We start from the raw sequence: 72,089 nt of genomic DNA on the forward strand, positions 1-72,089 counted from the left end.
GCACTGAATTTTACAGAAGGTTGAGAGCCATTACAAAAAGAAAACTGTGCATGGACAAAATGTCCGTGAAGGTAACGCATGTATGGAGGCTGTGGACTTCACTGCATTTGGCTGGAGATAAGGTTCAAGTACCCTGCCATACTACTGAGCCTGGCAATCTGTTAAAAGACTAACCCCCCATCCCTCCCAGTTGGGCATTGTAGTGCCATATTCAGAGTGAACATTTATTGTGAGAGACTTTTCACCCCTCTGGTTGTATTGGAAAGTTTGCAGGGATTAATTGTGGAGAGACTCAGAGAAGTTCTCATTGTACGGCCTACATCCCCATAAGCAGCCTTGGGAAAACTGTGATGTCACCTGCATAGACTGAACTTACTTTTACAAGTACCCGTTAGCATCATCTGCCCGAACTGTCTCAATAAAGTCCAGTGGACTTGTCACCTCAAAACCAGCCTCATCACTGCCATGCATCGCCCATCTGCACCGTCTCACCATCACCCTCTTCCAAGTACCTCAAGGGAGCCCTGCTTTGCACCTCAAATCCTACCGACACCAAGGGCACCCAACCTACCATCAAGCAGTAGTCACCCAAACCAGGGTGTGTCCCAAAGGGAAGAAAGGTTGTGCCCTCCCTTCACTGCAGGGCCCAAGGAGTGCACAAATGAGCACTGCTACCATGACTACTACTATCATTACCACCAGAGGCATATCTATCGCAAGGAAAACAAGGCATTTGCCTGGGGCGGCAGTTGCCAATGGGGCGGCAAAATGCCTTGTTTGCCTACACAAATACTTGCCGATCGATCCGATCCTTCACTATGCCGCTGCGAGCGGCAGCATCGCCGGCGCCGCATAGTGAAGGAGTGACTTATCACTTATCTCCTCCCTCCTCCCGACCCCAGCTGTTTTCCTACCCGGCCTTGCTACCACGTCACTTCTAGTAGTAACGTGGGAGGTGCGTCTCTTCCCTCCGCTCCTGACTGGGTTTGTTGGCGCAGGCCCCGTAGCAGAATATTCCGGCCCAGTGCGCATGCCCGAAGCGCAGTAGGAGGCGTAGTAGCAGAAAATTCCGGCTCCTACTGCGCCTGCGCCGAGTCGCCTTATTTGCGCATGCGCAGTGGGTCAAAATATTCAAAATACAAGCGGCAGCCACAGCCGGCTGGGAAAAGTCTGCCCAGACCGGCTCCCTCCTCACACAGACAGTTGGCCACTTTGCCTGACTGACTCCTGGCCTACGTACCCTGCGAGGAGTGTCCAGACCAGGTCCTGAGGTCCAGGCAGAGGAACAAACAGGAGTGAGTGAGACAAGAGAGTTAAAAAGCAAATACTGCACGTTCACAGTGAACTCATAAATAAATAAAATAAAGGTGGTATGATGTCAGACTGTCTATAGTGGCCCTGGCCTCTCCTTGAGGCTGCCCCATACAGACTGTATGGCCTGGGGCAGCCTCGAGGAGAGGCCAGGGTCACCATAGACAGTCTGACATCCCACCTTTATTTATGACACAGACACAGTGCACTATTTTCTTGTGGCAGCCGGGCAGCCCCCAATCCCCCATACAGTTTAGTGTCTCCTTGTGGCTGCCCCCGGCCCCCCATACAGTATAATGTCTCCTTATGTCTGCCCCCAATGCCATACAGTATGTATAATGTCTCCTTGTGGCTGCCCCCGGCCCCCCATACAGTATAATGTCTCCTTATGTCTGCCCCCAATGCCATACAGTATGTATAATGTCTCCTTGTGGCTGCCCCCGCCCCCCATACAGTATAACGTCTCCTTGTGGCTGCCCCAGTGCCCCATACAGTATAACGTCTCGTTGAGGCTACCCCCATACGGTATAACGTCTCCTTGTGGCTGCCCCCATACAGTATAACGTCTCCTTGAGGCTGCCCCATACAGTATAACGTCCCCTTGTGTTTTTTCTTTTAAACTGGTATTTCTTGCGATATATATATATCGTTATCGTGATAAATTTCTTAATATTGTTATGCAAAACAGGAAAGGGTGGAGCCTAAAGAGGAAGGGGTGGGGTTTACAGAGGAAGGGGTTTGGCCGTGACAGGAAGAGGTGGGTCAAATTTATATTATGGGGGTGCCCGAGTTTAGTCTTGCCTAGGGCAGCACAAAACCAAGATACACCACTGATTACCACTACCATCACCCTCATCCTCTTGCTCTCAAGTCCTTGACTACCTACAACAGGACATCTGAGTACGTGGACAGGACTGATGGGACAGAGACAGGACTGACCGAGACAATGACAAGACCAATGGGAGCAGGGAGAAGAAAATGACTGAGGGGGTGAAAGGCAAGACTGAAATGAGAAGGTATGGGACTTATGGGTACAAAGACAGAACTGATAGGAGCAGGGACATAACTGACTGAAAGAGACAGGTCTGAGGGGTGCAGGGACAGATCTGAGGAGCGAGGGGACAGGTCTGAATGTTGCAGAGACAGTACTGATGGAGATATGTACAGGACTGAGATGGGTGCAGTTATGCATGGCTGGTCGAAGGTCTTAAGTCCTCATGGGTCTTCTCTCATCCTCTTCATTGTCTGCTGTTGGCGGGACACTGGATTTTGTAGCCGACCACATAGGCCTGGACATAGACCCGCACCTGGTTTATTCTGTCAGAAGAGAAGATATGGGAGATGTTTCCTCTGTTTTTCTGTCCAGTAAAATAACCTGAGCCCCTTTTATACCTCAGCGGAGCAGAGTGTATGGACTGGTCCCTGCAGAGGGGTAAGGTGGCCTCACACTAGAGCTATGAGATGGATGTAAAGGTTGTTTAGAACATTTTATGCTGAGCGTCGATATCTTTGACATGACATGAACGAAGGTCACAGGTGCCGACCGATGCCAGGTGTCTATGAGATTCTTAAAAGAAGGTCAACAACCAACGTGTAGGCAATGATCTAACCAGACCCAACGATCCACGGTGCACGGACTATGGCGATTGGCGAAGCAAATCCAGTGGAGCACAAAAGCTAAAATCCGGCACAGTAACGAACCATTTCCATAAAAATCTTTATACATAAAGGGGATGAGTTTAGTGACTTTGTTATGTCATCGGTAAGGGTTACGTTTTTGCCTGAAATGGGTAGACTTGCTGTTCCTGGGGAAATCTTGTAATTAAGGATAGATTTTATGGACATTCAATAAAGAAGATTTTTATGAAAACGGTTTGTTACTGTGCTGTATTTTCATCTTTGTCTTTAAAAGAAGGTTTAATGATTGTTCCTGGGAGGCCTGACCCATCGCAGTGCTATCTGCAGACAAATGACTGTATGCTGCTGATGAGGAGGGAGTTAGGACCCCACTGGCTGACTACTGATGACGGGGGAGGTGTTCTTAGGGCCCCACTGGATGACTGCTGATGATGGGGGAGGTGTTGGTAGGGCCCCACTGGCTGACTATATGCTGCTGTGAGGGGTGAGTTAGGGTCCCACTACATGACTGTGTGCTGCTGATGGTGGGTTTAGGGCCCCACTGGCTGTATGTAGTGGAGTTGGGGGCTGGTCCAAAATTTGGTCTGGGATCCATAGGTCTCTTGTTAGCCTTGGAAAGGTGGATATTATGGTGGGATCTGAGGAGCTTGGCAGCCTTGGGTGTTAGGCTGTCACTGCCTAGACCTATGACGTGTACAATCTCCTACAAAACCAATAAAACTCTGGAGTAAATCACCAGGTTCCTGGGAGTGAGGGTGCAGTCCTGTTGCCACCATTCATACATACTGTACCTGTACTTGGTGCAGAGCTGAGTCCCCAGTGGTCCACAGCGTTCCACGTAACTTTCCCTCACCCCCTGGCGCACAGCTCGGGCAGTGCTCAGCTTCGTTGTCACAATTGGACAAGTCCTGAAAAAAATTAACAGCACATAAAATCCTCACAGGCGAGAACCTATCGTATGAAACATGACATCGGTCACGGGTACTTCGCACTACTGGACTCCACCATGATTTCTAGGTCGTTAAGATTTTTCTACAGCACTTGGTTCTGCTCCTCACATGCAGCTATCGCACAATGTTTGATGGTTTAGAGAATGCAATTTGGTCTACAACGGAGAAGGGTTTAGGGGTAATTCTTAATGAAAACCTAAATGTTTTTGCAAAGAAGAGTGGGCAAATCTTGCCAAGTCAAAATGTGCCATGCTGATGGACTCATACCCCAAAAGACTGAGTGCTGTAATAAAATCAAAAGGTGCTTCAACAAAGTATTAGTTTAAGGGTGTGCACACTTATGCAACCATATTATTTATTTTTATTCTACCTAAAAGATTTCAGTTTGTTTTTCAATTGAGTGGTACAGTTTATAGGTCACATTAAAGGTGGAAAAAGTTCTGAAATGATTTATCTTTGTCTCGTTTTTTTTTTACAGCACAAAAACCTGACATTTTAACAGGGGTGTGTAGACTTTTTATATCCACTGTATATGTATGCAGTAATCTCCTGAGCTCCTTCTAATGGTCGCTGTATAGAACTGTATATAGTAAACCCCTGCGCTCCCTCTAGTGGTGGCTGTATATAGTAATCTCCTCAGCTCCCTCTAGTGGTGGCTGTATATATCTGTATGTAGTAATCTCCTGAGCTCCCTCTAGTGGTGGCTGTATATATCTGTATGTATAATCTCCTGAGCTCCCTCTAGTGGTGGTTCTATACATCTGTATGTAGTAATCTCCTGAGCTCCCTCTAGTGGTGGCTGTATATATCTGTATGTAGTAATCTCCTGAGCTCCCTCTAGTGGTGGCTGTATATATCTGTATGTAGTAATCTCCTGAGCTCCCTCTAGTGGTGGCTGTATATATCTGTATGCAGTAATCTCCTGAACTCCCTCTAGTGGTGGCTGTATATATCTGTATGTAATAATATCCTGAGCTCCCTCTTGTGTTAGTTGTATGTATATGTTTGTGTTTATCTCCTGAGCTCCCTCTAGTGGTGGCTGTATATATCTGTATGTAGTTATCTCTTGAACTCCCTCCAGTGGTGGTTGTATATATATGTATGCAGTAATCTCCTGAGCTCCCTCTAGTGGTGGTTGTACATATCTGCATGTGGTAATCTCCTGAGCTCCCTTTAGTGGTGACTGTATATGTCTGTATTTAGTAATCTCCTCAGCTCCCTCTATTGGTGGCTGTATATATCTGTGTGCAGTAATCTCCTGAGCTCCCTCTATTGGTGGCTGTATATATCTGTATGTAGTAATCTCCTGAGCTCCCTCTATTGGTGGCTGTATAAATCTCTATGTAGTAATGTCCTGAGCTCCCTCTAGTGGAGGCTGTATATATCTGTATGCAGTAATCTCCTGAGCTCCCTCTAGTGGTGGCTGTATATATCTGTATGCAGTAATCTCCTGAGCTCCCTCTATTGGTGGCTGTATAAATCTCTATGTAGTAATGTCCTGAGCTCCCTCTAGTAGAATCTGAATATATCTGTATGTAGTAATCTCTTGAGAATTACTAGTGGTGGCTGTATATACATGCATGAAGTCATCTCTTGAGCTCCCTCTAGTGGTGGCTGTATATATCTGTATGTAGTAATCTCCTGTGCTCCCTCTAGTGGTGGCTGTATATATCTGTATGTAGTAACCTCCTCAGCTCCCTCTAGTGGTGACAGTGCATATCCATGTGTATTAATGTCCTAAGCTCCCTCCAGTAGTGGCTGTATATATCTGTATGCAGTAATCTCCTGAGCTCCCTCTAGTGGCGGCTGTATATATCTCTATATGTAGTAATCTCCTGAGCTCCCTCTAGTAGTGGCTGTATATATCTGTATGTAGTAATCTCCTGAGCTCCCTCTAGTGGTGCCTGTATATTTCTGTATGTAGTAATATCCCGAGCTCCCTCCAGTGATGGCTGTATATATCTGTATGCAGTAATCTCCTGAGCTCCCCCTAGTGGTGGCTGTATATATCTGTATGCAGTAATCTCCTGAGCTCTCTCTAGTGGTAGCTGTATATATCTGTATGCAGTAATCTCCTGAGCTCCCTCTAGTGGTGGCTGTATATATCTGTATGCAGTAATCTCCTGAGCTCCCTCTAGTGGTGGCTGTATATATCTGTATGCAGTAATCTCCTGAGCTCCCTCTAGTAGTGGCTGCATATATTTGTATGCAGTAATCTCCTGAGCCGCCTTTAGTGGTGGCTGTATATATTTGTATGCAGTAATCTCCTGAGCTCCCTCTAGTGGTGGTTGTATATATCTGTATGCACTAATCCCCTGAGCTCCCTCTAGTGGTGGCTGTATATATCTGTATGTAGTAATCTCCTGAGCTCCCTCTAGTGGTGGCTTTATATATTTGTATGCAGTAATCTCCTGAGCTCCCTCTAGTGGTGGTTGTATATATTTGTATGCAGTAATCTCCAGAACTCCCTCTAGTGGTGGCTGTATATATCTGTATGTAGTAATCTCCTGAGCTCCCTCTAGTGGTGACTGTATATATCTGTATGCAGTAATCTCCTGAGCTCCCTCTAGTGGTGGCTGTATATATCTGTATGCAGTAATCTCCTGAGCTCCCTCTAGTGGTGGCTGTATATATCTGTATGCAGTAATCTCCTGAGCTCCCTCTAGTGGTGGCTTTATATATCTTAATAAATTACTTCAATAATGCCTATAATGTTGGTTCTAGTTTGTAAATGTAATTTATAATGCAGCAGATTAAGCCCCTCAACTACTGACCCTTTCTGTATATTTCACTATTACTGTGCCGTTCTCACGTGCTCTTGCCCCCTCGTTACTTACAGCTTCTCGCAGCGATGTCCAGCAGTGCCCGCAGCACATTCACACTTATTGAAGGGCTTGCAGGTTCCTCCGTGCTGGCAGGGGGGGACACACGGCTCTGTCACCGCTAGAAGAGACCACAACATGGCAGGGTTCTGTTCAGATACAGACATCCTATTCTGATACATTGTTATTGCCATGTTACCATCACCCTGTTCGTGCCTGTGGGCAGAGCTTTGAGGGCAGTCAGAGTTGTCTTAGGCTCCATGTTGAAATCCTTTGCCCAATATTTTTATGCGCACAACCAATCTCCCTGTCTCCAGGCTTCCACACACATGGCCACAATCCACAGCGTTCACTTCATCTGCTTTCTAATTCTTTTTCAAATATAAAAAATTTGGAAAGATCAGCAGCCCCACCCTAGGGTTAGATAAGGGGAAACTCAACTGATTCCAGCTACATCTAGGGCTAAAATGAACGCACTCAGATGTCATGAAGGTTTTCTGGCCGAGTGCACATAGATCTTAAGTTCTCCAACTTTCTATAAGACTTTGTCTTTCAATTTCTCACCATTTCTAAGATCTCTGTTTGCTGTCAGGTCATTAATATTTAAAGCCCGGAGAAGCCTCTTAAGGGAACGTTCTCAGCTGATGGCGCAACCTAAACATAAGCTAAGATACCTTCAAGGTCGGGCTACTATAAATCTGGTGATAAAAAACCAACATGTTCTCCTGGGCTTTATAGCAGCAGCCAGGCATTGAGAGGTTGGTGAAGGATACTGCTATATAATGATCTTTGGACTCCACTGTGGATGGGGCAGTAGAAATAAACTTGATGTTTGCCATAAGATCCTCACCTGCTTCACACTGTGGCCCCAGGAATCCTACGGGACAGCGACACACGTTATATCCTGAGCATCGGCCGCCGTTCAGACACGGCTTCTCACAACGAACGGGCTCTGGAAGAAGAGGTGACAGGGGATTGTAGCCATCCATCTGGAACCCAAGCAGAGAATTATAGTACAAGTGGCTCAGCCTGGGGGTCCAGGTAGTCCTCAGTTATCTGATACCAAGTGTCACAAATGCCTCCGATCTTTATCTGGTCATATGACCCTTACTGCCCCCCACATGCCAGCCCTAGGACGGACCTCCCAGAAGCTAAACCTCCATTAATGCTTGGATCCTGACTGCACCTTCTGGGAACGGATCAATGGGAGCCATGCTTAAAACCTCCAGCATTTCCTGCTTGTTCAGGGTCTTCACAGAGATTGCACAGGACATTAAGACCCTTTTACACAAGCTGAGTGACATGCACTTATAGGGAATGAACCATTCATTCCTGATAATTGCCTGATGGTTGGACATTTATATGCAGCGGTCATCCCCTGTGTATGGGGACAAGCGATCTCTCACACACACACGTTCATTTTTGCTGGCAGAGGATATCCGTTTAGCCGGGTGGATCTGCTGTGGGGAAGCGCAGCATGAAAGATGTGATCACCTTGTCTCTGTTCAACAGGTGATCGGCGGCACATTTACATAAGGCAATTATCAGGAACACGGATTTGTTTAATCACTTATCCCTGATAATTGCCCCGATCCTCGGCCCATGTATGAAGACACTTACTCCTGTTGCTCCAATGTTCCCAAGGTCTGGCATTCATCTCCGTCTTCTCCTGCAGCCTCTGTTCTTGCTCACCTGCTGCAGCAGGCCTTGAATAGTGCTCACCGCACGGAAGAATGAGTGCATAGTATACGGCTCACACCTCAATACCTGCACAGGATGTCACTGGGCCAGCATATGGATTTAGTGCCTCAGTTTACTATGTATGTACACAGTGACCCCACCAGCAGAATAGTGAGTGCAGCTCTGGAGTATAATACAGGATGGAACTCAGGATCAGTACAGGATAAGTAATGTATGTACACAGTGACCCCACCAGCAGAATAGTGAGTGCAGCTCTGGAGTATAATACAGTATGTAACTCAGGATCAGTACAGGATAAGTAATGTATGTACACAGTGACTGTGCCAGCAGAATAGTGAGTGCAGCTCTGGTGTATAATACCGGATGTAACTCAGGATCAGTACAGGATAAGTAATGTATGTACTCAGTGACTGCACCAGCAGAATAGTGAGTGCAGCTCTGGAGTATAATACAGGATGTAGCTCAGGATCAGTACAGGATAAGTAATGTATGTACACAGTGACTGCACCAGCAGAATAGTGAGTGCAGCTCTGGAGTATAATACAGGATGTAACTCAGGATCAGATCAGGATAAGTAATGTATGTACACGGTGACTGCACCAGCAGAATAGTGAGTGCAGCTCTGAAGTATAATACTGGATGTAACTCAGGATCAGTACAGGATAAGTAATGTATGTGCACAGTGACTGCACCAGCAGAATAGTGAGTGCAGCTCTGGAGTATAATACAGGATGTAACTCAGGATCAGTACAGGATAAGTAATGTATGTACACAGTGACTGCACCAGCAGAATAGTGAGTGCAGCTCTGGGGTATAATACAGGATGTAACTCAGGATCAGTACAGGATAAGTAATGTATGTACACAGTGACTGCACCAGCAGAATAGTGAGTGCAGCTCTGGAGTATAATACAGGATGTAACTCAGGATCAGTACAGGATAAGTAATGTATGTACCCAGTGACTGCACCAGAAGAATAGTGAGTGCAGCTCTGGAGTATAATACAGGATGTAACTCAGGATCAGTACAGGGGAAGTAATGTATGTACACAGTGACTGCACCAGCAGAATAGTGAGTGCAGCTCTGGAGTATAATACAGGATGTAACTCAGAATCAGTACAGGATAAGTAATGTATGTACACAGTGACTGCACCAGCAGAATAGTGAGTGCAGCTCTGAGGTATAATACAGATTTCTCATGGGAGCAGAGATGCAGTAACCACAGTAACCAGACATAGCCTGTACTCGGATGCAGTGCACAGGAGCTTCTGCAGTTGATAGGTGGGGGTGTTGGAGCTGGACTCCTATCAGTCTGATATTGATGACCTGTTCGGAGGATAGTTATCAATAGTTAAGCCCTGGAGAACACATATCTGCTGATTGATAATCCTCACCTATCTGGCAGCGGGCACCGAACCACCCACTGGGGCACACACACTTGTTGACATCGATGCATTTGCCTCCACTTTGGCAGGGTGGAGAGCAGAGGGCTGTGGAGGAGGGTGAAATGGCAGGTTATACACGTGTAACATCATCCGTTACTGTTACATAGGACTGCAAGTAACATCTGTGCAATCTGAATGACAGGGGATGTCCCACAGGAGAGACATTCTGCATTTCCCAGCCAGCACCTATATCTGAAATACTTGTAATTTCATGCAATTAAAAATGCAGTGTAGCCTCTGAGATAGTCAATAAAATCTGCCTGTATAGCGCCATCTGCTGTTTGCTCTTCAGCTCAACTCACTGTCCACCTCACTGAGGAGGTCGCACATGCTCAGTTACTTTCTTCAACTGCCACCAGCCATGTCTGTAAGAAGACAGAAAGTGCTGCAGCAGACAGGACACTCCCCTGGGAAAAGACATGCCCCCAGGAAAGGACACGCCCCTCAGAAAAAAAACACTCCCCTTGAGCTGCCTCTCTGAATAAATCTAGCAGAGCAGTTGAGCAATGAATGAGGAGATTTCTGGATCCATGCGAGGTGGAGGGCTGGTCAGAGGTTTGTTAGAGATTGTTACGTTTTTATATTGGGACAACCCCTTTAAGTTAGCTCTGCTACATCAGTATATTAATAGTGCGGTATGTCCCCTTCACGCCGAGCCCCACTTACGTGTCAGACATTGTTCTCCGCTGTACCCGGATGGACACTGGCAGGTATCGGGGGCCACGCAGCGGCCACCATTAGCACACTGCAATTTACCCACCGCTGCAAGAGAGGAACGGCGTTATCAGATAATAGGAGTCTGCCCCAACCCAACGCCGCGGTCTTCTGATCTACACATCATGTCAGCGTTAGGGTGGCTCCTCTGCTTCTTTTGTCCTGCTTTCTTGCAGCTTGCCTTATCCTCCAGTTACATCCAGAGCTGCAGCCACAATTCTTCTAAGCTCATTACCAGGGGTGCACCTAGCCTTTCTGCTGCCTGAGGCTAAAACTGAAACGGCCCCCTGCCCTCCCCCCCCAATGTCAATATCTTAACTGGCCCTTCAGCTGCCCCCTCTTGTTCCTACCTCGTGCTGCCTGAGGCGACGCCTCACGTGGCCTCATTGGTGGTGCACCCCTGCTCATTACTCATTATCAATGCTGCTTGATCTGCGACGCTGCAGTGCGGGGACGCTCTGCGCGGTACAGGCCGGTGTATTGCTGGAAGACCGTAAGCAACAACAGAATTTTAAATGCAGCTCTGGATGTTACTAGAGGACATCATATCTGAGAATCAGTCGAGTAATCCCCACTCGTACCCTATAGTCTACTGCAGAGGTCAGTACCTGTCTGGCAGCCGGATGCCGTCCATCCTGGTGGGCAGGCGCACATGTTGTGTCGCATGCAGGTTCCTCCATGGGCACAAGGCGGGGAGCACGTTGCTGAGGAGAGAGGCAAAGTGAACACATCTATACAGGACTATATGCAAGTATTTAATATAGTACACAATCGATGGCGCCCCCTGGTGGTCGCCTGTAGTCTTATAGGCTGAGGCTTCGCTTACATCTGCATTTCAACCCACGAGATCCCATTTATGCAACTGACTGGCACTCCTATCATTCTCGTTGCTCTGCTTGTCGAATGGAGCTGAATGATGGGAGTTGTACTTTCCAAAACTGCTGAAAAGCCTCTGTTTGGTCATATCAGAGCCAAATACTACCTCACTGTATTGTGCCTAGTGGGGGAAATCTCACTGACTCTCTGGCACGTGATGATTAGTAAAATAATTCAGCTGCAGGAAGAAAGTACCTGACTGCAGAATGGATGACGTGCAGGGAGCAAAACCCGGTCCTCTGGACTTTTTTTCTAGACAACATGCAGGCAGTTTTATCTCCCCCTGACTTATAAGTCATATCTATGTGCAACAAAGGTTCTGAAGGTACAACTAGCCCCAAACGAACAACCAGCACATCGCCTCCACTATCCTGAAATTACTGGCTTTGGTTTCTGGGATTGAGTAATGTGAGTAGTTTCTAGCCTTAGGCTCTCCAGAACATGTTGGGAGTTGTACTTTCCAAAACTGCTGAAAAGCCTCTGTTTGGTCATATCAGAGCCAAATACTCCCAACATATTCTGGAGAGCCTAAGGCTAGAAACTACTCACATTACTCAATCCCAGAAACCAAACCCGATAATTTCAGGATAGTGGAGGTGATGTGCTGGTTGCTCGTTTGGGGCTAGTTGTACCTTCAGAACCTTTGTTGCGCATAGATATGACTTATAAGTCAGGGGGAGATAAAACTGCCTGCATGTTATCTAGAAAAAAAGTCCCGAGGACCGGGTTTTGCTCCCTGCACGTCATCCATTCCGCAGTCAGTTACTTTCTCCCTGCAGCTGAATTATTTTACTAATCATCACGTGCCAGAGAGTCAGTGAGATTTCCCCCACTAGGCACAATACAGTGAGGAGGTATTTGGCTCTGATATAACCAAACAGGCTTTTCAGCGGTTTTGGAAAGTACAACTCCCAACATGTTCCGGAGAGCCTAAGGCTAGAAACTACTCACATTACTCAATCCCAGAAACGAAAGCCGGTAATTTCAGGATAGTGGAGGCGATGTGCCGGCTGTTCGCTTGGGGCTAGTTGTACCTTCAGAACCTTTGTTGCACACAGATATGACTTATAAGTCAGGGGGAGATAAAACTGCCTGCAGGTTGTCTAGAAAATAAAGCCCCGGAGACCGGGTTTTGCTCCCTGCACATCATCCATTCTGCAGTCAGGTACTTTCTCCCTGCAGCTGAATTATTTTACTAATTATCACCTGCCAGAGAGTCAGTGAGATTTCCCCCACTAGGCACAATACAGTGAGGGAGTATTTGGCTCTGATATGACCAAACAGAGGCTTTTCAGCAGTTTTGGAAAGTGCAACTCCCAACATGTTCAGAAGAGCTTAAGGCTAGAAACTACTCACATTACTTAATCCCAGAAACCAAAGCCGGTAATTTCAGGATAGTGGAAGCGATGTGCCGGCTGTTCGCTTGGGGCTAGTTGTACCTTCAGAACCTTTGTTGCACACAGATATGACTTATAAGTCAGGGGGAGATAAAACTGCCTGCAGGTTGTCTAGAAAATAAAGCCCTGGAGACCGGGTTTTGCTCCCTGCACATCATCCATTCTGCAGTCAGGTACTTTCTCCCTGCAGCTGAATTATTTTACTAATTATCACCTGCCAGAGAGTCAGTGAGATTTCCCCCACTAGGCACAATACAGTGAGGGAGTATTTGGCTCTGATATGACCAAACAGAGGCTTTTCAGCAGTTTTGGAAAGTGCAACTCCCAACATGTTCAGGAGAGCCTAAGGCTAGAAACTACTCACATTACTTAATCCCAGAAACCAAAGCCGGTAATTTCAGGATAGTGGAGGCGATGTGCCGACTGTTCGTTTGGGGCTAGTTGCACCTTCAGAACCTTTGGTGTACACAGATATGACTTATAAGTCAGGGGGAGATAAAACTGCCTGCATGTTGTCTAGAAAATAAAGCCCTGCACGTCATCCATTCTGCAGACAGGTACTTTCTCCCTGCAGATGAATTATTTTACTAATCATCACCTGCCAGATAGTCAGTAAGATTTCCCCACTAGGCACAATACAGTGAGGGTGCACACAGAGCGCAAGGGCGTCACGTTAGCGGTGCACCAAGGGCTCACCCAGCTCACTGGTGCTTGAAATTGCTCATTTGCATAATTCTAAAAGCAAAGATATCTCTGCTGCAGTGCAACTTATGGAAAAAAAAAGGTATAGGTATAATCAGAATGATCAACCCTATCAGACAAAATTTCTGGTTTAATAGGGTTGATCATGCTGACAGATCCCCCAATATTTCCATAACAGCTCAATGGTCCTGGCAGATACCCCTCCCCCATAGCCTAGCCTCCTTAGTAGTCACAGCAGATGTTCCACTCCTCCTCCATGTATTTACCTGCCCCATGCTCCCATGATGCTCTCTGCCACCAGCTGTCAGTGCCAGGGAGAAAGGAGGCCACTGGAGCTACCGGAACAAAGCGTGGGCTGTAATGGAGTCCTGCCACTAGGGGGAGCGGCTGTGACTACTGGGAAATGAGGGTGCTTGCTGTGACTACTGGGGATGTGACTGGTGCGTATGCTGTTCCTCCCGGAGTTGTGGGGAGGACATCGGAGGACCTACATTTTACTATTTGATGTAACTGAGGGCCTCTGTTCTGATCACTGGGGGGGACAAATCCTAAAGTTATGCCATTCTTGTATCTTCCTTGTGGCAGCGACAGATCCAGGGCATTCTCTATAACGAGCACCTACCTGAACAGCCAGGTCCAGGATAGCCTGCAGGGCAGTCACATGTGTCGGGGGCCACACACACACCATAGTTCTGGCAGGGTGGGTTACACACAGCTACAAATACAATAAAAGAAAATTAATGAATGAACTAAGAGTATAAGGGTCCGAAAACACACCAATTGTTCTGGGTCCGCATCCCTTGCGCAATTTGCAATGGGGCTGCAAAAGGTGCAGACGGCAGACCGCAAAAAGATGACGCATGTCCTACTCGGACAAGAATAGTCATTTCTATCATAGGGTCGGCCATGTGCAGTCCGCAAAATGCAGAACACACACAGCCGGTATTCGTGTTTGGAAGTTAGTTACGTAATTTGCGGACCGCAAAACACTTACGGACGTGTGAATAGACTCTCACAGGGTTTTCTAGAATTCATACTGATGGTCTATCCTCAGGATAGGTAATCAATATCAGATCGGTGGGGGGTCTGACTCCCGGTGCACCCGCCAATGCTCTGTGTGCGCGTAGGCGTCTGACTAGGCGTTCACTGGTCACATGGCCTGGTCGCAATTCAAGTGAATGGGGCTGAGGTGGCTGTGCTTGGTATTGCACTCTTGGATGGACAGCGCTGTGGAGAGGCCGCGGCGCTCACTAGTACTCTGGTAAATGCTGTGGCCTCCTCAAACAGCTCATCGGTGGGGGTGCGGGAGTCCTGAAGAGAGGACATCAGTATGGAAATCCCAGAATACCCCTTTAACCCATTTTCAGTCATGACCGCCTATGACATGAGCGAAGCTGCTGATGTGTGTGGGGGAGGGGCAGTATATACAGACACACGGACGGGTCCGGCAGGCGACTCCTGCCGCCAGGTATCTGGCCTCCTTACGCTGGCACTTGGTGTGGTCGTCAGAGCGGGGGCTGAACCCCTTGTAGCAGCTGCAGTTATAGGAGCCCGGAAGTTCTGGCAGGTCTGCTGACAGCCTCCGCGGGTGAAGTCCGCACACTCGTCCACATCTGCGAACAGAGAACACGTGAAGGGCCAATGGCAGAATCCTTACACATTGATTGATTTTCTCCAAAAATACAACCACCACGATCTGCCATGGCTGCAATTAATACTGGGCGGTACTACATGTAGATAATACTGCAGTGTGTGCGATACTGTGTAACTGCACCGTGTATAACACTACTGTGACCCTCCGACATGACACTGTGTTGTGGGCCGTGATATACAACTCTACAATACTGGTACTATTATATACCCTACAGTACTGGTACTATTATATACCTGACAGTGCTGGTACTATTATATATCCTACAATACTGGTACTATTATATACTCTACAATACTGGTACTATTATATAACCATACAGTACTGGTACTATTATATACCCTACAGTACTAGTACTATTATATAACCCTACAGTACTGGTACTATTATATACTCTACAATACTGGTACTATTATATACCCTACAGTACTAATACTAGTATATACTCTACAGTACTGGTACTATTATATACCTTACAATACTGGTACTATTATATACCCTACAGTGCTGGTACTATTACATACTCTACAATACTGGTACTATTATATACCCTACAGTACTGGTACTATTAAATAACCCTACAGTACTGGTACTATTATATAACTTACAATACTGGTACTATTATATAACCCTACAGTACTGGTACTATTAAATAACCCTACAGTACTGGTACTATTATATACCTTACAATACTGGTACTATTATATAACCCTACAGTACTGATACTATTATATGCCTTTCAGTGCAGGTACTATTATATACTCTACAATACTGGTACTATTATATACCCTACAGTACTGGTACTATTATATGCCTTTCAGTGCAGGTACTATTATATACTCTACAATACTGGTACTATTATATACCCTACAGTACTGGTACTATTATATACCTTACAATACTGGTACTATTATATACCCTACAGTACTGGTACTATTAAATAACCCTACAGTACTGGTACTATTATATACCTTACAATACTGGTACTATTATATAACCCTACAGTACTGATACTATTATATGCCTTTCAGTGCTGGTACTATTATATACTTTACAATACTGGTACTATTATATACCCTACAGTACTGGTACTATTATATACCTTACAGTACTGGTATTATTGTATACCTTACAATACTGGTACTATTATATACCTTACAATACTGGTACTATTATATACCCTACAGTACTGGTACTATTAAATAACCCTACAGTACTGGTACTATTATATACCTTACAATACTGGTACTATTATATAACCCTACAGTACTGATACTATTATATGCCTTTCAGTGCTGGTACTATTATATACTCTACAATACTCGTACTATTATATACCCTACAGTACTGGTACTATTATATAACCCTACAGTACTGGTAATATTATATACCTTACAGTACTGGTATTATTATATACCTTACAATACTGGTACTATTATATAACCCTACAGTACTGGTACTATTATATAACCCTACAGTACTAGTACTATTATATGCCTTACAGTGCTGGTACTATTATATACTCTACAATACTGGTACTATTATATACCTGACAGTACTGGTACTATTATATACACCTTACAATACTGGTACTATTATATAACCCTACAGTACTGGTATTATTACATACTCTACAGTGCTGGTACTATTATATACTCTACAGTGCTGGTACTATTATATACTCTACAATACTGGTACTATTATATTACTGACAGTGATGGTACTATTATATACCTTATAAGTGCTGGTACTATAATATACTCTACAATACTGGTACTATTATATACCCTACAGTACTGGTACTATTATATAACCCTACATTACTGGTACTATAATATACCTTACAATACTGCTACTATTATATACCTTACAATACTGGTACTATTATATAACCCTACAGTATTGGTACTATTATATAACCCTGCAGTACTGGTACTATTATATACCTTACAGTGCTGGTACTATAATATATTCTACAATACAGGTACTATTATATACCCTACAGTACTGGTACTATTATATAACCCTACAGTACTGGTACTATTATATACCTTACAGTACTGGTACTATTATATACCTTACAATACTGGTACTATTATATAACCCTGCAGTACTGGTACTATTATATAACTTACAGTGCTGGTACTATTATTTATTCTACAATACTGGTACTATTATATAACCCTACAGTACTGGTACTATGATATAACCCTACAGTACTGGTACTATTGTATACCTTACAGTGCTGGTACTATTATATACGCTACAATACTGGTACTATTATATACCTTACAGTGCTGGTACTATTGTATACCCTACAGTGCTGGTACTATTATATACCTTACAATACTGGTACTATTATATAACCCTACAGTACTGGTACTATTATATACCCTACAATACTGGTACTATTATATACTCTACAGTACTGGTACTATTATATACCCTACAGTGCTGGTACTATTATATACACTACAATACTGGTACTATTATATACCTTATAAGTGCTGGTACTATAATATACTCTACTATACTGGTACTATTATATACCTGACAGTGCTGGTACTATTATATACCTTACAGTGCTGGTACTATAATATACTCTACAATACTGGTACTGTTTTATACCTGAGAGTGCTGGTACTATTATATACCTTACAGTGCTGGTACTATTATATCCCCTACAGTGCTGGTACTATAATATACTCTACAATACTGGTACTATTATATACCGGACAGTGCTGGTACTATTATATAACTTTACACTGCTGGTACTATTATATACACTACAAAACTGGTACTATTATATACCTCACAGTACTGGTACTTGTATATAACCATACAGTGCTGGTACTATTATATAACCCTACAATACTGGTACTATTATATAACCCTACAGTACTGGTACTATTATATACTCTACAATACTGGTACTATTATATACCTGACAGTGCTGGAACTAATATATACCCTACAATACTAGTACTGTTATATACTCTACAGTGCTGGTACTATTATATACACTACAATACTACTACTATTATATAACTTTACAGTGCTGGTACTCTTATATACCTTACAGTACTGGTACTATTATATACCTGAAAGTGCTGGTACTATTTTATACCCTACAGTACTGGTACTATTATATACTCTACAGTGCTGGTACTATTATATAATTCTACAGTACTGGTATTAGTAAATAATAGTGCTGGTGCTATTATATAACCCTACAGTGCAGGTACTGGTAAATCTACAGTCCTGGTACTATTTTACAACTCTACAATACTGGTGCCCAGTCCATCCCCCCATCAGGTCCCTTCCACACATGTCCCCACCATCTCACCATCACACGTCCTTCCATCACCACTAAGCTTATACCCCGCCCGACAGCTGCACTCAAAGCCGCCCTCCAGCCGATCACTGCACCGCTGCTCACAGCCACCATTATTCACCCCACATGATGTGATATCTGGATAAAGAAACATAAGAAAACGCAGAATAAAGGGTTTATTATAAACAAATGATAAAAATAAAACAACTGGCGCTTTCAGAGCGAGATCAGAAAGACAAAGAATATTGATCTATTAATCAAACACAGTACGGAGAACATGGTGGTCTAATGACAGTATGGTGGCAGAGGGTATGGAGGGGCCGGTGACCTAATGACTGGATGATGTCACAGGGTATGGAGGGGCCGGTGACCTAATGACTGGATGATGTCACAGGGTATGGAGGGGCCGGTGACCTAATGACTGGATGATGTCACAGGATATGGAGAAGCTGGTGACCTAATGACTGGATGATGCCACAGGGTATGGAGGGGCTGGTGACCTAATGACTGGATGATGTCACAGGATATGGAGAAGCTGGTGACCTAATGACTGGATGATGTCACAGGGTATGGAGGGGCTGGTGACCTAATGACTGGAAGATGTCACAGGGTATGGAGCGGCTGGTGACCTAATGACTTAATGATGTCACAGGATATGGAGGGGCTGGTGACCTAATGACTTGATGATGTCACAGGGTATGGAGGGGCTGGTGACCTAATGACTGGATGATGTCACAGGGTATGGAGGGGACGGTGACCTAATGACTGGATGATGTCACAGGGTATGGAGGGGCTGGTGACCAAATGACTGGATGATGTCACAGGGTATGGAGGGGCAGGTGACCTATTGACTGGATGAGGTCACAGGATATGGAGGGGCAGGTGACCTAATGACTGGATGATGTCACAGGGTATGGAGGGGCTGGTGACCTCATGACTGGATGAGGTCACAGGATATGGAGGGGCTGGTGACCTAATGACTGGATGATGTTACAGGATATGGAGGGGCTGGTGACCTAATGACTGGATGAGGTCACAGGGTATGGAGGGGCAGGTGACCTAATGACTGGATGATGTCACAGGATATGGAGGGGCTGGTGACCCAATGACTGGATGATGTCATAGGATATGGAGGGGCTGGTGACCTAATGACTGGATGAGGGACTGGTGACCTAATGACTGGATGATGTCACAGGGTATGGAGGGGCTGGTGACCAAATGACTGGATGATGTCACAGGATATGGAGGGGCAGGTGACCTAATGACTGGATGATGTCACAGGGTATGGAGGGGCTGGTGACCTAATGACTGGATGATGTCACAGGATATGGAGGGGCTGGTGACCTAATGACTGGATGATGTCACAGGATATGGAGGGGCTGGTGACCTAATGACTGGATGGTGACATGGGGTACGGAGGGGATTACACCGGTCAGCACCCACCATCACTCTGCAGGTGGCAATCCTGCTTCTTATCTGAACAGTTGCCACATCTTTTGTATTTTCATGGAAATGTAAATTGCCATTCGATGATACGATGCCCCATTTTAGTCATGTGACCTGCGGGTTCGCAGCGGTTGGTCAGCAGTCTGCATTATAATTCTATCATCTCATTGTTACATTTTCACCTTTATATTTTTATATTGTTCTTAGTTATTATGGATTTTGAAGATGAGAAAGTTTCACTTTGACCTGAACCACATAGAAGACTCTTCATACTCACTAATGCAGGTCCGCTGATCCCGGGCCAAAGCCTGATGTGGGGGGCACAGACAGATGAACCCCCCTTCAGTGTTATTACAGGAGTGGGAACAACCTCCGCTGTCGATCTTACACTCGTCGATATCTAAGAGGAATGAGATGAAGTAAGAGGAGACCCCGGGAGCCACCAAGCTCCATAGTCAGTAAAGACTCAAGAGCAAAAGCACACCCTGAATCTGACGGACAACAACTACCTCCTTCGCCTCCATCACTTCCACCCTCAGGTCTCAGCCCTAGACACCAAATCTGTATAAATCTGAGCAAATAGTTGGCAGATCAAAACAGAAGATTCTGGTTTACCTAAGAAACCAGCGACATCAATGGCACTTGGTCAAGTTTTGACCTCTATTTCTTTACAGAGCAACACAATACTATATCCCAGGCATGCTCAACCTGCGGCCCTCCAGCTGTTGTAAAACTACAACTCCCACAATGCCCTGCTTTAGGCTGATAGCTGTAGGCTGTTCGGGCATGCTGGGAGTTATAGTTTTGCAACAGCTGGAGGGCCGCACGTTGCGCATGCCTGCTATATTCTAACAAATTGTGTTCAACATTTCCTGATCATTCAAAGAAAGATAGGACGTACAATAGGAGTCTCTCAGGGACCTTCCACCAAAAGCCAACTATAGTCGAATCCTGGTGGATCACAATAGACAATGATTTAGTTATTAATACAAAAAGTAATGGAAATGAGGACACCTTGTCTGGTGCCTGTCACACCAGCAGACACACCAGCCATAGGGTCTTTATATAAAATTTCAATCAATTCAACATAATGTCCCACTTGACACTGTCCAGAGCCTTGTCCATGTCTAAATGAGACCAAGGAAAAGTCCCCATCTTCTAGGCATGGTGGCTGAGAATCCAGCTGTATCCTTCACCTTCCCAAAATAATGTGAGGGAAACAACTGGACACAGTGATCCCGAGATGAAGCGATGGTCATCCAGCTCATTCCATCTGAGGTGACCAAAAGAAGCCAATCAGCAGAAGGAATGTCATGAAGATGCAAGAAGTCCCAGATGGTACCTGTCGCATGACCCCCGGACAGATCGTGTTCATACACAAAATTTTAAAAGGACTTGTAAGGCTGAGTTGCTGCAACTTCATTTTTGGTGAGAGGACAGCCCTGTAAGATATTCCCTGTAGAGTCAAGGATATTGGTGATATACTCTCTCTATTCCTTTGGGAAATAAAATCTACAACAATTTCTATATCACAAGAAAACTGTGCTGAACCCAAAATATCTAGGAAAAAATTGTATCCATATAAGATTGCATCTCCATGCATGTGTCCTCCCTTTACAACATGCCCGGTCTTATGCATGCACCTCAGGTAGGATTGCAGACTGGATGGTGAGCGTGCATCATCTCTGGAGTTTCTGTGGCCTCTGAATATTTTTGGTGAAGATGATCAGACTGGATGGGTTTTGGTGGAAACTAACCAATCCCGCCTACAACTGAGCTTAAAGGGAGTCTGTCACCAACTTCACTCATGTCAAGCTGTTAGTACCACGTTAAAGCTCACACACATAGATCACACATGGTACCTATTTTTGCCACTTCTGTAGCTACAATGTTCCAAAAATGAAGTTTACACCATATGCAAATGGGGTTTGCAAGAGCCCAGGGGAGGTGTTTGCTGCTCAAAGAGCCCCCCAGCATTACTCAGTGAAAACGCCTCCCCTAATCACAGTTTGCCTGCCCAGTATCCATGTGATGTGCCTATCTTGAGTATGTGCCTGCCAACACCAGCGCCGGCCCGTGCATGCGCCGCACGTCACCCACTGTGGGCAGCGGCATACTTCAATCTAATGCACATGTGCCACTTACTGGCCTCTATTGTATAAGCAGGAGACCGAACCGCTGCCGACAGTGGTTATCCTGCAGCGCATGCACGGTCCGGCGCTGGTGTCCGTGATAGGCACATCACATGGATTCTTTATTACCAGTCACTTTCATAATACACTGTGCGGCTTATGTAGTACAATGTCAGGCTGCTCCTTTGGCATGACCTAATAGGCATATGCCGAGGGCAGACCCCTGGCTGTCATGTACAGCTATCGGCATCCCCAATCTCATTCACTGTGGTGCCGAGAGGGAGTCCCTGCGCTCTGAAACCACTTACATGCAGCGGTCGTTATTAACTGCAGCATCTAAGGGTTTAAATGTTCGGGATCAACCATTCCACCAATCCAGGCCATTAGAGTAGGACCCGGTCAGCTGAGCTCCTGATCCAGTGCTTAGACTAGGCAGTCACTAAGGGTTAGATGTGTGACGGGGCGGCCCCTCACTGGACTCTTTCCACCGAGATCATTTTGGGAGTCACTGGCTGATGAAGCTGTGAGCGCTGACAAGCTGTAATTTTCACCGTCACCATTGTAAATGACATAAATCCGTATCAGATAAACAATGCAATCCTTTTATAGCGCAGATCATTAGAGTTTTAGCAATACCCATTATGTGCCCTTTTTTACCATAAATAAAACATTTTCTTTGGAGTAAAAAAAAATTGCCTTTCCTTTTATTTTCTGTATTTTATTTAACTGTTTACACTGGTACACGGCGGTACTTCCGAGATGCATTTTTAAGGGGTTTTCCAGTGAGAAACAACATGCCTGACCACTGATCCCATTGAACAAAGTCTGGGAGAGATGGATACGTTGGGCTTAATTTTGTTGATGCTGGGTGGACGAATAAAGAAGTCCCAGTTTAATTTCATATACCCCTATGTTTTTTTTTAGATATTGCCAAAAGAAGCGGCTGCAGGCTATAAAACAGAAAAAAAATCGATACTCACCTCCATCGATCCCTTTTTCAATGTTGCTCGTGTCCTTGCTCATCTCTACTTTCCACACACAGGAAATGCCCAATCAGTCACTCACTGGCCGCAGTGGTGAAACACCTCAGCCAATGATTGGCAGGGCAGGCATTTCCTGTGTGTGGAGATGGGAGCAGGAAGTGGAGAGGAGCAGGGACCTGAGCAGCACTGGAACAGTGGAAATGAGTATCAACATTTTGAGTCCACTGTAACCATTTTTGTTTTGCTGGACACCCCTTTACATGCGCCTGGAAGATCCTACCAGGCATACTGCTGGCAGACACAGGGGTGTTTTTAGGTTCTTGGGTCTAAGTGGTTCCAATGGTATGATAAAAGGAGCCTCCACCATCTCCCTAGCCACTTAGATGCCTTGGTCAATATTGACTGTGGCATATGTGGGGGTACATGACCAGGATTGGAGTTATCTCTAACCCCGTCCATTGCAGCAGGGTATGACCACACCATCGCCACACCATAGACGTATAGCTCTACGTAAATGGATGGTAGATGGTGTAAAGGGGTTAAATAGGGCTGGCTGACAAAAGTGGGTTTTGGTGGCTGCAAATCAAATATAAATGATCAACAGTGTCTGCACAGTAACCTGAATAGATGGTGCATGCACAGCGCCCCCTGGTGGTAGCAAAAAGCAGATCAGATTTTAACATCTATGCCTATAGTTCATAGCAAAAGGGTTTTGTTTTCTTTGGACCCGTGTCAAGAATGTTATGAACATTTCCCACTACTGTTTTTTAGGTAAAACATCTAAGAATTAGTGTTAAAGCAGTTTTTTCCTGCTCATATTTTCCAGCATTCCCTGCTTGTTCAGGGTCTATACAGATCTTCTTACTGTTTAATCCTTTAATTATTTCTATTGGTTCCTTCCCACTTACGGGCGCTCCGTTACCTAGTTATAAGCAGATTTCTTACCCACACACTGACGTAGATCCACGTGTAACTGAAAGCCCTTCCGACACAAACACTGGTAGGATCCTTCTGTGTTTCTACACATCTGCTTGCAATTTCCATTCTCTGTCTGACACTCATCAATATCTAATAGAAAGATAAAAGGAAAGCATGAGATCTAGGACAACCACTAGGGGGCAACCACAGCCCAAACTCAAAAACATCTGTTCAAAAACACTACTAGAAGACATCTTCTACTCATCTGCATGTTCACTGTTTGGTCCTTACCTGTACAGTTCTTTTCATTGGGCAGAAGATGATATCCCTGGTGGCACTGACACTGAAAGCTGCCGACCTGGTTCACACACAGCTGCTCACAGCTCCCATTATCCAAAGAACACTCGTCAATATCTGATACATAAAGGAAAATACACAAGTCAGGTTACTAAGCAATGACAGTATTCATCTGTAATGGATCCAGGAGATGAAAAATGTCATTGAGGAGAAAGGAAGGACAAGGTAGAAGGTCAGAGGACTCGAGTAGAGGGCACTCGGGGTTCCTCCAGTGTGGAAATTGCAACAATGGAAAGAGAAAGAAAGACCAAGCTAGTTAAATACAGAAAAACAAAACCTCATGCACCAAGAAGGAGCTGAAATTTAAGTGACTAAAGTGTTAGAGGAAAGGAGAAGTTTATTGAGAAAATTCTACAACTGAAAGGAGGCTCTATGACTCTGTTGGCCAACTCTAGCCTGGATATACGATGAGATACGGCCTTTAGCCTGTATACAAGGTGAGATGCGGCCTCTAGCCTGGATACAAGATGGGATACGGCCTCTAGCCTGAATACAAGATGGGATACGGCCTCTAGCCTGGATACAAGATGAGATATGGCCTCTAGTCTGGATACAAGATGAGATACATCCTCTAGCCTGGATACAAGATGATATATGGACTCTAGCATGCATACAAGATGATTTACAAACTTTAGCCTGTATACAAGATGAGATACGGCCTCTGGCCTGGATACAAGATTAGATACGGCCTCTACCCTGGATACAAGATGAGATACAGCCTCTAGCCTGGCTACACGATGAGATATGCCCTCTAGCCTGGCTACAAGATGAGATACGCCCTCTGTTGGGCATTGAGGCATTCAGGTTCAGGTATCCTGTGGCACATTTGCAACAGATGTTGGCCGTGTAGATCCTGCACACTCGTAGGTTGCCTGGCATACCAGTTGGTCCAATAAATTCTGGACTGGTGATTAATCTGGTGACTGGGAAGCCAAGAAAGTGTTGTAATCTGGAGGAGACTTTCCTGGGACAGCCTTGCTGTGTTTAGGTGAGCATTATAGTGCTGAAAAATGCCAGTTGGAAGCCCTGCCATGAGAGGAACACAGGTGGCAGCAGTGTCCCTCATATTACTGTCCTATACAACAGTTCCCCAGAACATCACACCATCAATGGGGCAGAATGTTGCTCCCCTGCAAAAGAAGGATTTAAGAGCTAACCACAAGGCCTCCATACTCCAACCTGACCATTGTGGCAACCCAAACAGAACCTGGATCGATCACTAAGGACAACACAGTTCCAGTTCATGGCATTCCAGGTTTCTTTTTCCCAACACCACTTCAAACAAAGGTGATGGTGGCTGGCTGTCACTGGCAGGACACATAATAGTCGCCATGACACAAGATTTCTTATACTAAGGGCCTGGAAAAGGTGTGGACTCAGACAGCGGTGTAATGAAGGGGCCGCCTGTGTCCAGAGAGCGGATAACAAAACTGAGAGAGCTACTCATGATTGTCAGTGGATGAAACAAATCTCTCTATTGGTGCTCTGTCTGGGACGTTCAGAGCCTGTTGGCAGTCTGTGTGTGCCCTCATATGAGCATTGCTCCCAACACCTCCTAACAGCTAGGTCAGAACAGCCTAGATGGCAGGCAATTCACCTAAGCAACCAATTCTGTTTCTCTCAGACCAATGATGTGTTTCCTCAAAGTCTGTGAACTGGGCAAAAGCATTTGCAATTAAGTGAAGAATCCACTACACCAGAAAAAACATTGACATCAAGCTTTGGACACATCTAGGAGACAATGTGATTCCTTCAATATGGTCAATTGACATGAGTCAGGTTCCATTTATATGAGGTCTCAAGTCATCGAATTTGGTGAACGGAGCATTGGTCTTGTTTCCTGTTTACGTAGGTCCCATGATATAACATTTTCAAGTCCTGCGTTTATGTGTTTGGGTATCTCAGGACATTACAGCAGGGACTTGCTTAGGCCTTCAGGAGGTCATCTAAGATGAGTACATGGGAGATTGGTCTATAGTCGGAGATTCTAGAGAGCAGCTATTGTATGGTCTCAAGTCTAGAGAGCAGCTATTGTATTTATGGTAGGGTTAGAAAGTTAAGGAATATGACCTTGTTTAAGTTATGATACACTTCCAGCAAGAAGATGCCACAGGTTATCAGAAAGAAATGTGCCTGGCATCCACACATCTCTCCACAGAGAAACACTAATTGGGACCATAGACAGCCATCTTGTCTATGGCCACATTAGACACAGATGACCAGAGAGTGGGGGGAATGATGGAAGATACTGTAGGACCTGGGTGGTCTCCAACTGCTGAATGCCTAGCGAACATCCCACAACAGTCACAGGGTTCATAAGGCTTCTTTAACCCTCACCATAGCAGCTGTAGCCATCTCCGTTGAACCCTTGATAGCATTGGCAGAAGTATGAGCCGATAACATTACCGCAGTGGGCATTGGTGTCACAGCCGTGTCTCCCAGAGGCGCACTCATTCTCATCTACGAAAAACAGAATGGGAGTAAATGTCTGACCTCAAATGACTAGATGTGAGTCGTTATAATGAGAGGTGATGAGAGTGACCACATGCTATTGTATATCCAGTACAGACCTTCACAATAGGTTCCGTTGCCTCGAAAACCAGCCTGGCAGCCACAGCGGTAGCTTCCCACCACATTCTCACAAACTCCAATCCCAGAACAGATGTTGGAGTTCTCCTTACATTCATCCACATCTGAGGGAACAGACACAAGTAAAGAGCGGGGTCATAACTCTGCATACTGATAATTCTTATCATGGCGGTCTACAACTGTCTCTCGTGTAAAGACGGGATGAGTTGTCCTATCAAATAAATTAGAGTACTGGGACATTCGTCTGAAAGGGCCAACGATCTGACCATGCCTGGCCTGAGTTCTTTGGACGATGTCCCCTGAGATATATCTGACCTTTACTGATCTGCTCTCTGGACCATCAGTCACTCACCAATGCACGAAAGTCCTGATTCCTGGAATCCTGCCTGACAGCTGCAGCGATAACTCCCATCATTGTTCACACAAAGGTTCCCCAACTCGCGACGACACCGATTTTCAAAAGCGCACTCATCTATATCTGTCCAAAAACAACACAACAGTGACTGCAGAGCATTGCACCCTTCATGATGGATATTACCCAGGTCTGGAGCTTGTGTCACCTAACACAAGTTCCGCACTCACCAACACAGTGTTTCCCATCCAACCCAAAGACAAAGCCCTCGTCACAGCTGCAGCTGAAAGATCCAATGGTGTTGTGGCATGTGGAATGTGGGGGGCAGGCCTGGAGCCCGGTTATCTCAGCCACGTGACATTCATCCACATCTGTAGGAATAAGAACACATTCTGCTCAGTAATGCTCAGGCTATACAGGCAGCATATTACCTGCTATGTGATCCCTACGGTCCTGTGTTCAATGCCAGAAGATACCCCTAGAGCTGTGATACATGGTAGATCTGCAGTCATTCCATACAATGTATCTACTGCACCATGTAATACTAGACTTTAGAAGGATCCCCAACACTCACCATCTTCCTGACTGCTCTTCACTCCCCCCCTTGTCCCAACCACACTTACTCTTCAAGGAGAGCTCCATGCAGGTCATTCAGAGACTGGCATGTTTCTACTCCAAGTCCAAAATTAGAGATAAGTGAATTTTTCAAAAATTTGATTCGACCAGTTCGCCGAATTTTTTGAAAAAAAAAAAAAGGATTTTTCCTGGCTGCAGAGAGCCTTTATAGTGGTGTAGACTGTGCCTTGCAGTAACACAGTGTGCTGTGGTAGTGAAATAATACTGTGAGTCAGTATGACATGCAGATGACAGGCGTCGCTCTTAGAATCACTGCACACTTCACTTATTTGGGCAGTCAAAACTGACCAAATAACTCAAGTGTGAACTCAGCCTTACAGGTCGATGTTAGCGCCAAGAAGACGTGCACTCCTTTTACACCGTCGTCAGCTGATTCCACATAGATGTCTACAGAACCTGTTCTATTAAACGCTTATACAAGTAGAGCCCCCGACAGAGTGGAGACGGGGTCAGCAGTCAGTTTGTGTTGACGTCACTGATTATTTTGCCCTTCCTCTGATCTGTCAGAACAATGACTGACAAAAAACGGATCCTGTCTGTGGAGCATCCACCTTCACTCGGTCAGCATTTGGTCAGTAATCCACTAGAATTGCTAATGCCAAAAAAACAGGAGTGGATTCAAAACAGAGATGACAATTCTCATGCAAATAGGGACCATGTGATATAGGCCTTACAGCTGCTACATAGACAGGATCCATTGTGTGTCTCATTTTTCCTTCCTTCTGACAGATCAGAAGAAGGGTTAACTAAATGATGATGTCAGCCAGGCTGAAAGGCAAAATAGTGTCCTAGTCATGAAGTGGGGAGAGTGGGAACAGCAGGAGAAGTCCACAGAGTGGCCCTATGACATAGTGGTGAGGTGGAAGCAGCATGAGGAGACCACAGAGTGGCCCAATGACAGAGTCTAGAGGTGGAGGCAGCATCAGGAAGAGGCCACAGAGTGCACAGTGACAGTGTGGAGGTGGCTGCAGCATCAGGAGGCCACAGAAGGGCAAGGTAACATAGTGTGGAGGTGGCAGCAGAATGAGGAGACCACAGAGTGGCAAGGTGACATAGTGTGGTGGTGGCAGCAGCATGAGGAGACCACAGAGTGGCAAGGTGACATAGTGTGGAGGTGGCAGCAGCATGAGGAGACCACAGACTGGCAAGGTGACATAGGGTGGAGGTGGCAGCAGCTTCAGAAGACCACAGAGTGGCAAGGTGACATAGTGTTGAGGTGGCAGCAGGAAGAGGAGACCACAAAGTGGCAAGGTGACAGAGTGGGGAGGTGGGTGGCAATACCAGTACCAGCTGAAGATGGTGGGTGAAAGAAGGAGCACTTGGCATCACATGTGTGGCATCAGGCTGGTGGCAGCATCAGAATAGTAACTGAGGCAGGTAGTCAGAAGAAACCAGTCTCTTTTGTCAAAGTGTTGGTGTGGCACCATGGATGATCTAGTCTGATGCATCAGGCATTGGTGGGTGGAAATCCTTTCTGATTCACGCCTGATTCATCTTGACAAAGGTCAGTCTCTCCACATTTTGGGTGGACAGGCGAGTTCCTCTTGGGGTAACTATGGCTCCCGCCACACTAAACACATGCTCTGATGCCACACTACTGGCCCGGCAAGACAGCTTTTCCAGGGCAAACTCAGCCAGTTGCGGCCACAAATCCAGTTCGCCTGCTCAGTAGTTCAGCAGATCTTCAATGACGGCTGGCAGGGTGCACTGCAAGTATGCCACCACATGCTGGTTCAGGTTTTGCTCTATGTCTAGCTGCTAGTGAGTAGTTTCCCGGCTCCCAAGTGCGATCAGCTACATTATCATCATTGAGTATTGTCTGCACTGATATCCTCTTTAACCGTCTCTTGGTCAGGAGCCTGACCGCTCGCAACACCAGCGGCAGATGTCTCCTCCACATCTTGGCTTGCCAGTAGCTTCTGACTGTCTTCTAGTAGCTCGTTCTCACTGTATAGTGAAGCTGAGCCCACAGCATATAATACTTCTCTGGGTGAGGGTACAGAAAAGGTCAGAGGCAGGTGAGGGCCTCGGGCCATGCCATCTAAGGGTTGTGTCTGACGAACCCACCGACTCTTGGCTGGGGGTGTCTGATATCACTTGGGACAAAATGGATGATCGAGTCAACCATTCAAGAATCGCTGGGTTGCTGGTCAAGACACGACCGCTAGATGACACCGGGAGCTCAGGCATCTCAAAGTGACCTCTGCTGCCACGGCCCCTTACTCTGCTGCGACCTGTGCCTGCGCCAGAAACATTTAGGCCTCTGCCCCTCCCCTGTAAAACACCCCCAAAAAAGTCTAATTTTCTCACTTCACACAACGGCTAATAAGCCCTTTTTTTCCCACTAATACACACAAAAAAAGGGCTTTAGAACAGATAACTGCACCGCTGACCGACAAATATATATTACTTTTGCCACTAACACACGACAAAAAGGGCTTTAGAACATAGTAACAGGCTGAAAAAAGCCCTCTGTCCATCCAGTTCGCCTGTTATCCTGCAAGTTGATCCAGAGGAAGGAAAAAAAAATAAAAAATGTGAGGTAGAAGCCAATTTTCCCCACTTAAGGATAAAAAAATTCCTTCCAATCAGGCATCAGAATAACTCCCTGGATCACCGACCCCTCTCTAGTAGCTATAGCCTGTAATATTATTACACTCCAGAAATACATCCAGACCCCTCCTGAATTCCTTTATTGTATTCACCATCACCACCTCCTCAGACAGAGAGCTCCATAGTCTCACTGCTCTTACCGTAAAGAGTCCATAGTCTCACTGCTCTTACAGTAAAGAGTCCATAGTCTCACTGCTCTTACAGTATAGAGTCCATAGTCTCACTGCTCTTACAGTAAAGAGTCCATAGTCTCACTGCTCTTACAGTAAAGAGTCCATAGTCTCACTGCTCTTACAGTAAAGAGTCCATAGTCTCACTGCTCTTACAGTATAGAGTCCATAGTCTCACTGCTCTTACAGTATAGAGTCCATAGTCCTCACTGCTCTTACAGTATAGAGTCCATAGTCTCACTGCTCTTACAGTAAAGAGTCCATAGTCTCACTGCTCTTACAGTAAAGAGTCCATAGTCTCACTGCTCTTACAGTAAAGAGTCCATAGTCTCACTGCTCTTACAGTAAAGAGTCCATAGTCTCACTGCTCTTACAGTATAGAGTCCATAGTCTCACTGCTCTTACAGTAAAGAGTCCATAGTCTCACTGCTCTTACAGTATAGAGTCCATAGTCTCACTGCTCTTACCGTAAAGAGTCCATAGTCTCACTGCTCTTACAGTAAAGAGTCCATAGTCTCATCGCTCTTACAGTAAAGAGTCCATAGTCTCATCGCTCTTACAGTAGAGTCCATAGTCTCACCGCTCTTACAGTAAAGAGTCCATAGTCTCACCGCTCTTACAGTAAAGAGTCCATAGTCTCACTGCTCTTACAGTAAAGAGTCCATAGTCTCACCTGCTCTTACAGTAAAGAGTCCCATAGTCTCACTGCTCTTACAGTATAGAGTCCATAGTCTCACTGCTCTTACAGTAAGAGTCCATAGTCTCACTGCTCTTACAGTATAGAGTCCATAGTCCTCACTGCTCTTACAGTATAGAGTCCATAGTCTCACTGCTCTTACAGTATAGAGTCCATAGTCTCACTGCTCTTACAGTATAGAGTCCATAGTCTCACTGCTCTTACAGTTAAAGAGTCCATAGTCTCACTGCTCTTACAGTAAAGAGTCCATAGTCTCACTGCTCTTACAGTAAAGAGTCCATAGTCTCACTGCTCTTACAGTATAGAGTCCATAGTCTCACTGCTCTTACAGTAAAGAGTCCATAGTCTCACTGCTCTTACAGTAAGAGTCCATAGTCTCACTGCTCTTACAGTAAAGAGTCCATAGTCTCACTGCTCTTACAGTAAAGAGTCCATAGTCTCACTGCTCTTACAGTAAAGAGTCCATAGTCTCACTGCTCTTACAGTAAGAGTCCATAGTCTCACTGCTCTTACAGTAAGAGTCCATAGTCTCACTGCTCTTACAGTATAGAGTCCATAGTCTCACTGCTCTTACAGTATAGAGTCCATAGTCTCACTGCTCTTACAGTATAGAGTCCATAGTCTCACTGCTCTTACAGTAAAGAGTCCATAGTCTCACTGCTCTTACAGTATAAGAGTCCATAGTCCTCACTGCTCTTACAGTAAAGAGTCCATAGTCTCACTGCTCTTACAGTAAGAGTCCATAGTCTCACTGCTCTTACAGTAAGAGTCCATAGTCTCACTGCTCTTACAGTAAAGAGTCCATAGTCTCACTGCTCTTACAGTATAGAGTCCATAGTCTCACTGCTCTTACAGTATAGAGTCCATAGTCTCACTGCTCTTACAGTATAGGAGTCCATAGTCTCACTGCTCTTACAGTATAGAGTCCATAGTCCTCACTGCTCTTGACAGTAAAAGAGTCCATAGTCTCACTGCTCTTACAGTATAGAGTCCATAGTCTCACTGCTCTTACAGTGATAGAGTCCATAGTCTCACTGCTCTTACAGGTAATAGAGCCATAGCCGCCCTCAACTGCTCTTACAGTATAGAGTCCATAGTCTCACTGCTCTTACAGTATAGAGTCCAGAGTCTCACTGCTCTTACCAGTCATCGAGGCCATAGTCTCCACTGCTCTTACCGTAAAGAGTCCCATAGTCTCACTGCTCTTAACCAGTAAAAGAGTTCCACAGTCCTCAACTGCTCTTACAGTAATAGAAGTCCATAGTCTCACTGCTCTTACAGTAAAGAGTCCACATCTCTTACAGTAAGAGTCCATAGTCTCACTGCTCTTACAGTAAGAGTCCATAGTCTCACTGCTCTTACAGTATAGAGTCCATAGTCTCACTGCTCTTACAGTAAAGAGTCCATAGTCTCACTGCTCTTACAGTAGAGTCCATAGTCTCACTGCTCTTACAGTAAGAGTCCATAGTCTCACTGCTCTTACAGTAAGAGTCCATAGTCTCACTGCTTACAGTAAGAGTCCATAGTCTCACTGCTCTTACATAGAGTCCATAGTCTCACTGCTTACAGTAGAGTCCATAGTCTCACTGCTCTTACAGTATGAGTCCATAGTCTCACTGCTCTTACAGTAAGAGTCCATAGTCTCACTGCTCTTACAGTAAGAGTCCATAGTCTCACTGCTCTTACAGTAAGAGTCCATAGTCTCACTGCTCTTACAGTAAGAGTCCATAGTCTCACTGCTCTTACAGTATAGAGTCCATAGTCTCACTGCTCTTACAGTAAGAGTCCATAGTCTCACTGCTCTTACAGTATAGAGTCCATAGTCTCACTGCTCTTACAGTATAGAGTCCATAGTCTCACTGCTCTTACAGTACAGAGTCCATAGTCTCACTGCTCTTACAGTACAGAGTCCATAGTCTCACTGCTCTTACAGTATAGAGTCCATAGTCTCACTGCTCTTACAGTAAAGAGTCCATAGTCCTCACTGCTCTTACAGTATAGAGTCCATAGTCTCACTGCTCTTACAGTATAGAGTCCATAGTCTCACTGCTCTTACAGTAAAGAGTCCATAGTCCTCACTGCTCTTACAGTATAGAGTCCATAGTCTCACTGCTCTTACAGTTAAAGAGTCCATAGTCTCACTGCTCTTACAGTAAAGAGTCCATAGTCTCACTGCTCTTACAGTAAGAGTCCATAGTCTCACTGCTCTTACAGTTAAAGGTCCATAGTCTCACTGCTCTTACAGTAAAGAGTCCATAGTCTCACTGCTCTTACAGTAAAGAGTCCATAGTCTCACTGCTCTTACAGTAAAGAGTCCATAAGAGTCCATAGTCTCACTGCTCTTACAGTAAAGAGTCCATAGTCTCACTGCTCTTACAGTATAGAGTCCATAGTCCTCACGACGCTCTTACAGTAAAGAGTCCATAGTCTCACTGCTCTTACAGTAAAGAGTCCATAGTCTCACTGCTCTTACGTAAAAGAGTCCATAGTCTCACTGCTCTTACAGTAAGAGTCCATAGTCTCACGCTCTTACAGTAAAGAGTCCATAGTCTCACTGCTGCTATACAGTATAGAGTCCATAGTCTCACTGCTCTTACAGTAAAGAGTCCATAGTCTCACGCTCTTACAGTAAAGAGTCCATAGTCTCACTGCTCTTACAGTAAAGAGTCCACAGTCTCACTGCTCTTACAGTATAGAGTCCATAGTCCTCACTGCTCTTACAGTAAAGAGTCCCATAGTCTCACTGCTCTTACAGTACTTACAGTAAGAGTCCATAGTCTCACTGCTCTTACAGTAAGAGTCCATAGTCTCACTGCTCTTACAGTAAGAGTCCATAGTCTCACTGCTCTTACAGTAGAGTCCATAGTCTCACTGCTCTTACAGTAAGAGTCCATAGTCTCACTGCTCTTACAGTAAGAGTCCATAGTCTCACTGCTCTTACAGTAGAGTCCATAGTCTCACTGCTCTTACAGTATAGAGTCCATAGTCTCACTGCTCTTACAGTAAGAGTCCATAGTCTCACTGCTCTTACAGTAAGAGTCCATAGTCTCACTGCTCTTACAGTAAGAGTCCATAGTCTCACTGCTCTTACAGTAAGAGTCCATAGTCTCACTGCTCTTACAGTAAGAGTCCATAGTCTCACTGCTCTTACAGTATAGAGTCCATAGTCTCACTGCTCTTACAGTAAGAGTCCATAGTCTCACTGCTCTTACAGTATAGAGTCCATAGTCTCACTGCTCTTACAGTAAGAGTCCATAGTCTCACTGCTCTACAGTAAAGAGTCCATAGTCTCACTGCTCTTACAGTAAAGAGTCCATAGTCTCACTGCTCTTACAGTAAAGAGTCCATAGTCTCACTGCTCTTACAGTATAGAGTCCACTAGTCTTCAGCTGCTCTTACAGTATAGAGTCCATAGTCTCACTGCTCTACAGTATAGAGCCATAGTCCTCACTGCTCTTACAGTAAGAGTCCATATCTCACTGCTCTTACAGTATAGAGTCCATAGTCTCACTGCTCTTACCGTATAGAGTCCATAGTCTCACTGCTCTTACAGTAAAGAGTCCATAGTCTCACTGCGCTTACAGTATAGAGTCCATAGTCCTACTGCTCTTACAGTAAAGAGTCCATAGTCTCACTGCTCTTACAGTATAGAGTCCATAGCCTCACTGCTCTTACAGTAAAGAGTCCAGAGTCTCACTGCTCTTACAGTAAGAGTCCATAGTCTCACTGCTCTTACAGTAAAGAGTCCATAGTCCTCACTCGCTCTTACAGTAAGAGTCCATAGTCTCACTGCTCTTACAGTAGAGTCCATAGTCTCACTGCTCTTACAGTATAGAGTCCATAGTCTCACTGCTCTTACAGTAAGAGTCCATAGTCTCACTGCTCTTACAGTATAGAGTCCATAGTCTCACTGCTCTTACAGTAAAGAGTCCATAGTCTCACTGCTCTTACAGTAAGAGTCCATAGTCTCACTGCTCTTACAGTATAGAGTCCATAGTCTCACTGCTCTTACAGTAAGAGTCCATAGTCTCACTGCTCTTACAGTAAGAGTCCATAGTCTCACTGCTCTTACAGTATAGAGTCCATAGTCTCACTGCTCTTACAGTAAGAGTCCATAGTCTCACTGCTCTTACAGTATAGAGTCCATAGTCTCACTGCTCTTACAGTATAGAGTCCATAGTCTCACTGCTCTTACAGTATAGAGTCCATAGTCTCACTGCTCTTACAGTAAGAGTCCATAGTCTCACTGCTCTTACAGTAAGAGTCCATAGTCTCACTGCTCTTACAGTATAGAGTCCATAGTCTCACTGCTCTTACAGTAAAGAGTCCATAGTCTCACTGCTCTTACAGTATAGAGTCCATAGTCTCACTGCTCTTACAGTAAAGAGTCCATATTCTCACCGCTCTTACAGTAAAGAGTCCCATAGTCTCACTGCTCTTACAGTACAGAGTCCATAGTCTCACTGCTCTTACAGTACAGAGTCCATAGTCTCACTGCTCTTACAGTAAAGAGTCCATAGTCTCACTGCTCTTACAGTATAGAGTCCATAGTCTCACTGCTCTTACAGTACAGAGTCCATAGTCTCACTGCTCTTACAGTAAAGAGTCCATAGTCTCACTGCTCTTACAGTAAAGAGTCCATAGTCTCACTGCTCTTACAGTAATGATTATTACAAATAGGTTACACATAAACAGTAATTTAATGCACTATGATAAATAGACCCGGAAAGAGTAGGTAAACCCCACTCCGTGTACATAGATGCACCAACCAACAAGAATAAACTGAGATTAAACGGTATATCATCAAAATGAAATCCTTTATTGAATAAATGACACATAGATGGCATGTTCTATTATACTGCCGGCGATGTGCGGTCCACAAATTGCGGAATGCACATTGCCAGTGTCCGTGTTTGCGGATCCGCAAAACACTTACGGACGTGTGAATGGACCCTCATAGTAACATTATTAAAGGTCACGTTTTATCTTCATGTATATTCTAATGGATTGCCTTCCTTGTACAATGGTATAATATACTTTCTATGTTAGACGGTATATTATAGTGCATTGGTATTGTGCGGCGGTCGTGTGCGGTTCTGCTGCGATACTGCAGGTATATAGAGGGACAAGCGTTACTGGGACAAATCATTTCTACTGGTGTGATATACCAGTCGCCCCCAAAAAAACACTGATTGAAGCGGGGTGTTATATACCAATATACTTTCTTTATAGTGCATTTGCGCATACGCGAAAATTATATTGCCGATATTTCGCATTGAAAAAAATAAATGGAGATCGCAAAGTGGAATAATCCATCTGGTGTCACGGTCCATGTTGGGGGACTATTTGTGCATTTCTAGTAATTATTTCTTGGCTGAAAATATCAGCTGAAGGTTTTTCAGGTTCGCCTGCCATTAAAATGAATGGGACCCGCCACAAGCCTGCGGTTCGCTAACATTTGATCGCGTTCGCGAACCGTCTCGGCAGATGTTCGTCCATCACTATTGGCCACCAAGTTGGACAAAGAGCAACTGTGGCAGGTGGACATTCGAGGAGTGCGGCAGCAGACAGGGATGCAGCTCAGGACACCCTCATTCACCCTCTACATTAAAAATGTACAATATGGGGAGACCCGGCTTAATCCGGCCCGGCTGTAGATTATACTCTGTAGTAATATATAATAGCCAGCGCCTTCTCACCCTCACAGCCACTTGGCCCTTTAAGGAAACCACGATGACAGTGACAGACGAAGGAGCCGGTGGTGTTGGTACAGTTTGCATATCGTCCACAAGGGGGCACCAGAGCAGCACATTCATCAACATCTACAAATAAACAGAAGTCAGCAGGAGCTGTAGGAAAGGATGGCAGTAATCAGGCATATGACGACATGAGGGCAATGTATGGCGCTATACTGCCACAATGCGGCCCTGTATGGGCCAAATATGACATTATTGTATCCCACTATACCAGTATATAGGCACAATATGGTACTAGTATGTTACGAGGGAAAATAGCACTAAGTGATAATTTGGCATTTTGCAGACACAATATGGCACTGCCAGGGCACAGTATGGGGTATGAGTGCACAATATGGTGTTTTATGTGAAGATAATGGTGCACTGTGGGCAATGTGTGCACAGTATGGTATAAGGGCACAGTATGGTATAAGGGCACAGTGTGGTATAAGGGCACAGTATGGTATAAGGGCACAGTGTGGTATAAGGGCACAGTGTGGTATAAGGGCACAGTGTGGTATAAGGGCACAGTGTGGCATAAGGGCACAGTGTGGCATAAGGGCACAGTGTGGTATAAGGGCACAGTGTGGCATAAGGGCACAGTATGGTATAAGGGCACAGTATGGTATAAGGGCACAGTGTGGTATAAGGGCACAGTATGGTATAAGGGCACAGTATGGTATAAGGGCACAGTGCGGTATAAGGGCACAGTATGGTATAAAGGCACAGTGTGGTATAAGGGCACAGTATGGTATAAGGGCACAGTGTAGTATAAGGGCACAGTATGGTATAAGGGCACAGTGTGGTATAAGGGCACAGTGTGGTATAAGGGCACAGTGTGGTATAAGGGCACCGTATGGTATAAAGGCACAGTATGGTATTATAAGGGCACATTATGGTATAAGGGCACAGTGTGGTATAAGGGCACAGTGTGGTATTATAAGGGCACAGTAAGGTATAAGGGCACAGTGTGGTATAAGGGCACAGTGTGGTATAAGGGCACAGTATGGTATAAGGGCACACTGTGGTATAAGGGCACAGTGTGGTATAAGGGCACAGTATGGTATAAGGGCACAGTGTGGTATAAGGGCACAGTATGGTATAAGGGCACAGTGTGGTATAAGGGCACAGTATGGTATAAGGGCACAGTATGGTATAAGGGCACAGTATGGTATAAGGGCACAGTGTGGAATAAGGGCACAGTGTGGTATAAGGGCACAGTATGGTATAAGGGCACAGTATGGTATAAGGGCACAGTGTGGTATAAGGGCACAGTGGGGTATAAGGGCACAGTGTGGAATAAGGGCACAGTGTGGTATAAGGGCACAGTATGGTATAAGGGCACAGTATGGTATAAGGGCACAGTGGGGTATAAGGGCACAGTGTGGTATAAGGGCACAGTATGGTATAAGGGCACAGTGTGGAATAAGGGCACAGTGTGGTATAAGGGCACAGTATGGTATAAGGGCACAGTATGGTATAAGGGCACAGTATGGTATAAGGGCACAGTGTGGTATAAGGGCACAGTGGGGTATAAGGGCACAGTGTGGAATAAGGGCACAGTGTGGTATAAAGGCACAGTGTGGTATAAGGGCACAGTATGGTATAAGGGCACAGTATGGTATAAGGGCACAGTATGGTATAAGGGCACAGTGGGGTATAAGGGCACAGTGGGGTATAAGGGCACAGTGTGGAATAAGGGCACAGTGTGGTATAAGGGCACAGTATGGTATAAGGGCACAGTATGGTATAAGGGCACAGTATGGTATAAGGGCACAGTGGGGTATAAGGGCACAGTATGGTATAAGGGCACAGTGTGGTATAAGGGCACAGTGTGGTATAAGGGCACAGTGGGGTATAAGGGCACAGTGTGGAATAAGGGCACAGTATGGTATAAGGGCACAGTATGGTATAAGGGCACAGTGTGGAATAAGGGCACAGTGTGGTATAAGGGCACAGTATGGTATAAGGGCACAGTATGGTATAAGGGCACAGTGTGGTATAAGGGCACAGTGGGGTATAAGGGCACAGTGTGGAATAAGGGCACAGTGTGGTATAAGGGCACAGTATGGTATAAGGGCACAGTGTGGTATAAGGGCACAGTATGGTATAAGGGCACAGTGTGGTATAAGGGCACAGTGTGGTATAAGGGCACAGTATGGTATAAGGGCACAGTATGGTATAAGGGCACAGTGTGGTATAAGGGCACAGTGGGGTATAAGGGCACACTGTGGTATAAGGGCACAGTGTGGTATAAGGGCACAGTATGGTATAAGGGCACAGTGTGGTATAAGGGCACAGTATGGTATAAGGGCACAGTGTGGTATAAGGGCACAGTGTGGTATAAGGGCACAGTATGGTATAAGGGCACAGTATGGTATAAGGGCACAGTATGGTATAAGGGCACAGTGTGGAATAAGGGCACAGTGTGGTATAAGGGCACAGTATGGTATAAGGGCACAGTATGGTATAAGGGCACAGTGTGGTATAAGGGCACAGTGGGGTATAAGGGCACAGTGTGGAATAAGGGCACAGTGTGGTATAAGGGCACAGTATGGTATAAGGGCACAGTATGGTATAAGGGCACAGTGGGGTATAAGGGCACAGTGTGGTATAAGGGCACAGTATGGTATAAGGGCACAGTGTGGAATAAGGGCACAGTGTGGTATAGGGCACAGTATGGTATAAGGGCACAGTATGGTATAAGGGCACAGTATGGTATAAGGGCACAGTGTGGTATAAGGGCACAGTGGGGTATAAGGGCACAGTGTGGAATAAGGGCACAGTGTGGTATAAAGGCACAGTGTGGTATAAGGGCACAGTATGGTATAAGGGCACAGTATGGTATAATGGCACAGTATGGTATAAGGGCACAGTGGGGTATAAGGGCACAGTGGGGTATAAGGGCACAGTGTGGAATAAGGGCACAGTGTGGTATAAGGGCACAGTATGGTATAAGGGCACAGTATGGTATAAGGGCACAGTATGGTATAAGGGCACAGTATGGTATAAGGGCACAGTGCGGTATAAGGGCACAGTATGGTATAAAGGCACAGTGTGGTATAAGGGCACAGTATGGTATAAGGGCACAGTGTAGTATAAGGGCACAGTATGGTATAAGGGCACAGTGTGGTATAAGGGCACAGTGTGGTATAAGGGCACAGTGTGGTATAAGGGCACCGTATGGTATAAAGGCACAGTATGGTATTATAAGGGCACAGTATGGTATAAGGGCACAGTGTGGTATAAGGGCACAGTGTGGTATTATAAGGGCACAGTAAGGTATAAGGGCACAGTGTGGTATAAGGGCACAGTGTGGTATAAGGGCACAGTATGGTATAAGGGCACACTGTGGTATAAGGGCACAGTGTGGTATAAGGGCACAGTATGGTATAAGGGCACAGTGTGGTATAAGGGCACAGTATGGTATAAGGGCACAGTGTGGTATAAGGGCACAGTATGGTATAAGGGCACAGTATGGTATAAGGGCACAGTGTGGAATAAGGGCACAGTGTGGTATAAGGGCACAGTGTGGTATAAGGGCACAGTATGGTATAAGGGCACAGTATGGTATAAGGGCACAGTGTGGTATAAGGGCACAGTGGGGTATAAGGGCACAGTGTGGAATAAGGGCACAGTGTGGTATAAGGGCACAGTATGGTATAAGGGCACAGTATGGTATAAGGGCACAGTGGGGTATAAGGGCACAGTGTGGTATAAGGGCACAGTATGGTATAAGGGCACAGTGTGGAATAAGGGCACAGTGTGGTATAAGGGAACAGTATGGTATAAGGGCACAGTATGGTATAAGGGCACAGTATGGTATAAGGGCACAGTGTGGTATAAGGGCACAGTGGGGTATAAGGGCACAGTGTGGAATAAGGGCACAGTGTGGTATAAAGGCACAGTGTGGTATAAGGGCACAGTATGGTATAAGGGCACAGTATGGTATAAGGGCACAGTATGGTATAAGGGCACAGTGGGGTATAAGGGCACAGTGGGGTATAAGGGCACAGTGTGGAATAAGGGCACAGTGTGGTATAAGGGCACAGTATGGTATAAGGGCACAGTATGGTATAAGGGCACAGTATGGTATAAGGGCACAGTGGGGTATAAGGGCACAGTATGGTATAAGGGCACAGTGTGGTATAAGGGCACAGTGTGGTATAAGGGCACAGTATGGTATAAGGGCACAGTATGGTATAAGGGCACAGTATGGTATAAGGGCACAGTGGGGTATAAGGGCACAGTGGGGTATAAGGGCACAGTGTGGAATAAGGGCACAGTATGGTATAAGGGCACAGTATGGTATAAGGGCACAGTGGGGTATAAGGGCACAGTGTGGTATAAGGGCACAGTGTGGTATAAGGGCACAGTGTGGTATAAGGGCACAGTGTGGTATAAGGGCACAGTGTGGCACTTTGTGGAAATGGTTCTCTTCGGCTGCTGAAATTATGGATGAAATTTGAGAACAACATAATCCTATAAAGATACTGTCTGGCTTTATGGGGGTGCTGTATATCGGGGTGCTGTATATCGGGGTGCTGTATATCGGGGTGCTGTATATCGGGGTGCTGTATGACACTATCTGGTATATCTGGGTGCTGTATATCGGGGTGCTGTATGTCAGGGTGCTGTATAGCGGGGTGATGTATGACACTATCTGGTATATCAGGGTGCTGAATATCGGGGTGCTGAATATCGGGGTGCTGGATGACACTATCTGTGCAGTGTAGTTCAGCTAGTAAAGTGAAGCAGAATTATCCGGAGCTGCGCTCCCAGAATATTGTGATTTATTCTTTAAGGCCACTGCATGGAACTCACCTCCAGGAGGATGATGGGGGTTGTGTCCGGGGCGGCTGCGACTGAGGTCACCAGAAATCTGCAAGAAAAAGCAGAACTGAGAGGAAGAAGCAAAAACTGCAAAAGAGAGTCCCAGATGTACGAACCCGAAACCCCGAAACCTCGAAACCCAGCCGAATTCAATGACGCATCGTCCTCAGGACAATGATACAGCTTCATACTGTGGGGTGGGCCAGTATCTTGTCCTCCAGTACCGTAGTACTGGCCCCGGCTACTCCTTGTGTCCCCCTTCTGTTAATTTGGACCCCACAACATGAGACCACTTTTTTTTTTTCTTGTAGTGTGTATGTAGAATGTAATGTGTGTAGTATGTATCTGTGCATGTACTATGTAGTGTGTATATGTAGTATGTATATGTAGTATGTATGTAGTATGTATATGTAGTATGTATCTGTGCATGTACTATGTAGTGTGTCTGTATTTTGTATACGTGTATGTAGTATGTATGTGTGTGTTATCTGTGTATATGACATTGTAACACCTCGGGGTCTCCTCGCTCTCGGGGGTCACCCTCTTAGCTTAGGCTACTTTCACACTCGCGTTTTATGCGGATCTGTCATGGATCTGCAAAAACGCTTCCGTTACAATAATACAACCGCATGCATCCATCATGAGCGGATCCGGTTGTATTATGTGTTATATAGCCAAGACAGATCCGTCATGAACACCATTGAAAGTCAATGGGGATGGATCTGTAACGCCCCAGAGTGCCGTTACCACCTTTGCACCTTTCTACTGTCTCCTACGGTTAACCACAAGTCATACTATGTATTTATTTCCAGGTCCTGCATAATGTGTATTCATATTTCTTGTTATGTAACTGTTCAAGTGTAATATGCCTGGTTCACCAGCAGGTGGCAGCAAGCATGGCAGAGCTACATTTGCAGAGGATGGAGCCTTCTTTCCATTCTCTTCTCTCCCTCTAAGGAGAAGTTTAGTTAGTTAGAGGTCAGTTTAACTTACCCCCTGCTAGGGGGAGGGAGGACAGTACCCCCTGCTTGGGGAAGGAAGCAGGAGCCCATCTCTGCTAGACGAGCCCTGTCTGGCCCAGCTTGAGCACCTTCAGCTCAGCTGGATCTGGAGTCCACAGCTTAGAGCCTCGAAAGCAAGGAAGAAAGTTTCCCCTGGATAAAGTTAGAAACCAGACTACAGAGAAAGTTAAGTGCGGCATAAAGAGAAAGCTAAGTTATACAGTCAGCCTGTTAGCACAGCAGAGCCAGAGAGCCACTGATGTAGCAGAGTTGAGTTTGTTTGCCTGCCACAATTCATGCCAAAGCCTGCTGGAAACCAAGACAAAGCCTGTAAACTGACACACAGAAGCTTCCATCCGCTAAAGATTTTATCGGTTTGGAATGAGAAGATATTGAAAATTGGTGTCGAGAGTGTTCTACTTGTGCCATTGGAAGAAGTGAGAGGCATGATCGTAGAGTACCATTACATCCTATTGTAAGCCGAACACCTCTAGAGATAGTGACCATTGATCACATAAAGCTAGAACCAAGTCGCTCAGGATATATCTACTCCACGACAATAATTGATCACTACACCAAATTCGTAGTAGCTGTACCTGTTAAAGACTTGACAGCCAAAACAGCTGTAAACGTTTTCTGGAAGAATTTCCTGTTGCCCTATGAATGTCCTGAAAAGATTCTCACAGATCAAGGATTTGCCTTTAAATCCCAACTCTTCCATGAACTATGTTCACTTCACAATTGTCAGAAGATGAGAACAACAGCTTACCATCCTCAAAGTAACAGACTTTGCGAGAAAACGAACCAAACCTTGATTGAGATGTTGAGAGCTGAACCACCTGCTAAAAGAACTGATTGGCCAACTCTACTATCTCAATTGATGTATATTTACAACAACACCATCCATTGTTCTACTGGATACACTCCATATTACCTTATATTTGGCCATCAAGGCAGATTACCTGCAGATCTCGTCTTGGATGTACAAGTTCCAGATTCCATTAATCCTTTACCACAAACAGATTGTGTGAGTGAACATCATAAACGCCTAGCTGATGCCCAAGAGATTGTCCAGATCCGCATGGCGAATGCACGCCAAAAGCAACAGAAAGGTGTGGCTGAAAAATAATCATCGCAATAGTAAGCTGGATAGTAAATGGGAAAGAGAACCCTATGACATCTGAGCTATTCCTAATCGTGAGACTTATATCTACGAAATCACCAAAGAGAACAGAGCACCACAAATAGTGCATCACAACCGTCTCAAGGTTTGTTTGGGAGAGAAATTGGAAAATTACTATTAGACTCAGATCCCCTTCAGTGGTTCCTTACACCGTGGCTTAATTGTGCCACTTCAGCTGGAAGAACTACCTCATGAAGGATCCTCAGAAGCTCAAGATGTACAAAGTTACCTTGAACCAAGGCCTATAGAGTCACAGAATATCCGACCGGCCTATCGTGAAAACTACCTGCCTGCTATCGGGAATAACTGTTATTGAATTCCTGCAACATTTCGAGCTATAGAGCCCGGGTAAGAAACTCATTGCCTTGATTATTTGCCTTACTCTAAGGACTCCTTTGCTCTTGTTTTACAATGTTCAAGTCATTTTCCCAGAGATGGACTTTGACTCGCTAAAGCCCTCCGTGATGTTCTGCTTTATGCCCAGGGAACGGACCTTTTTGTTTACATTATGGACTATCTTGGTCTTTACTGTTTACAGATCACAGAAGAACCAGGCAACTCAGAGAGGGAGTGAGAATATTAGGTTCCAGTCTCTTTTGCATCAGATGGAGAGATTCTAGGCTACACGCTGCCCACTATAACCAAGGACAGAAAGGCCATCTGTCAGAATATAGTATTCCTAGAGAGGATACAGAGCTATATGATTATACAGTACAGCAGAGATAGTCCATCCCTCCAGCCTGGAGAAACAAGGGAGAAAGATTGATTGTCATAGAAACCTGCCCCTTATGCAAATACTGGGAACTAATCTGAATCCCTGTAAAAGCTGCCTTGCTGTAAATTACTTTTGCATACATTGATGACCTTTGGATCAGCTTCAGTAAAGTACTGGGAGTTTATTAAGAAATTGAATTCACTTTATCTTCTAATTGCACCTAACGGTGCTGGCGTCACGAACAACACAGGGGCCCAGCCACCAAAGCACCATAAGCATACCCTTTACCATCAAGGGGACCTCAACTTCCATCTGGCTGGTGTTCCCTGCAATAGAGAGTGCCCTGGAGGATTTAGTGCTGTCTTCCTCATCACTGCACACCGACGCAGGGAGCTGTAAAACTGTGAGTACGACTAATACCCCCATCAGCCCACCGTGCACTCACATACTGCCCCTGCGGTCCGGTCCACTACATATGTAGTGTGTGTGTATATATCCATGTATGTATCTGAGTATGTAGTATGTGAGTATTGTATATATAGAATGTATGTAGTAAGCATGAAGTTTGTATTTATCTTTTATTTGTCTATGTGGTGTGTACATATCTGTGTATGTAGTATGTATGTAGTGTTTATATATCCATGTGTGTGGTGTGTTTATGCATCTGTGTGTTGTGTGTATGTAGTGTGTGTATATATCTGTGCATGTGGTGTGGCTGTATCTGTGTATGTCTTGTGTATGTAGTATGTATATATCTGTGCATGTCATACAGTTTGTCATCAGCATAGAGATGGTACAGAAGACACAGTCTGATGATAGTCTGCCCGTTCGGGGTTGTGTAGAGAGAGAAGAGTCGAGGACCTAGGATGTATATTGGAGGAACCCCAACATCAAAAGGAAAAGGAGAAAAAGTAGAACCTGCGAATGCGACACTGAAAGAACGGTCAGAGAGAGAGGAAGAAAACCTTTCCTCAGTGTGAACTGGTGGTTCAGGTAGTTTTTTAGAGTGAGCCGCCAGGTGTGAGAACTAGCGCTATGTCTGACCAGTGTCTGGAATTGCCAGTTTATTTTTCATGGCAAGTGGACAGAGACCAGCTAGTTTCATGTCTGCCCATACACAGGAAGTAGATAAGCTGGAGATTCTGCTCCCTCGCTCTCTCTTGCAAGAAGCAGCCATCTCGATCCATAGACATCTAATTAATCTGATCCTTCAGTCAGCAGGCAGACCTTCACTGAAGATCAATCTGAGCAGTGCATTTAGTGGCATCTTCATCCTATGAGATATATTACAACGTTTCTTAGATTTGCCCATACTATGGAGAAAACTGACATTTACTTTTTCAAATGCTGCACAGAGATCCCCAAAAAATTAAAAATGATCCAGAGGGTATCAGAAGAGATCCAGTAAAAATTGAGAGAGATCCAGAGAGATCTAGAAAATTTAGGAGAGATCCAGAAGAAAAAGGATAGATCTATAAGAATCAGGAGAGATCCAGAAGAAATAGTAGAGATCCAGCAAACAAGCAACAGCAATCCAGAAAAACCTAGAAGAAAATCATAGAAGTGATCCAAAAATAATGATTCAAAAGTAGTCATTGTTAGATTTAGCTGCCACTTGACACTTTGGTAAGGAGTCAAGGACACAGTTAAGAAAAGAGATAGTAGATGAGGTGAGAGTAGACGAGGCTTTCCAGGAGTTTAGAGATGAAGAGGAGATTGATAACACAAGGCAGGAGCGGTCAGGACGTGGCTTATACGTAACAGGGTTATGACAAAATGTCAAGGAAGAACAGGGAAGATACCAGAAGAGAGAAATTACATTTTTGGGGTGATTAGTAACAGCCGGGAAGAGAGATTGGGGAGGGGTGAGGGAATAGGGGCAGTAGTACATGTAGAAAGGCAAGAATAAGAAAGGAGCCTGGAGACTTCTGTGATGAGTATGAACCAGAAGAAGTGCGGAAGGGAAGTGATCAATGACACTTGGAGACTGGGAGATACTTTCATGCCTCATAATTGGCAGTAAAGTGTCTAGGTCTCTGAGGTCTACAATCAGTACCTGCACTGAGGAGGGAGAGGAAGGTATCAAAGATGTCTGAGAAGATCAGCCAGATGACATACACTCGTCTGGATAGTGAACAGCAGAGTTATAGGTTGTAGTTGAGGAAATCTGCTGACACGTCTGATTTATTTCTACCGATGTTTGCATACCTGGAGCACCTCTGAAGATATCGCATTTGAAGCATGTACTAGGGATGTCACTCTCTTTGCCAGGAGTACAGGAGGCGCGAGACAGGAGAGATATTGAGGACAATGAATACTGGAGAGGGTCCACAAGATGCTGAGGGTTAATGGCATGTAGATTTCTATGGTTTTGATGTCCTGAGAAGGGTGAGAATTCTTTAGAGTGAGGCCTCATGCACACGACCGTTGTTCTGGTCCGCATCCGAGCCGCAGTTTTTGCTGCTCAGATGCGGACCCATTCACTTGAATGGGGCTGAAAAAGATGCGGACAGCACTCCGTGTGCTGTCTGCATCCGCTGCTCCGTTTACGTAGCCCCACAAAAAAAATATAACATATCCTGTTCTTGTCCGTTTTGCGGACAAGAATAGGCATTTCTACAATGGTCCGCCTGTTCCGTTCCGCAAATTGCGGAAGGTACACGGACGGCTTCCTTGTTTTGCAGATCCGCAACGGAACGGTCATGTGCATGAGGCCTGAAGGAGAGAAAATTGTTGTCAGAGAGCAGGAGAAGAGAAGTAGTAAAGTCAGAAGTTTAGCAGAGTTGAGGGAAGAGCAGGTCAAGTGACTATCCATCAGAGAATCACTAAGATGTGAAAGGTCTAGAGAGGAGCTTATAGATGAAAACTTAGGGGCAGATGAGGAGATTGGGGTGTCAATGGGGATGGCAGGAAGCAGAGACTGGCAAGTTGAGCTGAGTGGTTGGTAGACAACTGCCTCTGGCAGGAAGACTGCGAGGAAGAGACTGAGGATGTGGGTCTTAACGAGGGGAGAGCGAGGGTACAAGACGACTCAGTGTGAGGTGGTACATCTGGTCAGGTGGCAATCATTACCCCGTGTAAGGGTAGGACCAGACTTGGCAAGTGGGCAACCCTAAGTGATTAATCTACTGAATGCCCCCCCCCCCCCAGAATTGACCCTGCACTCACCGGCCGTCCATCTGTAGAACCATCAGTGGTGATGTCAGCCCCAGTTGTCCTCAAGGATCCTCTCTCTCGTGTGGATGGTTGGCTGGTGGACCGAATGACCTGCTCCTGGATACCATGGTGGGTCAGAGGTCCTGCAGACCCCAGCTCAGCCCCCTCCGGTCTGTGAGATCCTGTGAGAGCCTCCACCTTGATAGTGGAATCTAATGGAATCTTGTCCTGGGGAGTGGCCAGAGAATCACTGTGCACATATGACAGAAGGAGTAGCAGCAGCAGGAACGCTGCACGGAAGGATCTCATCCTGTCAGATGGAATTAGGGGATCACTGGATCCATTTTGGAAGTGAAGGATCATAAGGGGCAATCCTGCAAGATCTGGAAGGCTCTCCCAGTGATGAAGCAGGAGATAACGTTACCCTAAACTACCCTGGAGAAAAAGCAGGTAGGAGGACCCCAAGGTGACACATCCAGGTCTGGGGGACCCGGGACAGAAAGGAATAAATCCAATAAATGGGAGAAGACTGACTGGTCAGAGGTGTCTACAAAGTCTGTCAGGACTATGCTCATCTGATCTGCAGACTGGGAGGGCCCAGCTCAGGGGCCCCAGGATCAAAAGAAATTACACTTCCTCTACTGGGACTTATACTAAAGCTTCTTCCCAGGAAATATCTCCTCAGGGGGTGGGGGAGGGAGAGCGGCAGAAGGTAGTAATTATAGGCTGGAATGAAATGTTTCCCAGTGTGAGGGGAGAACTGGGAAACAAAACCAGTAATAAAGAATTACATATGTAGCAGAACTCAGAGTGTAAAATTTACTGTGACATAATGGTGTTGTGTTACATAGGACTACAGGTGACATCTACTACATTATCTGTACTCAGAGAGTTATTACTGTGTTATCTGTGGTGTTACATAGGACTGCAGGTGACATCTACTACATTATCTGCACTCAGAGAGTTATCACTGTGTTATCTGTGGTGTTACATAGGACTGCAGGTGACATCTACTACATTATCTGTACTCAGAGAGTTATCACTGTGTTATCTGTGGTGTTACATAGGACTGCTCCTCACTCCTTCCGCTTAGACCATTATGTTTGTCTCATCCTCTGGGGCCACTGCTGGCCTTTTCATTTTCTGGCTGGTTGTGGGATAATTGTGGAGCCCTCAGGACTAGGATTCCTTAGGGTGCGGACACACAGTGCAGTTCTGACCTGCAGTTAGGATGCAGTTTTCAGTTTAGCAGCAGTGAAACCCTGGAGTTCTGCATTGTTGGAATAATTTAAGTATTTTCACCTCGCTACAATAAAAAACCGCATCCTAACTGCATGTCAGAACCGCACTGTGTGCCAGCACCCTTACGTGCTGGATGGCTGCATAGACATGCAGTGGCCGGGTTTGGGGTGGCCCCAACGCTATGGTGGGTCCCCCGCACACCATTGAGGTGTCACCACGTGTTGCTGTCCAGACTTCAAAGTACCCCTACTACAGACAGATAGATAGGAGATACCACGCCTCGAACGCCACCCAAAACATAACTATACACACCCATACCCTCTGGTCTGTGGAGGTGCGACACCCAGGACCCTCGCAGATCAACAGTTTTGAGAAGGCACCATTGCTCCTGTAAGCGCCAAGGCTCTCTCCCTGCTCCCCAAGCACAGTGCCTCACAGTAGTTATGACCAGATATGTGCCCCTCACAGTAGTTATGTCAGATATGTGCCCCTCACAGTAGTTATGTCAGATATGTGCCCCTCACAGTAGTTATGACCAGATATGTGCCCCTCACAGTAGTTATGACCAGATATGTGCCCCTCACAGTAGTTATGTCAGATATGTGCCACCTCACAGTAGTTATGTCAGATATGTGCCCCTCACAGTAGTTATGACCAGATATGTGCCCCTCACAGTAGTTATGCCAGATATGTGCCCCCTCACAGTAGTTATGCCAGATATGTGCCCCCTCACAGTAGTTATGACCAGATATGTGCCCCTCACAGTAGTTATGCCAGATATGTGCCCCTCACAGTAGTTATGACCAGATATGTGCCCCTCACAGTAGTTATACCAGATATGTGCCCCTCACAGTAGTTATGTCAGATATGTGCCCCTCAAAGTAGTTATGTCAGATATGTGCCCCTCACAGTAGTTATGACCAGATATGTGCCCCCTCACAGTAGTTATGCCAGATATGTGCCCCCTCACAGTAGTTATGCCAGATATGTGCCCCCTCACAGTAGTTATGCCAGATATGTGCCCCTCACAGTAGCTATGCCAGATATGTGCCCCCTCACAGTAGTTATCTCCAGATATGTGCCCCTCACAGTAGTTGTGTCAGATATGTGCCCCTCACAGTAGTTATGCCAGATATGTGCCCCCCTCACAGTAGTTATGTCAGATATGTGCCCCTCACAGTAGTTATGTCAGATATGTGCCCCTCACAGTAGTTATGCCAGATATGTGCCCTGATATATTCCCCCTCACAGTAAAATATGGCCAGGATTGTGCCCTCTCACAAAAATATGGCCAGGATTGTGCCCCCTCACAAAAATATGGCCAGGATTGTGCCCCCTCACAGACATATGGCCAGGATTGTGCCCCTCACAGAAATATGCCCAGGATTGTGCCCTCTCGCAGAAATATAGCCAGGATTGTGCCCCCTCACAGACATATGGCCAGGATTGTGCCCCTCACAGAAATATACCCAGGATTGTGCCCCTCACAGACATATGGCCAGGATTGTGCCCCTCACAGAAATATACCCAGGATTGTGCCCCCTCACAGACATATGGCCAGGATTGTGCCCCCTCACAGAAATATACCCAGGATTGTGCCCCCTCACAGACATATGGCCAGGATTGTGCCCCTCACAGAAATATACCCAGGATTGTGCCCCCTCACAGACATATGGCCAGGATTGTGCCCCTCACAGAAATATACCAAGGATTGTGCCCCTCACAGAAATATACCCAGGATTGTGCCCCCTCACAGACATATGGCCAGGATTGTGCCCCTCACAGAAATATACCCAGGATTGTGCCCCCTCACAGAAATATGGCAAGGATTGTGCCCCCTCACAGAAATATTCCCAGGATTGTGCCCCCTCACATAAATATGGCCAGGATTGTGCCCCCTCACAGACATATGCCCAGGATTGTGCCCCCTCACAGAAATATGGCCAGGAGTGTCCCCCCTCAGAGTAATATTGCCAGGATAGTGCCCCCTCACAGAAAGTTAAAAAAATATATAAACTCCACATACTCAGCTTGGTCCCCAGCAGCAGCAGGATACACATCGGCTCATCTGGTCTGTGGAGGAGGAGGAGGAGGAGCAGAGGCTGACTGTCAGCTGGCCCCGCCCCCTGCCCAGACCTGCAGTGTGGTGTGGGGGGGGGGGGAGGAAAGATGAAGCAGGGAGCTGACGGCTGCCTGAGAGCAGGACATACCCTCCCCCGCACTGAGGGACAGCCTCTGAAATCCAGGATGGTTGGGAGTTATGCAGCAGCTTTATTTGGATCAACTTGCATCTGTACAAGAAGTGGCCTTTTGCTTGGTTCCTGCAGGATTTGGCATAAACTGGCAGGCAAACTTAAATATTCAGCTTTCTCTCTCTGCTGTGCTAAACTCTGGTTTAGTCCGGTCACTGGACTTTAGGACAGTTCTGGTATCTCTGGAGCCTTTGGCTGTTTGGCTGTTGACCCCCACGCAACACTTTGTAGATCTGTAAGGAGTCAGGGTGATTCTCCTCTCCTGCCAACTCTAGACTAGACTGCGCTCAGACTGACTGAAAACTCCCTGCAGCCCCTCCCTTGGTAGCAAACGGGACTATCCCACTACTGTCCAAAAGGGGGGAAAAGGAATGGTAGGTTCCATTCTATCCAAATATCTCTCTGCCATATACGCTGCCACCTGCTGGTGAACCAGGCATATTACATGTAATAAATAACAGTTACATAGCAGAACAATTAATGCAGTGTAAGAGGACCTGCAATAAATACACAGACAACATTATGGTTAGTCCATTAGAGACAGTAGCAGGGTGTAGGAATGGTAATACCTCTCTGGGGTACTACAGAAGCTGCGGTGATGTACTGTTTTGGCTGTAGTGGTCACGTGTGCTACATGTCACGGCTTCAGCGCAGAGAAAGAAGCAGCGGCGCTGGATCGGAGTGAACGCGGGAGGAAATGGGTCCTTTCTATTATTTTAATAGTCTCCCTGCAGCCCCAACATAAAAACTGAATGCAAGAAAAACAAATTTGGGGGTCAGTCAGCCCATCCCAATGCGCAGGTGCACGTCGCTATAGCTGGAAGTAACATAGAGGGCAAACAATGCACCAGCGCTCTGCAAACACAAATAATAAAATAAGCACATACAATAAAGCCGTACTCACTATAGCAAATATAAAATACTGAAGCTGCGTTGTAAATGTGAGAGTCTTAGCGAATACATTTTGTAAAAAATTGTCCGTCCGCCAGCGTCAAGGCGATCTCTTTAGGACGGGAACCTAACACTGAATGCAGACATCCCCTTTTAGTGCTCCGCACCCAGTCAGGCCCACATCGTACAATACACTCACTAGACAGAACACCTGCAGAAAGTAATGCGATTATAGTGTAGACTGACACAGTATAAACTGCTAATGATGCTCGGTCACTGATCACACAAGTGGAGCCCCTTTATTTTATGTTCTGCAGCAGGGTACATGTGGAGGTCACATGACTACTGGGTGGCATCTCCTGTGCTGTCATACAGGCTGCCCCCTGACATGGCGGTGGTCATACAGATGCTGATACCCTCAGTCATTCCAAGCTCTTCCATCTTGGTACAAATAATGGTCACATCAGAGATCACAGGAGGCTAGAGAGCATATAGTGCGGAAACACACAGGACTAGCATCATGATGGTGGCGCCATTATCCCCCGTTGGCCACTCCCATGTGGTATTTGTGGAGGAGATATTGAGAAGCCTTCAGTATGTCCACAGGATCAGTGATCCAGTCCTACTGCCTGAGGGTCCATTCACACGTCCATAGTGTTTTGCGGATCCACAATACACCCAGCCGGAGCCCCCATAGAAATGCCTATTCTTGTCTGCAATTGCGGACAAGAATAGGACATGTTATATTTTTTTCCGGAACCGCGGACCGGAAGTTCGGGGCCGCACTCCAGAAATGCGAATGCGGACAGCACACTGTGTGCTGTCCGCATACATTTCTGCCCCATAGAGAATGAATGGGTCTGCACCCATTCCAGATAATTGCAGAACGGGTGCGGACACATTCTACTGACTTGGGAATGGACCCTTATATGACCCAGGAGACGTGGTGTTCCTATAACGCCGAACCAATGGTGCCCCATACGAGAGATCTCCCATGTACAGCAGCCAAAAACCACTTTGTCTGAATTACAGTTCCAACATGGGAGAGCTTGAGGAGGATATCCAGCAGCTCTATGACCTCCACCACAGGAGGATATCCAGCATCTGTATGACCGTCACCACAGGAGGATATCCAGCTTCTGTATGACCACCACCGTAGGAGGATATCCAGCATCTGTATGACCACAGGAAGATATTGAGCATCTGAATGACCGCCACCGCAGAAGGATTACACGGAAAACAATTTGTGCATGGGCGTAGAGCACAGCGCAGTACACCACACATAGCGCCACACTAACATTTTAACATCACACATCAATCAATAAGCATCGGACACGTGGTAGGGGGGAGGGGAGTCACAGGACCGAAGCTTTATTGAAAGACAGACACACTGGGGGGAGAGGAGGGAAGGAGAGGGGTTTTAATCCTCTTCTTCGTCAACGTCCGGACTGTCCATGATGGAGTAGTCTCTGAGCACACTGAGAACCAGCCTGTTCAGTCCTGGACGGACATCCTCTCCCAGTTCATCACCAGGCGTTTCCTGGCAAGCCAAATAGTGTCCTTAAAACAGTTTATAAGGCGCCAGGCCTCCTGAATAGCCTCAACCGAATGGGTCCCATGGAATAGTCCGTAAAGCACGGCGGTGTGCTTCAGGCTGCTCCTGTGAATAATATCTATGAGTTCATTTTCCAGGGTGTCCAACAGGGCCTGCGCAAACGGCAACTGCCAAAAGAGGAGCAAAGGTGTTTCTTCCTGGAAAGGCCACCCGGGGGAGTGCCTGGTGTTGCATAGTCTAAGGGCATGCATGAAAGTTCTCAGGAACAGGCCTCCCTGAATGGCCATCCATGCCAGGTATTTGTGCCCGTTGGTTAACCTGCTAGGAGCCACGTTCTTCCAAACAGTCTTAGCAGTGGCAGCAGGGAGTCCTGGAATATACTCTATTAAGTCCTTTGCTCGGATCAGCTTGTGGATAGTCTTTGGTTTCCACAAGTCAGGCTTCAGTACCTCCAGTTGGTGTTCCCTTACAAACTTGAGAAGGTCCTGGTAATACCAGGGGATATCCTAGTTGTAGGGGTAGGAGCTGTCCCACTTATCCCAACTCAGCCTCCTCCAGAGAGGCAGGAGAAAGAACCGGGACACGGACTGGCCATCATCCTTCGCTGTCAGAGTTCTGTGGATGCTGTCGCACACAAAGGCCACTCGCAGCAGAGTGGGGATGTCTGGAACTCCTTTCCCACCCTTGCATGGGTCTTTGTACATGAACGTCCATTTTACTCTGTCCATTTTGGAGCCCCAGATGAAGCGGAAGACAGTCCTCATAATGGCCTGCTGCATGGTGATGTGAGGAGGCCAGACTCACGCCATGTACTGAAGAACCGGCAGGATCTCGTTCCGCAGCACAAGAGTCTTCCCCCCTTCGCTGGTGAGTTGCTTGAGGCCCCACAGTCCGATCTTTTGATTGACCTTTAACAAACTATCTTGCCAGGACTTCAGGGCTGCTTCTTTCTCCCCGAACCAGACTCCCAGGATCTTGATGAACTCCAGCTGGATGGAGAAGGGGAAGGGGGCAGAGGAAGCCAGGGCATGCTCCTCGAACAGCATGGCTTCCGACTTCCCGCAGTTGACCTTTGCTCCCGAAGCTCGGCCGAATTCCTTGACACCCTTTTTTTATGGTGTTCATCTGATGATATTTTTATAGTGCCGGTCGTTACGGACGCGGTGATAACAAATGTCTGTTTTTATCGATTTATTTTTTTTATTGCATATGGCTTGATGAGGGGAAAGGGCGCTTTTATTTTTTCTTTAAACTTAAAAAAAAATATTAAAAAATGTATTTTTTACTTTTATGCTTTCTCTTTTTTGTCTTACTGTGGGTCATTAGCAGTTGGGGGTCTTATCCCCTCTGCAATGCATTACAATACTGACAGAGATCCAGGCCTGGGGTTTGGTCTCATGGGCTTCCGTAGCTGGCAGGCTCTGATGCCTGTGTAAGACATTGGGCCCAGTCACCAATGGGGTCTTAGCAGAAGCCTTCTCCCTCTGCAAACACCATGCATGCCGCAGTCAGTGTTGACAGCAGCATACAAAGTGTTAAGGCAGTGATACCGGCGGATGCAGCAGGGGATCAGAAACAGCGGGGCCCCTGCACTAATTGAGAAGCTGCACCCGCCTGATCAGCGTTTCGTACCTGTACAGCCGATGGCGGGAAAGGCTTAATTGACCCAGTTATTTTGCGAAAATCTTACCTAACTAAACAGCTTGAGTGCATAGTGAACGAGCCCCGTACTCCTGAGCTCACCGCTCCCCCCGCTGCTGATTCGTATGGAGAAAAACTTTCAATCATGGGCAGGTGGGCGGGAGCGGGGGAGAGATCAGGAATATGGAGACTCGTACGGCGTGCGCTGGAGCTGTTAGAACTAGAGATGAGCAAAATGTTTTCAGATGCAATATCCGAAGGCACTTCGCTAAAAAATTCATTATAATACTGTACGTAGATTAGTCTCTGTACAGTATTAGAATGTATGGGCTCTGATGAGGCGAAGTCCGTTATTAACTAGGTCGCGCGAGACTTTGTTGAATAACTTCAGCAATTGATTTTTACAGTGAAAAACCTTAGAACATAACTCTGCTTTGGTTCCAAGTTTTGAAGTGGTTTTTCACTGTAGTAATCAGTTACCAAAGTTATTCAATGAAGTCTCAAGCGACTTCACCTCATCGAAGCCCATACATTCTAATACTGTACGGAGATGGATCTCTGTACAGCTTTATAACTAGGGATGAGCGAATCGTCTTTGGTTGCTTCATCCAAAATTGAGTCGCATAAAACTTTGTCTTAATGCTGTACGGAGCCGGAGTGATTTTTTTGCAGTAAAATTTAATTTCCGAAGTAGCGCGAGACTTCACAAAGTAATAGCTTCAGTTCATCGGAGCCAATACCAAAGCGACTTCAGGTGTAGCTTCTGAAGTCACTTCGCTCATCACTGATTAGAACCTCTAGCATAAAACTGCTGACAGCTCCCCTTCAAAAGAAACAGTATATTAAATACAACAATAAAGGGCTAATAACTTGTGTGTTCAGCACACCATCTCTCAGTAAGTGTCCTGCCAATAACTCCCATCATCCACTCTTCCATTAACCAGAACAGGGAGCCCAGCAAGCGCCAGGCATAAAAAAATTCAATGAAATTCATGATTGTTCCTCTCCACGGAAATCTTTAGTAAAAGGCGAAAGATTTATTCAATCTTAAGAGAATCCAGAATATACAGCTGCCAGGGGCCGGCAGTGCAGGGGGCCCGGGGGCCGCTCATCACACACACGGAGAGCGCTGTGTACATGTATGTGCTGTGTACAGGTCACACGCTGCGTCTTCCGGATACGATGTGTCTAATCTGGTACTAAAAATGTACAAGAAAAAACATAAAAATAACAGAAAAAACTCAGTCTGTGAAGACACAGGAGATGCATCCTGGGTAATATGCAGATGAGGGGAGGAGCCACAGAAGCTGCAGGACAGTCACGTGACCCCCTGCAGAACGCCAGACCTGCAGGGTATTTCGATTGTGAGGTCAGGGTTAATGAGCAAGCGAGGGTTACTCACAGTTCTGTAGGAAAACCCTGGGCAGGCGTACAGCAGTGAAGGAGAGGCTGGCACAGGAGACCTCTGGGGCACACTCTGCATATAGGGACCAGGCCTGATGGTGTGTGAGGTGCCCTGGATGTTGCAGGTGTTTAATGTGCCTGGGGCAAGGTCCCTTTAAGAAACGTGACGCCAGTGCCTGTAACGGTGGTACACCAATTTATAGTTGTAGTAATTGAGGAACACGGTGGTATGGTAAACCAAACTTTGCTTTACTGGGACAAGAGTTCAACTTTGTACAGTTCAGTTTCAGTTCCACATTGAAGCAATAACCATTAGCAGGCTTTTTATAAATGGCAGACAAATGTTCTTTGCAAGATACTCAGAGGGTAACAATCAACACTCACAGACCAGGCTGCACTATTCCTCAGTTATTCTGGCTGGCTGTATTCCAAGGCCCGTATGCCCAAATGCTGGCTTTTATCCTTGGTAGCAATCTTACTCAGGTATATATCACTTGCCTTAGTTCAATGTCCCTTCTGCCCCTTCAGCTTACTTGATTAGCTGGAACACTGCTGGTGGAAACTGCAGGTTTCTCCCAGGAGGAAAACTCTTCTCTTGGGGTAACTCTTCTGAGCTAACTGAGGCTCAGGAACTTCAGGCAGGCTGGATAGACTGCACTACTAGCCTCCTGGACTGCACTACCCTTCCCTGTCTGAGCCTTCCTATATATACTCAGGGCTCTCTAGCTCTCTCTAGTGTCTAGGAGGCTAAACTACAACCCAATAGGCCTGCTACCCAGATAGCACAGGGAAATGAACATACAAACATCACATTAATACAATAGGCATATTAACCCTTGTGTAGTGCCCACATTGACCTATTGGGACACTACACACCCCTGGCGGGGAATGGGACCAGCACTTCTTGGGGGGGGGGGGGGGTGTCTCCATGTAGTTTTGCTCCTCCGCCCGCACAGATCTGGAGGGGAATCCGGGGGAAAATCCGCAGAACAAGGTGAAAACTACAAAACCGCCAGCATAAAGCACTGAGCGCTGTGATCGTAAGCTCCTGGGCCCAGAGATCACGTGACGCACAGACAGTTGGATACAATGGACAAGTGTCCGTCAGCTGCTCCACCAATCACTGCCCTGCAGCAGGCGGATCCGGTGACATCATTGCGCCTGAATCATTCTCCGGCCGGGGAGTCGCCCTGTACTGCGGCTGCAGGAGGACACGCTCCATTCACCGGGGGAACAAGGCGGGGGCACCACTTATTGTTTTATAAACAGGACAATAAAATACACTGACTGAGAGTCTCGGATTTTATCAGATCAGAGCGAGGGCGTAGTCCATCTATAATCTCTGCATCTATTGCGTTATCTGCTTTGTTAGTATGTGGGATTTTTGGGGGGGAATAGATAGATATACGGATCGGTATTATATACAGATCAGCAGACATATGAAATAGATGACAGATAGATCGTCTAAATTTTCTTACTGAAATTTATCTTTGCTTGAGTACAAAGGCAGCACACACAAAGGGTTAATGTCTTGCTCCTCCCATCTAAGACAGAAGATACATTATAAGTAAATCAGACCTATAAAGGAGGGCACACCCACTAGGCAGATGTGGTCTTTTCCAAGCAATGTCTTTTCCAGGAAGGGATATTTGTGCTGCCTTTGGAGTCAAGGAAAGATCATTTTCGGAAAGCAAATTTAGACTTTCCTTATCATCCTTCTGGCAGCACAACACAAAGGGGGGGGGGGGGAGAGAAATAGCAGCCTTAGGGCTCATGTACATGACCGTAAACCCTCTGAGACATACGGTCTGTGAGCGGGCCATATGTCCCGGAGCGGCATACATCGTACGTACGGGAGCGCACAGCATCATAGGTTACTTCCGCACGGCACCACTGATCATCATTCATCCCCCCCCCTCATATGAAGCCAGTGTGTGCCATACATAAAAAATAAATAAAAAAATACTCTAGTGACTAGAGTATTATTATTTTTTTAATGTATGGCTTCATACAGAGGGGGGGAGAGTATGGGTAGGGGCAGAGGCTGGTGGGGAGGGGCGGGGTTGAGGCTCGCAAGGGGGGCCCAATTCAAAGTTTGCCCTGGGGCCCATAGAACTCTAGTTATGCCCCTGGGCCCATGATAGAACTTGCAAAGTCTGACACCTTCTTGGCTGATGCAATTGCTACCAGAAATAAAACCTACCAAGATACAAACCTTAGTGGTGCTTCTGGAAGAGGCTCAAATAGAGATTTCACCAGGGTCTTGAGGAGAACAGTCCGATCCCAGGCTGGAATAGGAGGCTTAACCGATAAATTATAATTGAATAAAGAACATAAAAAATGCACAAAGGCGCCGTCTATGTGGGCAATGGCAGCCGTGAAATGCACTCTAACAGTGTTAGGTTTAGGTTTTAACCCAACTGGAAACTCTCCTGTAAAAAATGTAAGACTTTAGAAAGATCTGGATTCTGCAAAGCCTCCACCACCACATCTTACAAGCCCTTCTTCAGTCCTGAACTGTCAGATTCCAGGCTGTAAGCTGAAACATCTCCAGCTTGGATGCTGTAGGTCTGCTTGAATCAGAAGATTTGGCTGGACTGTATGTCCAATAATTTCCTCTGGAAAGTTGTAGCCAGCGAGGAATCATGCCCTCCTGGCCAGATGAGCACTAAGGTTATGGCTGAGACTCTCATCTGATTTTCCTGAGCAGTCAGGATATGAGGGTAAATGGAGGGGAAATTTTGGATGGAAAATTCCTTCCCAACTAAAAGACAGGCCTTCAATTCTTTCTGGTTTATTCGCTGGATTCAGGGAGCAGAACTTTGTGAGCTTTGTATTAGAGGCTGTCCCCATTGCATCTAAATGGGGGTACCCCATCTTCACACAATATGTTAAAAATACAGCTGTTGAGACTTAAACAATGACCTGTTTAAACAGATCCGTCTGAACATTCAGAGTACCCTGAATGTGGAAGGCTGTCTACGGTTGGACTTTCCACTGCCCAAGTCATAATTTGACTGTATTGACAGTTATGTGGAGAAAAGCGAATCCTGTTCCAATTGTTGATGTAGCACATGGTGGAGATCCACTGACTGGTTGTAGAGCCTGCCCTAAATGAAAAGAGGTAGATATATTGCTCCCAGGTCTCTGATATTGGATCACCGATACATCTCTTGAGGCGACCATCTGCCCTGAACTCAAAGAATGTGGAAGTGTACTTCCTGACCAGAGTTATTGGAATGGCCAGAATAATCTACCTTGTTCAGTATTTCTCAGACGAAGCCATCAAGACAGGTCTTCCCGAGTTTCTGGCTTGATCACCACAAGACGAACCAGACTTGATAAACATTGTTTTCTTCCTGTAACGATGCTGGTTTGCAAAGTGTACTAATGTTACTGCTTCTAACGAAGAGGTTAGATTCCCCACAATTCTCCTAGTGGTCCTGACAGGGGCATAGCTACAGGGGAAGCGGCTGCTATGGGGCCCAAACTTGGAAGGGGCCCATCCAGGAGGAGGACTAAAGTATTTTATTGTCAGAGGCACCTCAAGGGAAATATACAGTGACATGACATAGTATATATGTGTAGGAAACAGACGGAGAGGCTACTGGGCCTGGCCTGAGAGAGCAATCTTGACTAGCCACAGGAGTGGGGGTTGTGAAGAGGTTGCTGGGGGGAGCCCTATTCAAATATTTGCTGGGGGGCCCAGTTATTTCTAGTTACTCCACTGGGTCCTGACTGGCACTTGGTGATGAGACCTTAGATCTCACCTCCATCTTGATTTCTGGATCCACTAGTGTGAGAGCTTAAAGAGGACCTTTTGTATATATATATATTTTTTAGTTTAGGTAAATACCTTACCTTTTGGGGTACCCCCCGCTGATGCTGCCACCCTGAATGATTTTTTCAAATATTGCTCCTACGCCCCACAGTGCCCCCCTGCAGTTTTCCCGCTCAGTATGTTAATACTGGGCATCAGTACAGGGAGGGGGAGATGCCAGGGTTTCTCAATGGGTGTCTCCTTCTCCCTGGCTGTGCCGCAATCCAATCACAGTGGAGAGTGGCACAGCCAGGGAGAAGGAGACGCCCATTGACAAACCCTGGCGTCTCTTCCTCCTGCTCAGTATTAACATACATATCTGTATGTATTAATTTCCTGAACTCCCTCTAGTGGTGGCTGTATATATCTGTATGTAGTAATCTACTGAGCTCTCTCTAGTGGTGGCTGTATATATCTGTATGTAGTAGTCTCCTGAGCTCCCTCTAGTGGTGGCTGTATATATCTGTATGTAGTAATCTCCTGAGCTCCCTAGTGGTGGCTGTATATATCTGTATGTAGTAATCTCCTGAGCTCCCTCTAGTGGTGGATGTATATATCTGTATGTAGTAATCTCCTGAGCTCCCTCTAGTGGTGGCTGTATATATCTGTATGTAGTGATTTCCTGAGCTCCCTTTAGTGGTGGCTGTATATATCTGTATGTAGTAATCTCCTGAGCTCCCTCTAGTGGTGGCTGGATATATCTGTATGAAGTAATCTCCTGAGCTCCCTCTAGTGGTGGCTGTATATATCTGTATGTAGTAATCTCCAGAATTCCCTCTAGTGGTGGCTGTATATATCTGTATGTAGTAATTTCCTGAGCTCCCTCTAGTGGTGGCTGTATATATCTGTGTGCAGTAATCTCCTGAGCTCCCTCTAGTGGTGGCTGTATATATCTGTATGTAGTAATTTCCTAAACTCGCTCTAGTGGTGGCTGTATATATCTGTATGTAGTAATTTCCTGAGCTCCCTCTAGTGGTGGCTGTATATATCTGTATGCAGTAATCTCCTGAGCTCCCTCTAGTGGTGGCTGTATATATCTGTATGCAGTAATCTCCTGAGCTCCCCCTAGTGGTGGCTGTATATATCTGTATATAGTAATCTCCTAAGCTCCCCCTAGTGGTGGCTGTCTACAGTCGTGGCCAAAGGTTTTGAAAATGACACAAATATTAGTTTTCACAAAGTTTGCTGCTAAACTGCTTTTAGATCTTTGTTTCAGTTGTTTCTGTGATGTAGTGAAATATAATTACACGCACTTCATACGTTTCAAAGGCTTTTATCAACAATTACATGACATTTATGCAAAGAGTCAGTATTTGCAGTTGGGGGGTGTTTTGGTACCATTCTTTATTCATGGCTGTGTTTTTGGGCAAAATTGTGAGTGAGCCCACTCCCTTGGATGAGAAGCAACCCCACACATGAATGGTCTCAGGATGCTATACTGTTGGCATGACACAGGACTGATGGTAGCGCTCACCTTTTCTTCACTGGACAAGCCTTTTTTCTGATGCCCCAAACAATCGGAAAGAGGCTTCATCGAAGAATATGACTTTACCCCAGTCCTCAGTCCATTCACCATATTTTATGCAGAAGATCAATCTGTCCCTGATGTGTTTTTTTTTTTAGAGAAGTGGCTTCTTTGCTGCCCTACTTGACACCAGGCCATCTTCCAAAAGTATTTGCCTCACTGTGCGTGCAGATGTGCTCACACCTGCCTGCTGCCATTCCTGAGCAAGCGCTGCACTGGTGGCACTCCGATCCCGCAGCTGAATCCTCTTTAGGAGATGATCCTGGCGCTTGCTGGACTTTCTTGGACGCCCTGAAGCCTTCTTAACAAGAATTGAACCTCTTTCCATGAAGTTCTTGATGATCCTATAAATTGTTGATTGAGGTGCAATCTTAGTAGCCACAATATCCTTGCCTGTGAAGCCATTTTTATGCAACGCAATGATTGCTGCACGCGTTTCTTTGCAGGTCACCATGGTTAACAATGGAAGAACAATGATTTCAAGCATCACCCTCCTTTTAACAGGTCAAGTCTGCCATTTTACCCCAATCAGCCTGACATAATGATCTCCAGCCTTGTGCTCGTCAACATTCTCACCTGAGTTAACAAGACGATTACTGAAATGATCTCAGCAGGTCCTTTAATGACAGCAATGAAATGCAGTGGAAAGTTTTTTGGGGGATTAAGTTAATTTTCATGGCAAAGAAGGACTATGCAATTCATCTGATCACTCTTCATAACATTCTGGAGTAGATGCAAATTGCTATTATCAAAACTTAAGCAGCAACTTTTCCAATTTCCAATATTTATGTAATTCTCAAAACTTTTGGCCATGACTGTATATCTGTATGTAGTAATCTCCTGAGCTCCTTCTAGTGGCAGCTGTATATATCTGTATGTAGTAATCTCCTGAGCTCCCTCTAGTGGTGGCTGTATATATCTGTATGTAGTAATCTCCTGAGCTCCTTCTAGTGGTGACTGTATATATCTGTATGTAGTAACCTCCTGAGCTCCCTCTAGTGGTGGCTGTATATATCTGTATGCAGTAATCCCCTGAGCTCCTTCTAGTGGTGACTGTATATATCTGTATGTAGTAACCTCCTGAGCTCCTTCTAGTGGTGACTGTTTATATCTGTATGCAGTAATCTCCTGAGCTCCCTCTAGTGGCAGCTGTATATATCTGTATGTAGTAATCTCCTGAGCTCCCTCTAGTGGTGGCTGTATATATCTGTATGTTGTAATCTCCTGAGCTCCTTCTAGTGGTGACTGTATATATCTGTTTGTAGTAACCTCCTCAACTCCCTATAGTGGTGGCTGTATATATGTGTATGTAGTAATCTCTTGAGCTCCCTCTAACGGTGGCTGTATATATCTGTATGTAGTAATCTCTTGAGCTCCCTCTAGTGGTGGCTGTATATATCTGTATGTAGTAATCTCAACTCCCTCTAGTGGTGGCCGTATATATATTTCTGTATATAGTAATCTCTTGAGATCCCTCTAGTGGTGGCTGTATATAGCTGTATGTAGTAATCTCCTGAGCTTACTCTGGTGGTGGCTGTATATATCTGTATGTAGTAATCTCTTGAGCTCCCTCTAGTGGTGGCTGTATATATCTGTATGTAGTAATCTCAACTCCCTCTAGTGGTGGCCGTATATATATTTCTGTATATAGTAATCTCTTGAGATCCCTCTAGTGGTGGCTGTATATAGCTGTATGTAGTAATCTCCTGAGCTTACTCTGGTGGTGGCTGTATATATCTGTATGTAATAATCTCCTGAGCTCCCTCTAGTGGTGGCTGTATATATCTTTGTGTAGCAATCTCTTGAGCTCCCTCTAGTGATGGCTGGATATATCTGCATGTAGTGGTCTCCTGAGCTCCCTCTAGTGGTGGCTGTATATATCTGTATGGAGTAATCTCCTTGGCTCCCTCTAGTTGGGGCTGTATATATCTGTATGTAATAATCTCCTGGGATTCCTCTAGTGGTGGCTGTATATATTTGTATGTAGTAATCTCCTGAGCTCCCTCTAGTGGTGGCTGCATATATCTGTATGTAGTAATCTCCTGAGCTCCCTCTAGTGGTGGCTGTATATATCTGTATGTAGTAATCTCCTGAGCTCCCTCTAGTGGTGGCTGTATATATTTGTATGTAGTAATCTCCTGAGCTCCCTCTAGTGGTGGCTGCATATATCTGTATGTAGTAATCTCCTGAGCTCCCTCTAGTGGTGGCTGTATATATTTGTATGTAGTAATCTCCTGAGCTCCCTCTAGTGGTGGCTGTATATATCTATATGTATTAATCTCCTGGGATTCCTCTAGTGGTGGCTGTATATATCTGTATGTAGTAATCTCCTGAGCTCCCTCTAGTGGTGGCTGTATATATCTGTATGTAGTAATCTCCTGAGCTCCCTCTAGTGGTGGCTGTATATATCTGTATGTAGTAATCTCCTGAACTCCTTCTAGTGGTGGCTGTATATATCTATATGTAGTAATCTCCTGAGCTCACTCTAGTGGTGGCTGTGTATATCTGTATGTAATAATCTCCTGGGATTCCTCTAGTGGTGACTGTATATATTTGTATGTAGTAATCTCCTGAGCTCCCTCTAGTGGTGGCTGCATATATCTGTATGTAGTAATCTCCTGAGCTCCCTCTAGTGGTGGCTGTATATATCTGTATGCAGTAATCTCCTGAGCTCCTTCTAGTGGTGGCTGTATATATCTGTATGTAGTAATCTCCTGAGCTTCCTCTAGTGGTGACTGTATATATCTGTATGTAGTGATCTCCTGAGCTCCCTCTAGTGGTGGCTGTATATATTTGTATGTAGCAATCTCCTGAGCTCCCTCTAGTGGTGGCTGTATATATCTGAATGTATTTACTTTAACTCCCTCTAGTGGTGGCCATATACATTTATCTGTATGTAGTAATCTCCTAAGCTCCCTCTAGTGGTGGTTGTATGTATCTGTATTTAGTAATCTCCTGAGCTCCCTCTAGTGGTGGCTGTATATATCAGTATTTAGTAAAGTACTGAGTGGGAAAACTGCAGGGGGGCATAGGAGTGATATTTGTAAAAAACTGGCAGGGTGGCAGCATCAGCAGGGGGTACCCCGCAAGATAAGGTATTGAGTCTAACTAAAAGCTCAGGGCTGCAGTTATTTCCACAACTAACTTAGTAAAAACTCCAGGCGATGATGATAAACCAAAGAAAAGTCATGTGAACTGAAGATGAGATACCCTGGTGAGTGATGGCCAACCTGAGAACCTGCAATGGGTTGGCAGTAACATGCATATAGGCACATATGAGATCTTGGCCATAAAATAGTCCTGCAGGTGAATGTTGATTACAGAAAAGAAATTAACATCACAAAATTTCTTCCGGGAAGATATTTGTTTAGACATGTCAGATCTAGCCTCCATCGTACCTGTGGCTTTGGCACTTCATCCACTCTTGAAAAGACCCCAAAAATTCCCTGGGAAAGAGGTGAAGATTTTCCTGTGAAGTCCTGAAACCACCACCATCTGAGGCTTTGTGAAGGGTTGACTTTTATTAGCCTTGGGGGCCAATTTCTTTAACCTGAGGGAGTAACCTGGGTACAAGATTATATCCAGGTGTCTGACGTCATCTTTACACAATTTGATAAAAAGGTTCTGTAATCTTGCTCCCGCCGGAAGCCTGGCGTCCTAAATTTGATGTGTTCCTGTTCCAAATTTCTACTTTCTAGAGCTTGGAGGGGCTGAACAATTAGAACATACTCTTCTCTATCTGTCCCTTCTGATTCCCTCTTAGAAGATTGAAGTCAATGGGGACCCGAACTTTTGGGCACTAAAATGTCTCTAAAATAGTCCTGGAAAGGGCTAGAGGGCATTAAAATGTGCTTAAGAGCATGGCAACTGTTCTGCAAACAAATGTGGATAGGAAAATTACTTAAAATAACATAAAATACAGAAAGATTCAAAATAACAATCTGGACCTAGCAGTAGGAGGTTGAGGAGGCGGTGGATGGGTGGATGTGGCGGTGTAGGTTGACGTGGCGGTGTAGGTGGAAGCGGCGGTGAAGGAGAAATAGGTAGCCAACACCGATTTGTGTTATTTTTTATTTTTAAATTGGGGTATCCCCCAAAATATTGGGACATACTGTATAACATTCACGGCACAAGGGGGTTCATGTCACCCAACAATAGAACAGAGGATTTTGAGAGATTTAGGCCCCTGTCATCCAGGCAAAGCAGGGGTTTGTATATGCCAAAAATGGTAAAATGTCACCCGACAATTGAAAATAAATGATGCAAACATTTTTGCATTAAAATGGCTCTAAAATAGTCCTTGAAAAGGCTTGATGGATGTAAACGGCAGTAAAATGTGCTAAGAGCCTGGCAACTGCTGTGCAAACAAATGTGGATAGGGAAATAACCTAAAATGAAATAAAATAACAAAAAATTACTAATTATTATCCTGCAACTCAGAGAAGGAGGTGGATATGGAGTCGGAGGTTGAGGAGTGTTGGTGTTGTAGGTGGAGGATGCAATGTAGGAGGAGGAGGTAGCCAACAATGTTTTTTTATTTTATTGGGGTAGGTAGCCCCAAAAATATTGGGACAAATAAAATAAAAAGAAAACAAAGAATCATTGCACTTGACTTCAGTACAAGAATGGATGTCTGATGGTGGTATAAATGTCTATTCTGCACAAGGTACGGACAAGTCCTGAGGGATCCATGCCTGGTTCATTTTAATGAACGTGAGCTTGTCCACATTGGCTGTGGACAGGCGGCTGCCCAGAGGCAATGAAAAGCTGTCCTCTGTGGGACGTGTATCGTCTGTGTCCTCTGTATCCCCCCATCCACGCACCAGTGATGGCCATGAGCTGGTCTGGGTGCCACCCTGCTGTGAACATGGTTCTTCCTCATCCTCCATCTCCTCCTCCTCATTCTCCACCTCCTCATCCTCCAGAACTGTGCCCTGGCTGGACAATTGTGTACCTGGCGTTTGTGGGTGCAGGAACCCACCCTCGGAGCCACTTGTGAATGAATGGCCGGAAACCCTACGAAATTATCCCTCTTCCTCCTCCTCCTCCTGTGCCACATCCTCTTCCATTATTGCCTGGAGCGTTTTTTCAAGGAGACATAGAAGTGGGATAGTAACGCTGAGAACGGCGTTATCAGCACTGGCCATGTTGGTGGAGTACTCGAAACAGCGCAACAGGGCACACAGGTCTCGCATGGAGGCCCAGTCATTGGTGGTGAAGTGGTGCTGTTCTGTAGTGCGACTGACCCGTGCGTGCTGCAGCTGAAACTCCACTATGGCCTGCTGCTGCTCGCACAGTCTGTCCAGCATGTGCAAGGTGGAGTTCCACCTGGTGGGCACGTCGCATATGAGGCGGTGAGCGGGAAGGCCGAAGTTACGCTGTAGCGCAGACAGGCGAGCAGCAGCAGGATGTGAACGCCGGAAGCGCGAACAGAAGGCCCGCACTTTATGCAGCAGCTCTGACATGTCGGGGTAATTTTTAAGGAATCTCTGCACCACCAAATTCAGCGCATGCGCCAGGCAAGGGATGTGCGTCAAACCGGCTAGTCCCAGAGCTGCAACGAGATTTTGCCCAATATCACACACCACCAGGCTGGGCTCGAGGCTGACTGGCACAAACCACTCATCGTTCTGTTGTTCAAGGCCCGTCCACAGCTCCTGCGCGGTGTGGGGTTTGTCCACCAAACAGATAAGTTTTAAAACTGCCTGCTGTCATTTACCCCGGGCTGTGCTGAAGTTGGTGGTGAAGGTGTTACGCTGACCGGATGAGGAGCTGGTAGAGGATGAGGAAGTGGAGTAGTAGGAGGAAGCAACAGGAGGCAAACTGAAGCGCCCTGCAATCCTCGGAGGTGGAAGGACATGCGCCAAACTGCTATGCGCCAAACTGCTATCCGCCTCAGGCCCAGCCGCCACTGCATTTACCCAGTGTGCTGTTATGGAGATATAACGGCCCTGACCGTGCTTACTGGTCCACGTGTAGTGTCCCACTAGGTAGGAGTGGGCACTACACAAGGGTCAATTGGGTAACGCGTTACTTCTGCTCACAAGGGACAGTGATATTATATCTATCCATGCATTGTAATGTATTTCCTGTGTGTTTTTACATTGGTATGTTTCCCCTGTTAATGCTCAGCAGGCCTAGTTGGGTGTAATTAGACATCCCAGACACTAGAGGGAGATAGGGAGCCCCTAGTATAAATGTCCAGGCCCAGACAGGGAGGGGTTAGGTCATAGTCAGGAGTCTGTGGAGACAGAAGTGAGAAGGCACCAGCCCAGGATATGCTGAGGGCCTCCTCCTGACATGCAGCTGGATAGTCCTGGCTTCTAGTTGCACCAGGAGGCTAGAAGGAGTAAAGCCTGCCTGGAGACCAGTAATCCAGCTAACACAGATGAGACACCTCAGTAGTAGGAGAGGACCTCCTGGGAGAAACCTGCAGCCACCGTCCAACCCAGCAGAGACAGAACACCCAGCTCAGAGAAGTAAGCTGATGGGCAGAGGTACTTTAGTGTAAAGCAAGTGTCAATACTGGAGGAAAGTTTATATATACCAAGGATTCAAGCCAGCATTTAGGCATCCGGGCCTTGGGATCCAGCCAGCTAGAATAGCTGAGGGGATAGAGCAGCGTTGTACTGGAAAGCATTAATCGTTTACCCTCCAAGTATCTTGCAAGATTTAAACCTGTCGTATTGTGAAGTGAACCTGCTGTGCATTTGTGCTTTATGGGACTGCACCATCATCTACTGTAACTGTCTGTATAAAGTTGGACTGTTCTTCCAAAGTAAAGCAACGTTTGGTTTACCATCTGTGTACTCTATTAATCCTTTTGCAAACCGGTGTATCACCGTTACAGGCACTGGCGTCACGATCCTTAAAGGGACCTTGCCTCAGGCACTCAAAATACCTGCAACATCCAGGGCACCTCACCTACCATCAGGCCTGGTCCCTACATACAGAGTGTGCCCCAGAGGAACTTGTGTCTGCCTCTCCTTCACTGCCACATGCCTGCCCAGGGTTCTCTTTAGAAAAGTGAATAACCCTCGATTGCCCATAACCGTGACCTCACTATCGCTATACCCTGCAGGTCTGGCGTGCTGCACACGTATCCGTAGTCAGGTGCACCTTGCCACAGATTGCGTTGCGCAGTGCACACCTGATTTTGTCCCCTACTTGGTTGTGCAGGGAAGGGATGGCCCGCCTTGAAAGTAGTGGCGGCTGGGCACGACGTACTGTGGGACAGCCACCGCCATAAGGCCTTTAAAACTATCCGTGTCCACCAGACAGAATGACAGCATTTCAAAGGCCAGTAATTTAGAAATGCTGGCATTCAGGGCCAGGGATCGCGGGTGGGTAGGGGGGTACTTCCTCTCAAGTGTTTGGGAGATGGAGAGCTGAATACTTCCGTGTGACATTGTGGAGATGCTTAGTGACCCAGGTGACACTGTCACTCCAGAGGTGGATAAAGAGGCCACGACTGCAGCAGAAGAGGAAGCAGGAGGAGCCAGAGACCTTTCTTGGTTTTTGAGGCGTCTACTCCACTGCAGCTCGTGCTTTGCACTTAGATGCCTGGTCATGCAGGTAGTGCTCAGGTTGAGAACGTTTATGCCTCGTTTCAGGCTCTGATTGCACAGTGTGCAAACCACTCGTGTCTTGTCGTCAGCACATTGTGCAACACGCCAGACCTGCAGGGTATAGCGAAGGGAGGTCACGGTTATGGGCAATCGAGGGTTGCCCACTGTATTGGAGAACCCTGGGCAGGCATGTGGCAGTGAAGGAGAGGTAGACACGGTTCCTCTGGGGCACACTCTGTATGTAGGGACCAGGCCTGATGGTGGATGAGGTGCCCTGGATGTTACGGGTATTTTGAGTGCCTGGGGCAAGGTCCCTTTAAGGTTCGTGACGCCAGTGCCTGTGACGGTGGCACACCGGTTGATAGTTGGAATAAGTGAGGTACACAGATGGTATAGTGAACCAAACGTTGCTTTACTTAACAGTCCAACTTTATACATACAGATAGTAATACAGTCCTTTAGATCACAGCTTTACAAGCAGGCTTATTCCACAAGATGGCAGGTATTGATTATGCAAGATACTCAGAGGGTAAATCCACAATGCGCTCAGAATCAGGTTGTACCTTTCCTCAGAAATAGCGTACACTGTTCTTTTTAGAACTCCTGTCTGGCTTTCTATCCCAAGGCCCGGATGCCTAAATGGTGGCTTAAATCCTTGGTATATCTATATATCTTCCTCTCGTATCAAATCCTTGCTTTGCTTTCTAAAGCATCTGCCCACCAGTGTTACTTTGTCACAACCAGACAACTGAGAAGCTCTGACAGAAGCCTTTCAGAACCTCCTCCTTGAGTTTCTTTGTTGTGATGTTCAGTTCCTCATCTCGTTAGCCTCTCTCAGCTGTCATGTGGTTGGACTGATTGCATCCCTTTAAATTCCGCCCCATAATGCATTACTGGGCGGCTTATACTTCTTCCTGGAGTGTGTGTGCATGCTGATCTTGTTTTCCAGTCTGCTACAAAGTTAAGTGCTGAACATTTATCTGTTATTTTCTGTTTGCTGGATCCCAGGTGACCCTGACTCCCTCCGTGTCTGGTGTAGGGAGACGGTGGTCGTGTCCCCTCACTATTGTAGGGTGTTCAGGGGTTATATAGTCGAGGTACGTGGATATGCAACCATCCACCTCTGGGATCGTTGCATAGGCTGAGCAGCCAGGGAAAGTCTCAGGTCTTGTGCAGGGGTCTCCCTTATGGTTCCTTAGCTTTGGATCCAGTGAGTCATATATGCATGTTGCTTTGTCTTGTTTCCTGTACACCGTCCGTGACATTATAAGCCGCCAAAACCGTCTCAAGCATGGATCCGGTTTCACTTTTGGCTGAACGCTTCCAGGGTCTTTCATTGGAGGTAGCTGATCTCCGTAAGACTTTTTCTCAGCTTCAAGTGACCGGTTCAGCTTGCGTTCATGGAGTTTGTTCTGAGCCTTAGATCTCGCTCCCGGATAAGTTCTCCGGGGGTAGTGAGAATTTTGTGCGTTTTAGAGAGGCTTGCAAACTCCATTTTCGCCTTCTTCCCCATTCCTCTGGTGATGAGGAACGGAGGGTGGGGATCATTATATCGCTGCTCAGGGGTAACGCTCAGTCTTGTGCCTTTTCGCTGCCGGAGGGGGCACGGCCTCTCCGTTCAGTGGATGAATTCTTTTTAGCCCTGGGTCAGATATATGATGATCCGGATCGTATTGCTCTGGCTGAGTCTAGACTACGTCTATTATGCCAGGGTAAACAATCCGCAGAAATATACTGCTCAGAATTTCGGAGATGGGCAGCTGATACTGGTTGGAATGATGCTGCACTCCAAAGTCAATTTTGCCATGGTCTTTCAGAGGGATTGAAAGATGCATTTGCCTTTCATGAGAGGCCGATTTCTTTGGACTCTGCTATGTCTCAGGCCGTTCATATTGACAGGCGTCTTAGAGAGAGAGGAGAGATGTCCCCTTCCTGTCATACTCAGTCCCAGGACAGTGCAGCGGTCCCATTCTGTGCGCAAAGGTCTCAGTCGCTGTCAGCCCCTTCTGAGCAGGAGCCCATGCTGCTGGGGTTGATTGCTTCTGACAATAGAAGATTCAGCTCGCATGGGAGGGTTTGTTTTTGTTGTGGAGGTATAAATCATTTGGCAAATGTTTGTCCTTCTAGGAGATTCA

General features: G+C 45.9%; 1 protein-coding gene and 1 non-coding gene across 3 annotated transcripts; both read right to left on the minus strand.

The window, feature by feature from the left end:
- Positions 1-7,630: 7,630 nt before the first annotated feature.
- On the minus strand, positions 7,631-48,532 carry LOC122939223 (latent-transforming growth factor beta-binding protein 2-like). 2 transcript variants are annotated; one of them, XR_006390106.1, is made up of 17 exons: positions 48,069-48,532; positions 41,993-42,050; positions 37,133-37,255; positions 27,548-27,688; positions 27,318-27,443; positions 26,947-27,069; positions 26,714-26,836; positions 24,311-24,433; positions 24,047-24,169; positions 20,264-20,386; positions 18,553-18,678; positions 15,041-15,168; positions 14,178-14,270; positions 11,189-11,284; positions 10,533-10,628; positions 9,816-9,911; positions 7,631-7,673 (listed from the first exon to the last, which is right to left on the minus strand). XR_006390106.1 is itself a non-coding variant. In XM_044295261.1 (15 exons), exons 1-15 carry the CDS (start codon positions 48,417-48,419, stop codon positions 10,536-10,538), a joined length of 1,950 nt encoding a protein of 649 aa, XP_044151196.1. In that variant the 5' UTR covers positions 48,420-48,532; the 3' UTR covers positions 10,517-10,535. The 2 variants fall into 2 exon arrangements, 1 of the variants encoding a protein (XP_044151196.1); XM_044295261.1 differs by lacking the exons at positions 7,631-7,673; positions 9,816-9,911 and having other exon boundaries at positions 10,517-10,628.
- Positions 48,533-56,588: 8,056 nt separating this feature from the next.
- On the minus strand, positions 56,589-56,703 carry LOC122939739. The gene has a single exon (XR_006390161.1). It is a non-coding gene; the product is annotated as a U5 spliceosomal RNA (small nuclear RNA).
- Between the last annotated feature and the right edge of the window lie 15,386 nt (positions 56,704-72,089).

The sequence above is a fragment of the Bufo gargarizans genome, chromosome 5 (assembly GCF_014858855.1).
Source record: "Bufo gargarizans isolate SCDJY-AF-19 chromosome 5, ASM1485885v1, whole genome shotgun sequence".
NCBI lineage: Eukaryota > Metazoa > Chordata > Amphibia > Anura > Bufonidae > Bufo > Bufo gargarizans.

Bases quoted from the DNA above. Each gene is read 5' to 3' on its own strand.
- LOC122939223 (XM_044295261.1), bottom strand. From the start codon at position 48,419: ATGATCCTTCACTTCCAAAATGGATCCAGTGATCCCCTAATTCCATCT. The intron at 24,434-26,713 runs GTGAGGGTTAAA...TTTATGTATCAG, and splicing joins AGATGGCTACAGCTGCTATG to ATATTGACGAGTGTTCTTTG. The intron at 14,271-15,040 runs GTAAGGAGGCCA...TTGTATTTGTAG, and splicing joins CGACCACACCAAGTGCCAGC to CTGTGTGTAACCCACCCTGC.